At 41.5% G+C, this 72,089-nt stretch overlaps 1 protein-coding gene across 2 annotated transcripts; it reads left to right on the top strand.

The window, feature by feature from the left end:
• The first annotated feature begins 18,978 nt into the window (after window positions 1-18,978).
• On the top strand, window positions 18,979-65,728 carry LOC128492717 (dual specificity protein kinase CLK4-like). Of its 2 annotated transcripts, XM_053465383.1 has the most exons (13): window positions 18,979-19,301; window positions 23,279-23,439; window positions 33,956-34,181; window positions 34,984-35,074; window positions 35,362-35,428; window positions 41,613-41,729; window positions 45,463-45,629; window positions 45,719-45,813; window positions 46,520-46,649; window positions 52,353-52,435; window positions 57,203-57,282; window positions 62,365-62,455; window positions 65,404-65,728. In XM_053465383.1, exons 2-13 carry the CDS (start codon window positions 23,279-23,281, stop codon window positions 65,542-65,544), a joined length of 1,449 nt encoding a protein of 482 aa, XP_053321358.1. In that variant the 5' UTR covers window positions 18,979-19,301; the 3' UTR covers window positions 65,545-65,728. The 2 variants fall into 2 exon arrangements, with proteins under 2 accessions (XP_053321358.1, XP_053321359.1); XM_053465384.1 differs by lacking the exons at window positions 18,979-19,301; window positions 23,279-23,439; window positions 34,984-35,074 and having other exon boundaries at window positions 34,049-34,181.
• The last annotated feature ends 6,361 nt before the right edge of the window (window positions 65,729-72,089 follow it).

Below are 72,089 nucleotides of genomic sequence, written 5' to 3'. Positions count from 1 at the left end.
GGGTACAAGTAAGGTTAAACCTGTGGGGGGGAAAGGAGAAGAAAAGAAAAAGAGAAAAAAAAAAAAAAAAAAGGTTTTGAAGAAAACTCAGTGAACCTTGAATTTAGGTGAAATTCAATCAAGTTTCCACGTGAAAACAAATTAAGGCTAATCCTTTACCTTTTAACCATGTGTAATTTGTTTAAAATTTGAAAAACAATGGCCAAGGGCCTAGTCTATATTAAGTACATTTGATAAATTAGATTTAAGAAGAAGATTAGGGATTGAAGTTAGTTAGGTTCCACCCAGATAGATAATCTTTAGCTTGTATATAGTCGTTACAAACATAGTTTTTCCCTTTGTATGAAATTCGTAATTTTGTTGGAAAACCCCAAGAGTAGGTAATATTATTCTCTCGAAGACAAGCCGTAATATTTATAAATGTCTTTCTATGAAGTCTAGTTGCACGTGAAAGATCTGGAAATGTTAGAAGAGAAGCGTATTTATCTGATTTGGTAGGATTTTTCCTCATTTCTTTAGTCAGAATATCCTTTATACGATAGTCCTTAAAGCAAACCATAACGTCTCTTGGAGAATTACTTTGGGTCCAGGAAGGCGGAAAAGCAAGTCTATAGAATCCTCCAATTGGTGCCAAGCCTAATTTATCTTGGTCCACATAAGTAAATAATAAATCTTTTAAGTAGGCATCTAGGTCTTTAACATCCTCTGGAATCCCACGAATTTTCAAATTTTGTCTACGCGATCTGTCCTCAAATTCAGCTAATTTAAAATCATGTTTTGTGGATTCTGCCTTAAGATATTCATTTTGGAGAGATAGCTATTTGCATTTAAGTTGGAGAGACATAATTTCCTTAGATTGTAATGCTAATGATGTTTTCAAGTTAATGATTTCTTCTTTGTAATCTTTCAGATGTTGGTCCAAGTCAGCTTTAATTCTATTATAAAGAGAATCTAGAGCAGTGGTTAAATTGGCATTTGTAATATATTCCAATGAGTTACTAATACTAGTTTCGTATAACGGTTCTGGCGATGATTTAGATGAGATAATGGATGTATCAGTATAACTTTTTGGAGAGTAATAAGCACTGATTGGCGGAGGTTTCTTTGTTTTAGCAGAAGGTTTAAGTTTCTCATCCTTATCTCTTTTACCAGCCTTATCTCCTTTAGGAGGCATTTTAAGTTCTGTTCCTTTAAATTGATTATAAATTTCAACAAAGTCCCGTTATTGTCAAAAGGATGTTAAATACACTTAAATATGCTTAAATAAATAGATAAATAAATATATGGCTTCTTCCTATTAATTTCCAGGCATGATCTTAAATAACAATCCCAGCTGAGGAAAAATCAATATCCGAATCTTCTTCTTTCAATTAATATATCGGGTTCATTGAAGTTCATTAATTCCATAAATACTAAAGTGCAAGAGTACTAAAAATCACTATAGAATAATATAAATAAATAAATATATGGCTTTTTCCAATTACTTTTCCAACATGATCCTAAGTAGCAGTCCAAGCTAAGAAGAAGTCAAATCTCCAAATCTTCTTCTTTCAATTAGTATATAGAGTTCATAAGAGTTAATTAAATCCGTAAGAGAAAGTGCCGAAGTGCTAGGAGTGGTTGTAGATACTAAAGTGCTGAAGTGTTAAAGTGCTAATGGTGCCAGGTTGAATTACTGAAAGTATTCAATATTAAACAAAGTTAATCACTGAGACAGCCGCTCACTTGTTCACTCTGTGTGTCGTTCACCATGTGGCGTAGCTGTTTCTTTGCTCTTGACCTTTACACGGCATGCTTTACACGGCATTCTTGGTGTAGAAGAGAGGATCGGTCGCGGCAAGCCGCCCTCATAATAAACACAATCTTCAGCTGCGAGGAAGTTGCAGCACGTGAAATGAGGACGGCCAAGTAGCCAGAATCAGCAACCACACAGAGCTTCAAGAACACCGAGACCCCCGCACCACAAGCACCAGCAGCTGCACTCAGGTCAGCATTCAGGTCAGGTCAGCATTAAAATCGGCCCCTTCTCTTCACGGCAAGCTCTCTGCTCCACACATCGGCCCCCAGACCCGCCCCAAACACACGTACTACGTGACTACGTCATCTCCCCCCATCATCTGCTCCGTAATCTGCCCATTGCCTAAGTTTCTGACCTAGTGCCCTAAAATAATTTTTAAGGACCCCCACCTACCCTTAACTTTGTCGTTTGTACCAACATGTACTACGACCGCTGGATCATCTCCAGCCCCTCCCAACAATCTGTCTAACCGGTCCGCAATATGTGGAACCCGAGCACCCAGGAGTCAGCATACTGTTCGGCATTCGGGGTCCTGGCAACAGATTACCCTATCAACCTTCCTTATAATTGAATCCTTTCCTAGCCTTCTAGGGGAGCCTTCTGTCTAGCCTTCCTAGCCTTCTGGCTCCCCACTATGCTGGAGAGGTTACTCTCCTGGCTGCTAAGAGAGTCAGCCTGTCCCAGAAATGCTTCCTCTGAGCAGGTCTCCCCACCATCTTCACACAAACTGGCAAACACGTTGGGGTGATCTAGCCCAGAACAAGCCTCCCTTGCTCTCCAGGCCCCTGCTGCCCCTTACACAACTAACCCAGCTCTCTGCCCTCGAGACCTCTTCTTCCCCATCTCCACCCCCCTCTGCACTGGCCCCAGCCAATGCCTGCTCTGTAAGCGGTAAGTGCCTCTCCATGTTGTCTATGTCTCTCAGTGTTGCCAGTTGCCTCTTTAGATCTAGTACAGCACATTCCAAAGAAGCAACCTGCTCACACTTGCAACAGCGGTGTGGCCCCTGGGGAGCTCGCTCCAAGAGCACATACATTTTGCAAGACATGCACTGAGTGGCATTATCCAACATGCCTACTAATGCAAGACACAAATATATATATGTAATTACAAGGATTTATACTTTACCTTCCTTCTTGCTTTTTAACTCCTTATTTGCTTGTAACTCCTCACTTAGAGATATCGTTTATCCTGCCTCTTCCTGTCCCTGACCTCGGCTTTCTCAGTTATCCTGTCTGCTCCTGCCCTTGACCTTGGCCTTATCTTTGACTACACCACCTATTTCGGTGTCTGCCTATCCTGGTTCCTGTCTAGGCTCATTGTGGATCCCCAGCTGCCGGTTCTGCTTATCCCTCGCAAGATATACTGTACCCTCTAAATTAGGGATTCACTGCCTTGGGACTGGCATTTAAAAGAGAACTGTTTCATATTAAGACATCTTTCAACTGTGCCTTCTTCACAGTTCATATAGAAGAGATTATTGGGTGTTGGTGGGGTTTGAGAGTTTTTTAGATTACCAGATTAAATTCAGTGCCCATTTCATGGCACACTGGAAGGCTAATACAAACAGATGCAAAATTCCAGATGAGTACCTTTAATTAATACATGAATCAACAGATTACATCACAGCAACGGCTCAGGACTGTGTTCTGTGCGACAGAATAGTCTTTTCAACAAGGATTAAAAAGATTAGCTAAACTTCTGATTGGACATACCTGAGGGTGGTTGACAGACATCTGATGGTCAGAAAAAATCTGGTTCGCTGGAACTTTTAAAACCACCTCAAAGTTTTAAAAACCAGTCATCTCCTGGATACAAACGAATGGCAGGCAGGGTATCATTCAAAAGTTCTTTATTTACAATTTACAATAGCCCATTAAAAACGCTTAATGCTTTAAGAAACTGAGGTGGTTTTAAAAGTTCCAGCAAACCTCCAGGATTCCTAAAATACTTCAGTGTTAATCTTAAGTGTACCTACTACAATCTTGAGTGTGGCACAACTAGAGGGGGCTGTTTTAAACCTTTTAAACGTTATTGCTCCATTTGTGGTTTTATTCTTTTTACAGAGTACTTTTAAAGCTGTATCCCCAGAATTTGTTCTGTTTAATATAAATGTTTGTAAAATACAGGGCTTGTCTCACTGTAAAAGGCAGAGATATATTTTTGTGCAATGTTGGTTTTATTTTGTATTTTTTTTCTATGTAGGGCACAAACCGTATGTACCGTGTTTCACTATTTAATCTCTACTACTCACTACTAGGCGGGGTGGGCTTGGCCGGGGGTCAATTGCCCCCTGAATCTAAATGAAACTGCCGTGCACTGAAGTGGCCGAATAGGCCGCGCCAGGGCCGTCTTTAACGCGAGGCAAAAGACCATGGGCAGACACACCGAGATGCCATTGCAGCTGCGAGTTTTAAACCGGAGGTAAATCATTAAGCGGTCTGCAGGGAAAGAAGCCAGCAAAAAAGCAAGTATTAAAAAAAAAATTGGCTGGGGTGATAGTTGGGGGCTGCCTTGGGACAACAATAAAATACAAAAAGTGGGTGGCTGGGGGTATAAGTACACAACAGGGTGGTTAGGGCATCACATAAATCAATATACAAATTGGGGTGGGTGGCTGGGTGATTACACATGGATACATTAACCAGTACAAAAGGGGGCATCAATACACAAGGGAGGGGGGCTGGCTGGAGACATCACATAAATCAGTACACAAGGGTGTTGGGGCATAAATGCACAAAGGTGGCTTGCTGGAAGTACAAATGCACATGGGGCAATACACAAGGGTGTGGGGGGATACATTAAAACCAAAGGGGGGGGCTGGCTGGGGCATCAATATACAAGGGGGGGAAACACACAAAAAACAAACCAGTGTGGAAAGCATTTTTTATGCTTTGTGTCGGTGTGCCAGAGTCTGTCCTAGTGTGTTTGGGTGTTGGTGTGGCAGAGCATGTCCTGTGTGTATTTGGTCATCTGTTTCCTGGTACTTTACTTACTGTAGGAGTAAATTGAAATATTTATTTTTTACTTATCCAGAGATAAAACGCACTCCTGAATTTGTAGTCACTTCAGGGGACAAAACTTTCTAGGCCCAGAAATCAGTGAGAGGAAAAGTAAAGGTTTTGTATTATTTACTCTATTTCAATCTGCATATTGAAAGAGATTATTGGCACTAAATTGTGGCTTTAGGTCAGGGGCGTACCTAGAGTATTTGGCACCCGGGGCGGATCCTGTAAGTGGCACCCCCCCCCAAATGTAATCTACAAAATTATGTTGGCAAGAATATTTATTGCACCAATTTGTAAACTGTATGTCAACTGTAAACAACAAGAAATCTGAAAAAATAAATGAATAACTTATAAGTAAAATAAATATGTTTAAATAACATTTACTGAACATATAATAGTGCTTTCTTTAATAACCCCCCCAAAAAAACAACAAACACAACAAGTTTCTAAGAAGACCTAGCAAATGAGTGACAAACATTACAAATTAAGTACTGGCTAAGCAGCTAAAGACACTATAAACTAAAAAAAATTCTGATATTATAATCAGGAGTCACCATAACATTGTTCTCTTTTCATTTAAGCATTTGCATATATAGTCGTGTTGCCATGTCGACTCATGATTACCTCCCCCGGGTTAGCCCCCCCATATTAAATTTTTTTACAAAATATCATGGCATTTGTTAGATCTTTGTTAGATCAGGTTTGATCAACTGTTTTTTTTGTTAGATCTACTCTAAAATAGGCAATATTAACAATCTTTTTCAGGGGGGGCTAACCCGTAGCCAGCCCCCCCTCAACAAAAATTTCAACAAAATGTTACTGATTATGATAGCTCTACGTTAGATCAGGTTTGATCAGACAAAATTTTTGTTAGAACTAGTCTAATTACTGAGATATTGCATATTTAATGAGGGGGGCTGCCCCCCCAACTGAAATTTGGAATTTTTTTAATGGATCTTGGTAGATATTCGTTAGATCAGGTTAGATCAACTGTTTTTTTCGTTAGATCTACCACGCAGGAGGCGGTATTCACAATCCTTTTTTGTGTGCGGGGGATGGGTACACATACGGTCTGGCCCCCCCTCAACTGAAATTTGGATTTTTTTTAATGGATCTTGGTAGATATTCGTTAGATCAGGTTAGATCAACTGTTTTTTTCGTTAGATCTACCACGCAGGAGGCGGTATTCACAATCCTATTTTGTGTGCGGGTAATGGGTATACATAGGGGCTGGCCCCCCCTCAACTGAAATTTGGATTTTTTTTAATGGATCTTGGTAGATATTCGTTAGATCAGGTTAGATCAACAGTTTTTTTCGTTAGATCTACCACGCAGGAGGCGGTATTCACAATCCTTTTTTGTGTGCGGGGGATGGGTACACATACGGTCTGGCCCCCCCTCAACTGAAATTTTGATTTTTTTTATGGATCTTGGTAGATATTCGTTAGATCAGGTTAGATCAACTGTTTTTTTCGTTAGATCTACCACGCAGGAGGCGGTATTCACAATCCTATTTTGTGTGCGGGGGATGGGTACACATAGGGTCTGGCCCCCCCGCAACTGAAATTTGGATTTTTTTTAATGGATCTTGGTAGATATTCGTTAGATCAGGTTAGATCAACTGTTTTTTTCGTTAGATCTACCACGCAGGAGGCGGTATTCACAATCCTATTTTGTGTGCGGGGGATGGGTACACATAGGGTCTGGCCCCCCCTCAACTGAAATTTGGATTTTTTTTTGTTAATGGATCTTGGTAGATATTCGTTAGATCAGGTTAGATCAACTGTTTTTTTCGTTAGATCTACCACGCAGGAGGCGGTATTCACAATCCTTTTTTGTGTGCGGGGGATGGGTACACATACGGTCTGGCCCCCCCTCAACTGAAATTTGGATTTTTTTTAATGGATTTTGGTAGATATTTGTTAGATCCGGATAGATCAACAGTTTTTTTCGTTAGATCTATCTACTCACAATCTTCTTTTGATTTTACAGATCCATGCCTGTTCATTTGCACATCAAGCCACAGGTGCATACCTCTCAACTGTCTCGATTAATGCAGTACAGTCACGATTTGGAGGCTCTGTCCCGCTGAGCTTTACCTCTGTTCCATGGAATTCGGGATTCAGAATCCTGCGGGTCCTGATCGTGTTCTCTGGTGCCTGGGTCACCAGAAAACGACTACTGGACATGCTCAGCATTGTACGCATGCGCAGTAACACTGCCAGCTTCAGTGACAGCACTAGCGCGCATGCGCGGTAACGCTGACACTCTGATCTTCACAGTTTAGGAAGAGTGATGGCAGCAATGCACATGCGCGCCAGCGTCCCAATTTGCCGAGATGATGTCATAAATAACAGACTCCACAGACACATTTAAAACACATTTTTCTCCGAATTTAGGCATTTTCTTGCAGTTTGCCTAACACAATGTATAGATAACTTTCAATATTGTTTTATTCTCTGCATTCACAGTATAAGCAATGTTTAGGTGATGCAGTTGCTTTAATATTGGTGCACTAACCGGGCTGAGGTCAGCATATGTCCAGCCTGAAGATATTAGTTACATTTGAATAATGCTGTGTATGACATCTTCTTTGATTGGATAATAATTTCCCTCCAGTCATAACAGTTGTTAAAGAAACACATCCTGTGTGACCACTAACTAAATGCTAAGGTGGGTATTAGTTTCCTGTATATGGGATATATATATATATATAATACTTTCAGTGTATAATTTCCATGTGTGTATTTGTGTATGAGTGTGGATGTGCTTATTAATGTGTGCATAATGTATGCATGACAATATCAAAATATGTGCACTGTATATTGTGTTCAGAAAGTGAGACTTATTTTCTTGAGTGCAAAACAGTAAAGTGTGTTTAAAAATTGCAAAAACAGCCCTAATACTTTCAAGTTTACTTTAAGTAGGCCTTATTTTTTTATTTCTTGTGAATAAATTATCATATGGCAGCTCATTTATTCAGACGTGGTATAGTAATCTTTTGAGTGCCAGCCGTGTGTCCAATGTTAAAGGATAACTCCTGGTAGAAAAATAAGTTGTGTTTAAAGCTGGACCACATCTCATGATCGAGCCACGTGTTGGTTCACCAACAACAAAGCAATGGCTCTCTGAATTTCCTAACGATGTGACCATATCAGGCATGGTTTACACACTAGGGGCAGTTATAATGCATGTTCAAGGAGGCCATTACATTTCATGTTGTAGAAGAAAAGACAATTTTTGGGAGGTATACGATGATATGGTGCGCACTGTAAAAACTGTTGAGCCAAACAAAGTATGTGGACTTTCAGAGGTAGTTGTATATGTTAAGGTGTAGCTTTTTCTGTTAACATAACAGATGTAACAAATTATGTAAGACATAGTTTTAAACACTCTTTATAAAGTTAATCTAAGGTCATTCATAGACCATTTTCATATAAATGCAATCAACATGCTACAATGGGATGTAAATGTGGCCCACACCTCTTAATTGAGCTACATGTTGGTTTACATACACCAAAACAATGTTTTTCTGATTTTCCAAATTAGATAGGATTTGTACACTATGGGCATTTATTATGCATGTTCAAGATGTTTCATGTTTCCATTTTTAGACATTGTTGTAAAAGCACTGCACATTTTTTTCTACAGTATTTACTTAGTTGTGTTTTAGACCATGCAAATAACTTTAATATTTAGTTTTATTATACTAATTAAACTGTTTATTAAAAAAAAAAAACAGAAAACTGATCCTTTTTGTTTAGGTCTGTGTACATGCATTTTTTCAGCCCCTATGTATACCCATCCCCCGCACACAAAATAGGATTGTGAATACCGCCTCCTGCGTGGTAGATCTAACGAAAAAAACAGTTGATCTAACCTGATCTAACGAATATCTACCAAGATCCATTAAAAAAAATCCAAATTTCAGTTGAGGGGGGGCCAGACCGTGTGTGTACCCATCCCCCGCACACAAAATAGGATTGTGAATACCGCCTCCTGTGTGGTAGATCTAACGAAAAAAGCTGTTGATCTAACCTGATCTAACGAATATCTACCAAGATCCATTAAAAAAAATCCAAATTTCAGTTGAGGGGGGGCCAGACCGTATGTGTACCCATCCCCCGCACACAAAATAGGATTGTGAATACCGCCTCCTGCGTGGTAGATCTAACGAAAAAAAACAGTTGATCTAACCTGATCTAACGAATATCTACCAAGATCCATAAAAAAAAATCAAAATTTCAGTTGAGGGGGGGCCAGACCGTATGTGTACCCATCCCCCGCACACAAAATAGGATTGTGAATACCGCCTCCTGCGTGGTAGATCTAACGAAAAAAACAGTTGATCTAACCTGATCTAACGAATATCTACCAAGATCCATTAAAAAAAATCCAAATTTCAGTTGAGGGGGGGCCAGACCGTATGTGTACCCATCCCCCGCACACAAAATAGGATTGTGAATACCGCCTCCTGTGTGGTAGATCTAACGAAAAAAGCTGTTGATCTAACCTGATCTAACGAATATCTACCAAGATCCATTAAAAAAAATCCAAATTTCAGTTGAGGGGGGGCCAGACCGTATGTGTACCCATCCCCCGCACACAAAATAGGATTGTGAATACCGCCTCCTGTGTGGTAGATCTAATGAAAAAAACAGTTGATCTAACCTGATCTAACGAATATCTACCAAGATCCATTAAAAAAAATCCAAATTTCAGTTGAGGGGGGGCCAGACCGTATGTGTACCCATCCCCCGCACACAAAATAGGATTGTGAATACCGCCTCCTGCGTGGTAGATCTAACGAAAAAAACAGTTGATCTAACCTGATCTAACGAATATCTACCAAGATCCATTAAAAAAAATCCAAATTTCAGTTGAGGGGGGCCAGCCCCCCCTCATTAAATATGCAACATCTCAGTAATTAGACTAGATCTAACAAAAATTTTGTCTGATCAAACCTGATCTAACGTAGAGCTATCATAATCAGTAACATTTTGTTGAAATTTTTGTTGAGGGGGGGCTGGCTACGGGTTAGCCCCCCCTGAAAAAGATTGTTAATATTGCCTATTTTAGAGTAGATCTAACGAAAAAAACAGTTGATCAAACCTGATCTAACAAAGATCTAACAAATGGCATGATCTTTTGTAAAAAAATTTAATATGGGGGGGCTAACCCGGAGGAGGTCTCATGATTATATATACCATATGAACCAGACACTGACTGTGGTATAGCATGACACCTATCACTATATGCTGAGCCAGGCAGTGACGGTGGTACAGCATAATGCCTATCACTCTATACTGAGACAGACATTCACGGTGGTGCAGCTTAAGTAATTTCATAATATATTGAGGCAAACATTACAGTGAAACAGCATAACTCCTATCACTATACACTGAGCCAGATACTACAGTGGAACAGCATAACACCTATCACTATAACTGAGCCAGATATTGATGGTGGTACAGCATAACCGCTATCTTTATATACTGAGCTAGACACTTATAGTAGTACAACATAACTATCATTATACACTGAGGCAGACATTGACAGTTGTGCAGCACAACTGCTATCATTATATACTGAGACACGCGCTGACAGTAGTACAACATAACTGTTTCCATTATATACTGAGGCACGCGCTGACGGTGGTACAACATAACTGTTATTATATACTGAGGCCCACATTGCCGGTGATACAGGATAACACCTATCACTTTATACTGAGAACACATTGACGGTGGGGCAGCGTAATCCATATCACTATACATTGAGCCTGACATTTACAATAATGCAGCATAACCCATATCACTATATACAAAGCCATTGATGTGGTGTAGGGCTACCACTTCAGTGTCTGGCTTAGTATATAGTGGTAGGGGTTATGCTGCATTATTGTAAATGTCTAGATCGATGTATAGTGATAGGGATTATGCTGTACTGCCCTCAACTGCAGATCAGGGGAAGACTTTGAGAGTCAGTACAGCCTTCCCTTCTTCTGACTGCACCGTGACATTGGGAGGTCCTCTCCCCGTAATCATCCCCAAAGTCCATTTGTCCCCTACGTCACTAAACCACAACTCTCTTTTAATTACTCCCTGTAGTTCAGGTATAGATCAAATAAACAACACATGGAAACAGCAAGTGCAACTGAATAAGACATAAATATCCTGTATTTACAGGTATACATAAATAATGTATGGAAACATAGCATTGCAGGTATAAATCAACAGAACACACAAACCAAGCATTGCAGGTATAGATCAACTGGAAATCACTTAGCACTGAAGGTATAGATCAAATAAACAACACATGGAAACAGCACCCCAGGTATTGATCAACTGAATAAGACACACAAATCCTGTATTTGCTGGTAAACATAAATAATGTATAGAAACATAGCATAGCAGATATAGACCAACACATTAACACACAAACCCAGCTTTGCAGGTATTGATCAATTGGAATTCACATAAAAACTCAGCATTAAAGTTATAGATAAAACACCCTAAATTACAGGCATAGATCACAGATTGCACACCCCAAAGCCAGCGTCCACATTGCCCACATAGAACCTGACCAGCACCCTGCGGTGGGGGTGCAAGGCCTCTGTCTCCCAGCTCTGCCACTGTATGGAACAGTATAGAGTGATGGGAGTTATGATGTACTTTAGAGCATAATTATAATGAAAAAGACATTGGAAATGGTACAGCATAACACCCATCACTCTCACACATTTACCAATCAACACTTACCAATCCACAGATTCCACACATACCAATCCACAGATTCCACATACCAATCCACAGATTCCACACATACCACACATACCAATCCACAGATTCCACACATACCAATCCACACATACCAATCCACAGATTCCACACATACCAATCCACAGATTCCACACATACTAATCCACACATATACCAATCCACACATATACCAATCCACACATATACCAATCCAGATTCCACATATACCAATCCAGATTCCACACATACCAATCCACTCTCACTCAGTCTTAATGAATGATTTCCTACCTTCTTTTCTACTTCTTTTCTTCTTACAGCAGTCTTTTCTTTTTACAGCAGTCTTCCTCTTCGCTCCTCTTCTTCTGTCTTCTTCCGGGTCATAGGGCACTGTGGGCGCGGCTTCAGTGCCGCCGGGGTTTGTTGTCAGATCCCAGCGGCACTGAAGCCGCGCCCACAGTGCCCTCTGCACAGCAGCAGTTGCCGCGTGGATCGCAAGGGAGCAGTATCGGAGGTCTTTAACAGACCTCCGGCTCCCTTGAGTGATTTTAAGCCGGTTCAAGGGAACCGGCTTAAAATCACTCAAGGGAGCCGGAGGTCTGTTAAAGACCTCCGATACCGCTCTCTTGCGAGCCTGCTCCTCCAGCGGCGGACATTACTGTCCGTCTCTGGAGGGGTGCCGGGTGCCGGCAAGTTGGCACCCCCCTGATGAGCGGCACCCGGTGCGGACCGCCCCCCCCCCGCCCCCCGCTAGGTACGCTACTGCTTTAGGTGTCGCGTGTATGATGACTTTTTTAGTGTACTGATTACTCCCAATCCCATCACATTACATCAATATGCTTTAGATAATCAGGAAGAGATGGGCATGGATGGTGGACTGATTCGGTGGCGCAACGGGCCACTTGAGTAGACTTGCCCCCCCAGGCCTTAGGCTGCCAGCTCTCCCCTGCTACTAGGCTTCTATACCCTATAAGAAAATGTTTCATAATGCATGAAATGCTTTTAAGCCCTTTTTATTTGTTGAGTGTCTGGGCGATTCCATTTACATCAAGAACAGCCCCGGAGGGAAAGAATTGGACGGAGGGGCCCCATGAATGAAGGGCTGGACGAGGTACCCATTGTCAAGCCTGGTTAAGGGGTTAAGGGCTGACTAAGCAAAATTTGGGCACTGAAAGTGTTAAATTAGTGGCACGTGCTGGGCCAGATGGGAGGGGGTAATTACCCTCCCTGAGGGGTATATATTGAAGGGCCTTGCACTATAGGGTTAATTATTTTAAAGTGCATTTTCCCGCCCATCCCTCCCCTAATTTTTGGCATTCGCCGGGTACTCAGGTTTTTTACGCTGGTACAGTGCAGGAGTTAACCATCTAGACAAGCAATACACCATGGCTCGCATAAACATAAGGGAAAAAATAAAAAACAACAATAGTGTAATATGTTAACACAAATGAACAATATAAAGTGGTGTCTGATCCACTCACAAGCGGGCTGAACAAACGAGCTCGTCACGGGTATCGGTGGAAAATTCTTTAATATCTTCTAAAATCTCTAAAAAACAAACGGACTGGCAATAGTGCAATAAATCCGAAAACTAGATCTTAAGTAAGGGAAAGAATGCACTCACAGTTGAACGTGGCACTGCTAAACAAATAGAGTGCACAAGCGTTTCAGAATGGAATCGTCAGGATCAGCAAATATTCCGGTATGATTGTCCCCTGTATCTCTGCTTTCTCTCAACGCGTTTCGCCGATTGTACGTTGGCTTCCTCAGGAGAAAAAATCTAATAAAATAGCAGAAAGAATTAAGTGAATCCCGTGTGTGGTCGAAGGTCCGTTTATATCCGTGAGAATACTTCCGGGTACGTAGTCGCGTCGTAGTACGTAGAGGGCTGCGTATCAACGTCATCCGTTACGTGCCGCATTTCGTTCTCTTCAAGTGCGGCGATAATAATGGAATTAGAAAAAGTGCAAAGGAGGGCTACGAAATTAATAAGGGGATTGGGAGATTCTAGTTATGAAGACAGACTAAAAAAGTTAAAATTATATACGCTGGAAAAACAGCGTCTCAGAGGGGATATGATAACATTATATAAATTTATGCAGGGCCAATATAAAGAGCTCTTCAGTGACCTGTTCATTAACAGAAATATACAAAGAACAAGAGGTCACCCTCTGAGACTGGAAGAGCGCAGGTTTCATAGACGACAAAGGAAGGGATTCTTTACAGTGAGGACAATTAAGGTATGGAATTCACTTCCAAGGGAGGTGGTGTTATCCAGTACATTAGATACCTTCAAAAGGGGCCTCGATATTTTCTTAGAAAGGCATGACATACAGGGATATAAATAGAATAACATTAATATTTTAGAGCTTCTTGATCCAAGGAAAAATCCAATTGCCTCTTGGAGTCAAGTAGGATTTTTTCCCCTGATGGCAGAATTCGAAGTAGCTTAATTAGGGTTTTTTTGCTTTCTTTTGGATCAAGAATAGGTAAGGTAACCCCGCAGAGGCAATAAGTTAATTCCACCAAAACCATGACTTAGGTCTTTGTTTAACCTTATGAACTATGTAACTATATATATATATATATATATATATATATATATATATATATATATATATATATATATATATATATATATATATATATATATATGCAGCCCTGTGGAGCAGGACTGAATTTCCACAATATCACAATATTATAGATATTTAAAAAACAAATGTTCCCCAAGAGTAAGGTGCAGCAGCAGTAGTGGAGGTGCAGTAATGCACTGTGCCTGCGCAGTCAGGCACTGGCAGATGATAGGCACATGCAGCCTTGTGGAGCAGGACTGAATTTCTCCAATATTATATATTATACACATTATATTGTCACCAATGTTTACTGTCAATAAAGAATCAAAGATGATATAATTGAAAGATTATTAAAAACAATGAACTTACAGGTTTGGCTAGTAGCATAAACGGCCAACTGTGTTAATCAACAAAATTCTACTGCAGTCTGCTGCAGTCCCTGTGATACACTACAGTAGTCTGGTGTGTGTCTGGGTGTCGGTGTGGCAGAGCCTGTCTTGGTGTGTGTGTTTGAGTGCTGGTGTGGCAGAGCCTGTCCTGGTGTGTGTGTGTGTCTGGGTGTCGGTGTGGCAGATCCTGTCCTGCTGTGTGTGGGTGTTTGGGTGTCGGTGTGGCAGGGCCTGTCCTGGTGTGTATGTGTTTGGGTGTCGGTGTGGCAGAACCTGTCCTGCTGTGTATTTGGTCATCTGTTTCCTGGCACTTTACTTACTGTATGAATAAATTGAACTACCGTATTTGCTCGATTATAAGACGACCCTGATTATAAGACGACCCCCCAAAATCTGAATATTAACTTAGCAAAAAAAGAAAAAGCCTGAATATAAGACGACCCCAAAGGAAAAAAGTTTTACCAGTAAATGTTAATTCATGTAAACTATTTTTTTTAATAAAAGCTATGGTTGAGAAAAAGATTTTTTTTGTTTTTATTTCTTGTATTTTCCAACCTGTCCCCCAGTTACGCACATCTGCCCCCAGGCTTGCCACACCAAAATGGCACTGTGTCCCATGATATGCCTTTTAACCCTCTATATGCCACTGTGCCCCATGGTATGCCTTTTGACCCCCTATGCGCCACTCTGCCTCCAGAAATGCCTTATACCTCTATATCCCATTCTGGCATTTAGGGGGTTAAAATGCATATTATGGGGCAGAGTGGCATATAGGGAGGTATAAGGCATTTCAGGAGGCAGAGTGGCATTAAGGGAGTTAAAAGGCATTGTATAGAGCACTCTGCCTCCAGAAATGCCTTATACCCCTATATGCCACTCTGCCATTTAGGGGGTTAAAAGGCATATTATGGGGCAGAGTGGCATATAGGGAGGTATAAGGCATTTCAGGAGGCAGAGTGCTCTATTAAATGCCCCCTTAACGCCACTCCAGAAATGCCCTATGCCCCCATTTAACACACACACACACACCCTATACCCCCATTTAACTAACTAACACACACACACACACACACACACTCTCTCTCTCTCTCTCTCTGCAGAAAAAACTTGTACACCCTTGATCTAATGCTTGTTCCTTCTTGTTGTAAATGCTGATTGGCCAGATTGAAAAAAGTAAGGAAAAACTCCTGGATAATCAGCGTCTATTGGGAGGTACGTAATCTTTATTTCTGTAATGAGATGGTCATTTTTGTGAATTATGTTTTGATCTGTTTGTGGGTTTGTGCAATAGATCTCATCCACCTCTTTTCATCTTCCTGTGGGTTGAGGGGGGGCTGGGCTTTTCCTATTCTCTAATAGAATCTCTAATAGCCTATCGGTATCATATCAATTATTGGAGAGAAGCTCATGGTATCTGTGTATAGCACTTTTCCGTTTACCGTGTTTTCACAATTCAAATCTCAACTCATTGTTATACCTAGGAACTTCTGGGCTCTGGCTACCCGGAGCCTTCCCTTGCGGGAGGAGGCCAGGACTGCACACTGAAGTCGGTGGGTGTTCCCGCTGACGTTAATGGGAGTTCCCGCTGACGTTGGGGGCGTTCACGCTGATGTCAGCGGGAAACACTCTCATTTAAAGAAAATGGGCGGGGAGCAGGGTGTGTCAAGACCCTGCTCCCGAGACCCAGAGGAGCGGCGCTCACCTGGCACTCCGAGTCCCAGGTATGCTCATTGTTATGTACTGTTTTTCCTATGTTATGAAAATAATAAAATGTGTTTAAAAAAAACTTAAGTTTTAACCCCTTAAGGACCGGGCTCATTTTTCATTTTGTACCCTGTGGGACCGAGGCTGTTTTGACACTTTTGTGGTGCTTGTGTTCAGCTCTAATTTTCTCCTCACCCATAAGTTATATATTGTTTTTTTCAGGATAAGATGGGCTTTCTTCAGATACCATTATTTTGATCGTGTCATCTTATTTACTATAAAAAAATTAAAAAATATGGTGAAAAATTGAAAAAAACACATTTTATGACTTTTATTTGAAAAATCTTTTACTCACCTAAAAAAAGCAAGTAAAAAAACTAGCTAAATAGATTCTACTACTTGTCCTGAGTTTAGAGATACCCAATGTTTTGATGTTTTTTGTAAGTTATAGGGCAATAAGTACAAGCAGCGTTTTATGATTTCCAAATCTTTTTTAACAAATCTGGTCAGTCTGCCTCCATCTCCTCTTTGGAACATCTTTGAAGCCGGTTAACTCAATTTAACCCATTCAAACCATATATTTTTGAAAACTAGACACCCCAGGGTATTCCAAATGCTGTTATTTTAACCCTTTCCATGCATCAATTCTAGAACTACACTTTGTCAAACTTTGTAATAGTAATTTTTTTTTTTCCACACAAATTGTACTTTAGTTATAAATATACAGGTCCTGGTATATGTCACTGTCAAACACCACCCCAATGTGTGTTCAGGAACATCTCCTGAGTACAGCGATACCCCACATGCATGGGTTTGTCAGATTGTTTGGCTGGTAAAAGGCTACTTTTGGGGCATGCGTAATTCAGGTGGTCATTTGGTCATTCTGCCTCCATCTCCTCTTTGGAACATCTTTGAAGCCGGTTAACTCAATTTAACCCATTCAAACCATATATTTTTGAAAACTAGACACCCCAGGGTATTCCAAATGCTGTTATTTTAACCCTTTCCATGCACCAATTATAGAACTACACTTTGTCAAACTTTGTAATAGTAATTTTTTTTAATTTTTTTTCCACACAAATTGTACTTTAGTTATAGATATACAGGTTCTGGTATATGTCACTGTCTAACAACACCCCAATGTGTGTTCAGGAACATCTCCTGAGTGCAGTGATAACCGACATGCATGGGTTTGTCGGGTTGTTTCAGATTTAAAATGCCACATTTGGGAAGTGCGCTTTTTTTCTCCAGTTTGGTCAGTCTGTACCTATGCCCTATCTTTGAGCTAGGCCACTCCAATTTACCCCATCAGCCATTTTTTTTTTTTATATTAGACACCCCTTGGGTATTTGAAGTGCTTTTATTTTAACTCTTTGTTGAGATTTTTTAGAAATTTTAGTACTTGCTCCAAATAATAAACTTTATTTTTTAATGTTATTTATTTTTTTTAATACTTTTTTTATATTTTTTTTACACATTTTGCTGGTACTGGATGGTTCATCTAGTGACATCACTGCATAATTATTTTTAAATGTTAGCACATTTTTTTTATTTTTTATATTTTACTAATCACATAGTGATTAGAAAGCTGGGCTCCATTGACTTGCATGGTTGAATGCAGTACCTGTATTCAACCAGCAAGTGGAGCCAGTTCTCTAGAGGGTCTGGAGACCATCTAGCGAACTTTTCACCTTTATTGTTTTATTTCCCCGGCCGCCGCCATCTTGCGGATGGCGAAGATCACCGGCAGCTGCGGCTGTGACCGCTCTCCGGAGCGGTCACAGACTACCCAGAGGTAAGTGTTTGGTGTCGCTGGATGCCTCCTGATCGAGGCATTCCAGCGACACCATTTAAGTTTAGAAGGCGATCGTTGATCGCCTCCTAAACGCTTTTAAAACGGGCGTCCGCCGCCATACAATGTATGGCGGCTGTTGACGCCCCGGGGAGGGGCCAGACATGGCCCCCGATGCCGATCTCGGCCTTGCTGAAGGCCTCGACATCGAGGCATTGCAGCAAAGCCGTTTAAGCGAAGAAAGTGATCCTTGATCACTTTCTAAGCTTATTTAATTTTTTGACGGTTCAGGACCGTCAAAGGTCGTTTAGTGACCTTCTTGTCATGACGGTCCTGAACCGGCAAAGGTCACGAAGGGGTTAATGCCATACTAATTCACGTTAACCCCTCCCTCTGCCCAGAAAAAGCTATTATTGTTATTTACAGTGGATATAAAAAGTCTACTCACCCTTGTTAAAATACCAGTTTCTTGTGATGTTAAAGAATGAGACAAAGATAAATCACGTCAGAACTTTTTCCACCTTTTATGTGACGTATAACATGAACAATTCAATTGTAAAACAAACTGACATTTTTGAGGGGAAAAAAACAACAAAAACTCAAAATATGGTACAAAACAAGGTAGCAACGTGGCCCATCAGTAGTCCGTCGAAGGAATTCTAAGCAAACATTTGTTTTTAATATTAGTACTAGTAATGAAAGCTTTGTATGTATATATATATATATATATATTTAAAAGAGGGTCTTGCAAAGAAAAAAATATATATAAGTTGCGCTGGCACACTACACATGGAAAAGGGGAATCGTGGTAGAATGTGGGGGAAAGTATGAAAAATACGTGGCCGTGAAATAGTTAAACAACGTTGACTTAGATTTACTTCTATTCTGAAACTAAAATGGGTTTTAGCCGACCTCGTACAATATTGTTTTTCAAACTACATTTCAATAGAGGCCATGTTGGGGCGTGGCTTCGCCCCTAGCAGGGAGACGTGAAAGAAAAAGCTCTCGGATGTTGAGTGCTACAAGCGGCCATAGTCGGTTAGCTGAGGTGGTTTTTATAGAAAATGCTCACCACCTACTGAGCCTCGGTAGATGAAGAGAGAACCTGAATTCGGAGTTAAACTACTGCATTATATCGAGATCTAGAGACACGGTGCTGTAGGCGCCATTTTGGCACAGACACGACACAGAAGTAAGGCGAAGAATCCATCTACACCCGCAGCAGGCGTCGCGAGGTTTTAACGAAATTGCCGGACACATAACTGATATTGCGCACACTGTGAGTACATGGGACCCCTGACGCTCGTTTGATAATCGGGGGTTAAATTGCTAGGGTACCTGATCAAGGTCTTGCAGGGAGATCTTTTTAAAATTGTATTATTTACTAAGGTTTATTACTAACCTGGATAACATTTGGGATTGAAGAGATTGTTTAGTGTATTTGAATCTGAGCGGGAGAACTGGCTTTTTATTTAATTTATATTTTGCTGCGAGTTCACGCGTATGGCTCTTGTTAGTGATGGGAAGTTCGGATCATTAAAGTGAATCGGATCATTTCGACTCGTTCATTGAAATGATCCGATTCATGATCCGAATCTTCGGATCGTTCAGTGTGACTCAGAGGAGTTACTGTTTTCCTGTCCCTCCCTGCAGTCACACTAACGATGGGCCCCGCCCCTTTAGAGTAAATGAACCCTGTCTGCCTACTCTAGTAACCCCATTAACCATAACTGCCCCTAAATTAACCCTAAACACCCCATTAACCATAACTGCCCTAAACACCCCATTAACCATAACTGCCCCTAAATTAACACTAAAGACCCCATCAACCATACCAACTTACCAATAAGGTAATTTATCTGGAGTACATGCAATTCATTTAGGGACTGTTATGGTTAATGGGGTATCTCATGGTGCTCCAGAGTTTTGTCTTAAGCCTGTCCTGTACAGCGGGCAATTACGTTCAAGGGATCCATGTATAAAGTGGATATAGAGGCAAAAGGTGATAATTATTAACCTTATTTGAATGCGCCTACCCAGAATCCTTGTGGTTGTGGCAGCACCATGAGAGGGAACAACAAGCCTTCTGGCTTGTCTGGTGACAAATTAATCGTTCAGATCAAGGGAAGGTTTCTATAGGATGGGGGAGATAATGACATGTTTGAATGAGGATGGGAATACACCAGAGGACAAGGAGAGATTAAAGAAGTGGGTTAGGGTTGGGTAAGGACACTAGAGAGGGGTGGTAGGAGATGTGAAGGTGCAGGGTCGAGGGCACAGATGGTGAGGTGGGAAGATAACAGGACCTTGGAAACTTTGAATAGTGTAACTGGGCTGAAGCAGGTGAGGATGGAGGGAGGTTGAGTTACCATATGATTGACGCTATGGGGGAGGATGTTATCCCTGATACGGCACTCCTTATACCTCCCCCTGATACGGCACTCCTTATACCTCCCCCTGATACGCCACTCCTTATACCGATGTGCCACTGGTTCCCCTGATATGCCACTCTGCTCCCCCTGTGCTGCAGACTCCCTGGTGTCTAGTGGGGGCAGCCGGTGGACATCTGCGCTATGCGCATAGACAACACTCTGCTGCTGGCCGGCACTTTCACTGGCGCTTCAGTGACTGAGCACCGGAAGGTCATGTGACATCGGTGCTCCATCATAGAAGCCCGGGCGGAAGTGTAGGGTAGCAGCTGAGGTTTCCACTGGCTACCATAGAGAAGGGTCCAGGTCCCCTGCAGCGCTGCGGGGGATCCTCCTCTCTGGTAGCCAGTGAACATCAGTGATGCTGGCAGACAACCTCCACTGCTGTCCGGGACTTCGATCACGCCAGTGTTCCATCATAGAAGCCCCGGAGGAAGTGGATGGCAGTAGCGAAGTGTCAGGGACTGGATCCATACAGACGACTATAATGACCCAGAGCGCCCAATGGATGGTATTCAGGAGATATTGCGCAGTAGCAGAGTTTGACAGGGCCTGGTGCTGGGTAACCACACTCCCCCGAGTGATGAGTGCCTAGGGTTGTGCGGCCAAATACCAGCGCCCTGACATAGTGTCAGGAACAATAAGCGGGAAGGATAAGTCTATAGGGAAACGGAGCTCAATATGCAGGCAGCGAGGTACAGAAGGGTCAGGCAGAATCACAATCAGGACACGAGCCGAGGTATGGTACACGAGCAGGCAACGAGGTACAGAAGGGTCAGGCAGAATCGTCAAAGGAGAGCCAGGTAGGTAACCAGAAAAATCACGAGCCGTTTAGTAGATAAGGGTCAGGCAGGAGCGTGGTCAGAGGAAAGCCAGGTAGGTACACGTTAAATCGCTAGGAAGACACACTCAGGATGTAGCAGGTAAGCACAACAACGGTTTTAAACTTGCCGCTCGGGGGAAGCTCCGCCCCCGAGTGGGAAGCTACAGCGGCGAGTTCCCGCGAACAGTGTTCGGGGAACAATAAAGTTTAGACAGGGTGCGCGCCTAGCAGAAGCCTGCCGGACGGGGAAGCCAGCAGAAGACGTGCTGGATCCGATGCCCGCGGGTAGCGGGCGTCCAGGTAAGGTACCGTGTCGGGTCACCGGACCCCGGCGGGTACCGTGTCGGGTCGCCAGACCCTGACACATAGCAGGAGATGTTGTCCAGAATAAAAAAAAGTGATATCCTGCAGGCACCCTGGAGCAGGCATGAGACATGCACAGAGAAATGTGCAGGATGCTGCAGGCTGGGAGTAGGGAAGCTAAGTAGAGTAACAGCAGAAACATAGCAAGCAAGGGGGACAAAGCAAGACAAGACATACATGGTACAGGACACAACAGAGGACAGGGAACAAGGCAAGGAACACAGGGGATGGATCCATGAATGGATTACAGCAAAAGGGGGACTGTAGTGAGACGGGGAGACTGTATTGAGACAGGGGAACCTAGAGATAAGCAGCTCTGCAACCTGAATGGGGCCTGACACAGAGGTTGTGTGCGCGCGCATCGCACAGACATCCAACGGCTGCCAGAGAGGAGGATATAGGTAGGGAATCTGGATCTAAGTGTTATAGTCCGACCTCTATTTGAGGTCTGACTATAAAACGAGGGGTACTTTTCAGAGAATTTGATCGATTAGCTCAGGGCTTGACAAATTTGTTGTGAATCTAGGCGCCAGGTAAAAAAGTTAGGAGCCAGGATTTTTTTCAACTAACACTTGGTCAGGAGTGATCTGATCATCATCAGCCCACTTACTAAACTCACAGCGCTTGACCTGGAAGCACCCTGGACTTTCAGGTCAGTCCTGTTTTTTTTCTTCTTTCGATGCTGATGTTCCATTGGAGCACAGCATTGATTGATATTTAGTCCCCACAAGCTTGTGGGGACAAATGTTAACCCCTGCAATGCCACAAATGTGTCATACACAATTGTGGCATTGAAGGGGTTAACGCTGCACTGTCGCTCTCATGGAGCGATCAGGCAGCAGGGGGGTGTTGGGGCTGCTCTCCACACTCATGTGGAGACCAAAGAACCCTCTCCCCTGTCCCTGAAGCTGCCTCTGGCAGCTGGGACTCAATTGCTGGTCTATAGACCAGCCATTGCAGGGGGAGTCTCTTTGATGACTGCTGTAGGCTTCCATGCCTACAGGAATCATCAAAGGGCTTGTGGGGGCTCGTTTTTGCTGTTGCTGGTCTGCCTGGGCTTCCAGGCAGACCACCAGCAGCAGAGCCCCGTACAAAACGGGAATTAACCCCTAAATGCCGCGATCGCGGCACTGAAGGGGTTAACGCTGCACTGTCGCTCTCATGGAGCGATCAGGCAGCTGGGGGGTGTTGGGTCCGGTCCCCACACTTGTGTGGGGACCCAATCAACACACAACCACCTTCCCTGAAGCTGCCTGTGGCAGCTGAAAACACGATTGCTGGTTTTGCAGCAACCGCGTTTTCAGCCTACAGGCTCACTCTGTGGGAGTGATCTCGGGCTCGGGGGCGGGCTCTGAGTGGATGTGCTGTCTGCCCAGACTCCTGGGCAGACAGCAGCAACAGCGCCCCTGTGTGGTGACTCAGTCTCTTACATCCACAATTTTTTCTGGATGTAAGAGGCTGACAAAACCTAGGCGCCAGGACAAAATTCTCTGTCGCCATGGCGACCTGGCGCCTGGGATTTGTCGAGCCCTGGATTAGCTGTTGCAGCCCTAGCAATCTGCTGTTTTTTGGATTTTAATTGTGATTCTTGAAGCCTTCATATCTTCAAGATAAAACATCTTATTTTTTTTATTTTGCCAGATGAAACACAGTAGCCGTAGCCGATATTCAACCTGGGATGAACAGAGGGAGTACTTGGATCATAAAAAATACAGCAGAACCTGCAAACGAAGAAGAATCCATAGTAGTGAGCATGGAAACGACTACAAATGCAGCTTCAATAAGTTTAAATCAACAGATGAGTATGTACCAGTGTTTTTTGTTTTTTTGTATGTTTTGTTTTTTTTATTACATCCTACAGTGCCTTACCGCTTATTACGCAAAAGTACGTTCTGCATTTACATCCCTTCCAGATCTGATCTCTCCCCAACAATTGTTAGCCCAATCGGGGGTACTTCCGTGAATGTAATCTTCTGCTTTTTTTTTTTTTTTTTTTTACCAATTACATGCACGGAAATCTGTAGTAGACAAAAACAATGCTAAACAGCATTGACTTTACCTATATTTTTTTCCCTGTACCTCCCTGGAGAGGGACTGGAGATCACTATAGTATTACTGGAAAACACATACAACACAATTTTTTATCTCATTACCATTTATGCTACTGTTTTTATCCTTAAGGATTTTTTTAAAGTGTATTTTAACTCAGATTGAAGGTTGGTAGGGAATTTAGGTAATTTATTACATTTGTAAACTGGATTTACTTAGCATGAGTGAGTTGGGAGTTGTAAGTAAGTAATGACATGGAGGTTTTTATTATTATTAAGATTTGGTAGGTAGTTTATTACATAAGTGGTTGCCCAAGCAAGACTACTTGAAGAAGACTACTAATTTCAAATCAAATTTACTTATTATACAAACCCATCCTTGCCTAACAAAACACATTACATGAATAAGTCTCTGATAAAAATTCCAAGCTTGAAATATGTATATTCCAGTTAGGGCTGCAACAACTAATCGATAATAATCGACAATGAAAATTAGTTCATTAGTCGAATCGATTTTTATCGATTGTAAGATGAGAGTTCTTTCAGAGCAAACGCTCTAAAAATACCCCTCGCAGTCCCTCCCTGCAGTCACTCTGACGAGTGGCCATGCCTCTTTTTTCTCCCAGTCCCTCCCTGCAGTCACACCGACGATTGGCCCCGCCAATTTCCTTATAGCATCCACATGGATCAGACACTCATCTGAGTATAAAACTACTGCTGAAAGTTAGGGGAGGTGGGGGTTAATTTAGGGGCAGTTATGGTTAATGGGGTGTTTAGGATTAATTTAGAGGCAGGTATGGTTGATGGGGTCTTTAGGGTTAATTTAGGGGCAGCTGTGGTTGATGCAGTCTTTAGGGTTAATTTGGGGCAGCTGTGGTTGATGGGGTCTTTAGGGTTAATTTAGGGGCAGCTGTGGCTGATGAGGTGTTTAGGGTTAATTTAGGGTCAGTTGTGGTTCATGGGGTCTTTAGGGTTAATTTAATGCTGAGGACGGAAATTAATAAGGTTAACTTAGGGTGCAGTTAGAGGTAAAGGGGGGGGGCAAACTAAGGGAATCTAAATCCTGGGGGCAGTGAAGATTAATCCTGTATTTTTTTTTATAAAAGTATTGTCAGTGTACTGTGAACAAGTCTGTGAATCTATGAGGGCACTATGGGATATCTGAGGGGTATAAGGCATATGTAGGGAGGGCAGTGTGGCATGCCTGGGAGGCAGTGTGGCATATCAGGGGAGGATGGAGTGGCATGTCTGGGAGGCAGTGTGGCATATCAGGGGAGGATGGAGTGGCATGTCTGGGAGGCAGTGTGGCATATCAGGGGAGGATGGAGTGGCATGTCTGGGAGGCAGTGTGGCATATCTGGGGAGGATGGAGTGGCATGTCTGGGAGGCAGTGTGGCATATCTGGGGAAGATGGAGTGGCGTGTCTGGGAGGCAGTGTGGCATATCTGGGGAAGAAGGAGTGGGAAATGCCTTATGTCAGTAAAGTAGTTCAGATCCTGGAATAAGTTGGTACCAAAACATACTCTTAACTAGACTTGTGCATTCGTCTTCGGGCGAACGTGAAAACGAGCACGAAGAGTGCGTTTTCGTGTTCGTTTCTGAAGACACGAAGAAGAGGAGAGCGGCGGAAAAACTTAAACGTCTTCGTCTACTAATCTCCCTGGTCCCTTCCCCATCTAGCCTACCTTATCTTCGCGGCATCGGCATGGTTGATGCCAGAGGAAGACCCTGCAGGTGACCAATAGGCTCACTCGCACGGCCTTTTTAACTCCTGACAGCGAACCTACGGATTTCCCCTGTGATGCTGCGTTAAATAACGGGAGCAGAAATCCGTAGGTTAAAGGGCCGTGCACGCGACCAATAGGCTCACTCGCACGGCCCCTTACCACTGGTTGCAGAAATAGATTGATAAAGCAACCTGGGACCCTGCTGCAACAGTTAAATGTCCGCACTCGCGGTCATTAATTCTGTCGAACTTGCAAACTTTTTTTTTCTATTTATTTAGGGGGTTGTTTTTATTAAACTGTTAGACGGAAGGATCATGGGAATATATTTTATTTGAATAATTAATAAATGCAAATGAGCACACTGACGGCTGTGGCTAATATATCTTTGGGCAGAATGCTGCCATGTATTGGTAAGATACATTGAGTAGCATAATACCTTTGGATTTCAAGCAAATGGAACAATCCACAGTTATTATGCTACTCAATGTATCTTACCAATAGATGGCAGCATTCTGCCCGAAGATATATTAGCCATATGGTAGTGTCCTCATTTGCATTTATTAATTATTCAAATAAAATATATTCCCATGAGTTCCTCCCCACAAATTATATATTTTTTTTTTTCCAGGACAAGTAGGACTTTTTTTTTGAAAAATGCTGGGAATTGAGCACCTGAGCACATGCCAGTATTTCAGAAGGTTTCTTTCTCAGAGTATGTGCAAGAACAAAAACAACTTGATTTGTAATCAGTAACACATTGAGTAGAGCAATACTCTATATGTATGTATATGTCATGATTTCTGGAAATTGAGGCTCAAATTAGGTTTCAACCCTATAAATCAAAATAACCGTCATAAACTGTGTTCTCTGAAAGCACATTGCCTGAGGATGTCACACTCCACATACGCAGAACGTTGATCTACTTTTTTTTCTTGCACACATATAATGGTTTTCACTGTGGTTCCTTCCTTCGGTTTAGGGGCAGTTTTTCATGTTTTTGAATTCTCTTCTTCCCTAAGGTTGGGGACATTTTTTGTTATTGTGTCTCAATTTAGTGATTACATCTAGAGTTGGGTTAGGTGTTAGTGCTGGGGTCCTGTTAGTGAAAAGTGAATTGGACGTGGTTAAATGTTAGGGTAGGTTAAAGTTACTGTGTAGTGTTGGCGACAGGGGTGATTAAATTAGATGATTGGCTACTGATCGTCACCTAAAGGCTTGTTAATTAGTAATCACATTGCATTTTAGTAAGTGCCAAACATGCCCATTGAGAGGTGTTCCTGTTGTGAGATACAGGAAGGACTATAGAGCTGCAACAACTAATCGATAAAAATCTATAATGAAAATCATTGTCAACGTTGCTGCCTGGCACTTCCGCCGGGGGTTCTATGATGGAGCGCTGGCGTGACATGACCTTCCAGTGCTCTGTCATAGATGCCCCAGCGGAAGGCCGGGCAGAAGTAGAGGTTGAGGCATCGCTCAGATGTCCAGATAATCGCCTAAATATGAGGAACCTTTTGAATAATGAAAAGAGGTTTTCCTTTTAACAACTTTATGGAGAATTTACCATCTGAATCTCCCACAAGGACTTGTATATCAGTAATTGTAAGGGTTTCTTTTGTGTTCACATTTTATTTTATGGACTATTATTTTGCTGATTTGTAACCATTATTTTCTGTATCCCATGCATTCCTGTATTTTTGTGCCTAGCACTATGGAACCCTTTTATTATTATTATTTTTTTAGATTACATATTTAATATTAGGGATGCACCAAAATGAAAATTCAGGATTCACTTGGCTAAAAATGACCCTCCCCCCCTTTATTACTAGTAAGTAATAAACCAAAATTGGGCAAAAAATTCAATAATAATAATATATATAAAATTAGCAGCAATCACATTCATATCATGCCCCGGCATACCCAGATTCCAGCATGTACTGGCTGACTTGGCATGATAGGAGTGTGATTACTGTTAACAATCATATATTTATTAATATTGTGGGTTTTTTAATTTATTTACCGTATTTGCTCGATTATAAGACGAGGTTTTTTCCAGAGCAAATGCTCTGAAAAATACCCCTCGTCTTATAATCGGGGTCGTCTTCTCAGACCCCCCAAAAAATGTCTGCTGGGGCCATGCTGCTTACCGGTCGCGAGCAGCGTCTCTTCTGTTAGAAGCAGGAGGACAGGAAGCTTGCAGCGTCCTCACAGAGCTCTATCTCCCCCTCCCTCCTCTGGGGGCGGGGCCAGAGAAGTTGCTCTACAGCCGGTCCCCTGCAGAAGTCTTCGAGTGAGGGATCTGCAGTTCAGGTAAGGGGGTGGGGGAGGGTTTTTGGGTAAGTATGTGTGATTAATGTGTGTTTAATGTGTGAAGTATGTGTGATTAATGGAATGAATGAGTATTTAAATGTGTTTGTGTGTGATAGCATGGATGTGTAAGGGGGGTGGGGGTTGTAGCATGGCATAGGGAGGCTGTAATCCCACTACTATCATCCCCAGGTTCCAGCATGTACTGGCTGCCTTGGCTTGATAGGAGTGTGATTGCTGTTAGCAGTTTGATATATATATATATATATATATATATATATATATATATATATCAAACTGCTAACAGCAATCACACTCCTATCAAGCCAAGGCAGCCAGTACATGCTGGGTTAAAAGGCATATCATGGGGCTGAGTGGCATATAGGGGGTTAAAATGCATTTCTGGACCTCCAGAAATGCATTTTAACCCCCTATATGCCACTCAGCCCCATGATATGCCTATATACCTCCAGAAATGCATTTTAACCCCCTATATGCCACTCAGCCCCATGATATGCCTTTTAACCCCCTATATGCCAGAGTGGCATATAGGGGTATAAGGCATATCATGGGGCAGAGTGGCAAATAGGGGGGTATAAAGCATTTCTGGGGGCAGAGTGGCATAACTGGGGGGGGCAGGTTGGCAAATAAAAGGAAATTTAAAAAATATATTTTTCTCAATCATAGCTTTTATTAAACATGAAAAAATAATTTACATGAATTAATATTTACTGGTAAAACTTTTTTCCTATAGGGTCGTCTTATATTCAGGCTTTTTGTTTTTTTCCTAAATTAATATTTTGATTTTGGGGGGTCGTCTTATAATCGGGGTCGTCTTATAATCGAGCAAATACGGTATTTTGGTCCAATTTCGGTGTGTTAACCACACTTTTAATAAAAGTAAGTAAACATGGCCCCTGATGCTGGTATTGAGGCATTACCACACTACCGTTTGGGTGCAGATAGTGAACTTAGAGCAGTTATCAAGGGGTTAAATCTTGACGCTGGTTCTGATAGACAGGAAGATAAAAGAAGATTTTCATCCGAACTGACCCCTTTCTATCTTCTTTTCTTGTGTTTGCTGCTCCTTTCTTCATCTGCTACTCCTTGAACATTGCCTCCTGGTGGAGGCACACACTGGAGCCTCTTGGCACACACTGTTTCTGTCTCTTCGCAAAAAGTAAACAGAGACCAGACTAATGCAGATTCGTGGAGAAAGAACAATTTGAGGAACTGGAGAGGGTGTGTTGGAAGGCTCTTGCAGTTATCCTGACAGGCCATTGTTCAATATCTGAAATACTCCATCTTGGGGACTCAACCTTAAGTGAAAGCAGCTTGCTATACCCCATCAGGACCTTTGCAATAAATGTTATTTCTGTTTAATGCAAAAGAATATCTATCTGGCCTCCATTACCTTTCAATCTTAAAATATATGTACAAATCTATCCAAATAAATCAGCCCATTTGATTATATTCAAAAGGGTTAATTTGGCAACAGGTAAAGATCTTCCTTCAACTTAAGAAATATACTTGCTAATTTACTATGTTTGAGAACAGGCAGCAGATGGCACTCAAGTTTAGATCGTTCTCAGATTCAGGTTACAATAGCTTAGCTCCCTACCCATGGCTTTGTCACTAGAGAATTTAATTTCCTGTCATGCTTCTGCAGCACCCTTATTCACAATAAAATTGCATAATATTTATTTGCAATGGGCTCCTTACTACAGACTATGGGCCCTGGTAAAGAGTGCCATGTTATCCTTTTTGTTTGTTATTAATAAAAATGTATTTTATTATTTCCTAACTGTTTACACGCAGCACACTAAGGTCTGGGAGATAATCTAATCAAGACAATGTGTATTCCTTATGTTAGTGGCGTCTGTAACCTTCTGTATTGTTAATCCCTTTACTGCCCCTGTTGTCTCGGGAATGCAGATTAAGGGGGCGGTTTGTATCCCAATATCTTCTTTTATGTTAATGTGTGTTTTGCTGGATATATCCAGCTGTCTGTGTCTAAAAGAAATCGGTTCTCCTCTTGTTGTACCTAAAGACTAGTCTTGCCTGGTTATTTGGGTACTGGATAGCGATATCCCTTTACTTTGCTAGGGGATATTGCCTACGGATTGTGGGGAATTATTGTCCAGGTCGCTCTTGGCGGAGAGGGACAACCTGAGGTCCCTGGTTGGTCCGTCACAGTGACCTTCCCTGGTTGAAGTGTTGTTCATTTATACAGCTTGCTCTGTTTTATTTATTTTTTGTTACAAGGTAGCTATGGTCTATGGTAGGGCTGCAACTAACGATTATTTTAATAATCGATTAGTTGGCCGATTATTTTGTCGATTAATCGGATAAAAAAATACATTATTTTAAATTGAAGAAAAATTGCAATAAAAAACGTACAATTTACACTTTCATCTCTTTATTGCAATGGCCTCTCTCTATTCACTCTATTCACCTTCCAAACTGCCCCCAGTTATGCACATCTGACCCCCAGCTTGCCACTCTGCCCCCATATATGCCTTATACCTCTTATATGCCAGATTCCACTGTGCCCCCTGATATGCCACTGTGCCCCCTGATATGCCTTATACTCCTTATATGCCAGTGATATGCAACTGAGCCCCCTGATATACCTTTTACCCCCAGATATGTTTATGCCCCCTGATATGCCTAATATCCATATGCCTTATACCCCCTATATGCCCTAAAAATTCATAATACCCCCCATACACCACTATAACTCACCCATACACCACTCTGGCTCCTCCTCCTCCCATACACCACTCTGGCTCCTCCCCCCTCCCATACACCACTCTGGCTCCTCCCCCCTCCCATACACCACTCTGCCTCCTCCCCCCTCCCATGCACCACTCTGCCTCCTCCCCCGCCCATACATCACTTTGGCTCCTCCCCTCCCATACATCACTTTGCCTCCTCCCCCACCCATACACCACTCTGCCTCCTCCCCTACCCATACACCACTCTGCCTCCTCCCCTCCCATACATCACTTTGGCTCCTCCCCCTCCCATACTCCACTCTGCCTCCTCCCATACTCCACTCTGGCTCCTCCCCCTCCCATACTCCACTCTGGCTCCTCCCCCCTCCCTTACATCACTTTGCCTCCTCCCCCTCCCATACTCCACTCTGCCTCCTCCCCCCTCCCATACTCCACTCTGCCTCCTGTGAACCTCCGTTTCTGACAAGACACCAGGGAGCCGGGTAGAGAGGCAGAGTGGCGTATGAGAGGGGGAGGAGGCAGAGTGATGTATTGGAGGGTGGCTCCCATACACCCCTCTGACTCCTCCCCCCTCATACACCGCTCCGCCTCTCTACCCGGCTCCGTTACTGAAGGCACTTTCACTGCAGCTTCATAGAAGCCACAGTGTAAGTGAAGGACAGTAACGGAGTCTGTCTGTGCGATGCAAACCCTCACCGGCTGTCAGAGAGGATGATTCTCTGTCAGCCGGTGGGGGTCTGCATCGCACAGACAGACTCCGTTACTGCCCTTCACTTACACTGAGGCTTCTATGAAGCTGCAGTGAAAGTGCCTGTCAGCAACGGTGCCGGGTAGAGAGGCAGAGTGATGTATGGGAGGGGGGAGGAGGCAGATGGGAGGGGGAGAGAGACGGAAGTGAGAGACCGGCAGACAGTGATAGGAATCCAGGTCCCCTGCAGCGTAGCGGGGGATCTGGATTCCGGTATTATAATCCGATCTTTGTTTGAGGTCGGATTATATAAGGAGAGAAGTTTTTCAGAGCATTTGCTCTGAAAAAAACCTCTTTTTATAATCGCTAAAAATTGATCCGATTAATCGATTTTATCGATTAGTTGTTTCAGCCCTAGTCTATGGGTTTGATTAACCTATTTTTTATGGATGCACTGATATATCGGTGGCCGATATTTTTCGTCCAAAAAGGGCATTATGGGCAAAATGCCTAAATAATAATAATAAAAAAGCCGAAAATAATCGTGTGCGTTGTTCTGTGCGAGCACCGGCCAGGAAAAGCAGGAACCCAGCGGAGTCACGTGACTGCACATCACATGACTCTGTTCTGTTCCTTCTTCCCCTGGCTAGTGATGGGAAGTTCGGATCATTAAAATGAATCGGATCATTTCGATTCGTTCACTGAAATGATCCGATTCATGATCCGAATCTTCGGATCACTCAGTGTGACTCACAGGAGTTACTGTTTTCCAGTAACTCCGTGCAGGCACACTAACGATTGGCCCCGCCCCTTTCATTATGAATCCTCCCCCCTGCCTCCAGTGATGTCAATGAAGGCAGAGAGTTGTTCAAAGATTCGGATCTTACAGGGATCCGAATCTTACAGTGATCCGGATCATTGTAAGATCCGGATCTTTGAACGACTCTCTGCCTTCATTGGGATTCTAATCATTCAGAGAATATCACCATACTGTTATAAATAATACATTAATAATCACTGCCCCCAGGATTTACATTCCCCTTTTACTTGCAACTGCACCTTAAGCTAACTTTATTAAATTAATTAAATTAACCCTCACCATTAAATTAACCCTAAACACCCCATCAACCATGTGTGCCCCTAAAATTAACCCTTAACACCCCATCAACCATGACTGCCCCTAAAATTAACCCTTAACAGTCCATTAAGCATAACTGCCCCCAAATTAACCCTAAAGACCCCATTAAGCATAACTGCCCCTAAATTAACCCTAAACACCCTGTTAAGCATAACTGCCCCCAAATTAACCCTAAACACCTCATTAAGCATAACTGCCCCTAAATTAACACTAAAGACCCCCATTAAGCATAACTGCCCCTAAATTATCCCTAAACACCCCATTAAGCATAACTTCCCCTAAATTAACACTAAAGACCCCATTAAGCATAACTGCCCCCAAATTAACCCTAAACACCTCATTAAGCATAACTGCCCCTAAATTAACACTAAAGACCCCATTAAGCATAACTGCCCCTAAATTATCCCTAAACACCCCATTAAGCATAACTGCCCCTAAATTAACACTAAAGACCCCATCAACCATACCAATTTATTAGGTAATTTATCTGGAGTACATACAATTAATTTAGGGGCAGTTATGGTTAATGGAGTATTTAGGGTTAATTTCAGGGGCCGTTATGGTTAATGGGGACTTTAGGGTTAATTTCAGGGGCCGTTATGGTTAATGGGGTATAAGGGTTAATTTTATGCTGATGACTGAGGGTTAATTTAATAAAGTTAACTGTAGGTGCAGTTATAGGTAAAGGGGGGCAAACTCAGGGGATTCTAAATCCTGGGGGGCAGTGTGAACATTATTGTGTTTATTTATAAAAGTATGGTATCAGTAATATTCTCTGAATGATTCGAATCTCTGTAAGATTCGGATCCTTGTAAGATCCGGATCCCTGTAAGATTCGAATCATTTGAATCATTTCAATCTTCGGATCATTCGACTCTTCGGATCATTCGACTCTTCGAACGACTCTCTGACTCTATGAGTCATCGTTCCTCTGTGAATTAATTAGCTGTAACCTGACCCCAGAGTCTGTGTCTGAGTGCTCTGCAGATGACTCACAGCTCTAGGATCAGGTTACAGCTGCATGATTCACAGACTGAACCGCTACAAATTAATCGTTCAGTCTACTGAACGATTCATCCGGATCACTAAAAAGAACCGGATCAAATGAACGATTCGTTCATGATCCGGACATCACTACCCCTGGCAAGTTGTTCACACAGACGGAAGCAGCAGGCTCCCTGCAGAAGTCTGTAAATGAGAGATCTGCAGTTAAGGTAAGTGGGTGGGGGAGGGTGTATGAGCATGTATGTGTGATTAAGGGAATTAATTATTAGTATCTGAATTAGTGAATTAATGTTTATGAATGCGTAAATGAGTGTGTGTGATAGCATAGATGTGGAAGTGGGGGGGTAGCATGGCACAGGGAGCCTGTAATCACACTCCTATCATGCTCATGTTCTAGCATGTACTGGCTGCCTGGGCATGATAGGAGTGTGATTGCTGTTAGCAATTATAAATATTGTTTGAATTTTTTTTGTCCAATTTTGGTGTGTTACTTTTAATAAAAGTATGGTTATATATATATATATATATATATATATATATATATATATATATTTGTTTTATTTTTGTTTTGTTTTTTTTAAGGGGGGGGCAGTTTCGGCCAAGTGAATCCTGAATACTTGGTTTGGTCCAGACTTACCAAAAATACAACTTACTGTGTCTGTTTCAGTCACTACCTTGAAGACAGACCTAAAAGCAGTCGAGACCACCATCACGACAGACGTTATGTGGAAATTAGACTTAACTACAAAGACTACAATCGTGATAGCAGACGTTTGCACAGAGACCATGAAAGTCACCGCACTCATTGCAGCAAGTCATCAGCGCAAAGCAGAAGAAGCAGTCAAATAAATAAATACAGGAAACATCACAACCCAAGTCATGATGCGTGTACGGTATGTATTTGGGTTTTCCCCCTCTTCCTTTGCCCCTGCCTTCCTTTTATATTTACCCCTTAAATTTACAACTGGGACATTTAGCAAGCAAAAATGTTTGAGAAAGATGCATATAAAAGAAAATTAGTTCAGCTGAGACATAAAACGTTTTGGGAATGTTGTGTAAATGCAGTTTATTAATATAATTACCAAGGTGGTGGCTCTGTTTAATATAATGTTGTCTTTTCTCTAATATGAGTAGATTAATGTAGTGTTCTAATATGAAGATATTCCTTTTCAAAGTTAGGTGATCAATAATACACAAATGGTATTTTTTTGTATGTGTAGATATATATTATGTGGTCTGGGTTTCGTAAGACATTTATTCTTTAGGGACCTGTTTTTGAGTATGAGTGGGAGTGTGATACACATTATTTACCTTCCCATAGCCTAGGACTCAAATGATTACATTAGACCTCTTTTAACCGTAAAGCCTTATCATGGCTGTGCATTTATTTTACTGCACTACAGATATGTAAGTAAGAAATGTTTCATGTAACTTGCTTTAATATAAACCAAGTATCTATCTTATCTGAAAATTTGTTCCTTGCCATGTTTTTCTTCTGTAACATAAACTGTGTGCCCCTGGAATTATTGGGGACTGAATTTGAATGAAATTGCTCCTGCCAACTGTTCGTGGCCTGGTTGCGTAACTGAATATCCGAATGTCTCCCTGCTGAATGAATTGTTCTACTCTGAATTCACTTGGTCGGGTTTAATGATTGGCTGGACGATCTTTGGGCCACCCACTTCCTGTTTCCAGAAGACCCACCGAAGGAAAAGATCCAGGAGTGTAGAGGATGATGAGGAGGGTCACCTGATCTGTGAAAGTGGAGACGTACTAAGAGGAAGATGTATAGATTATTTTTCAAAACCTTTATTGCTCTAGATAGCAGATTAAAATTTAAATGTGTTGATTTTGACAGTCTTTATTTTTAAATTGTGTTTTTAGTTTTGTTAAATTTTAAATCTCTGGAAGTTAAAATTTTTAGAAGTTTATAGCATGTTAAAACGTTTAGTTTTATGTAATAGATTATAATTCAAAACGTTAAGATCTTTAAATGTGTATAACATAAGCCATTGATTGGTCAATTAAGGAATTACATTTTTTTTATTTAATATTATTTTTTGCCAATTCCAGATGAAATTGTTCAGACATTAGGAGAAGGGGCTTTTGGAAAAGTAGTAGAATGTATTGATCACATGGGGTAAGTGAAGGCTTAATTTAATTTTTAACTAATTTAATCTTTAATTCCTGCATATACACACTGATTTTTATCACATAAAGCTTTGCTAAAGCACACAAAAAAGACACCAAATTAAGTCAATGTGATATCAATAGGTTCTTAACAAGATGAAGAGCCTTGAGTGTGGAATACATTGCTGTATACATATAGGTTAGAATTGAAAAAAATAAAGTTTTAACTCATATTGTTGTATAATCTTTATCTGCAGACCTGGAGGTTGCCATTGTTCTCAGTAAGGTTACCTCCTTGGGCAGTCAGCCCCCCTTTGTGTGGCACTGCGCATTGGAAATGAATGAATTAAAAATATTTTTATGAGCAAGTCCTAAAATTTGGTGCTATATTTTCCCAAAATCCTGGCATGGAATAAGTTTAAATACCAGCATTTAAAATTCCATAGGATGTCCAGTTTTCAAAAGTATATCGTTTGATGGGGGTAATTTAATTGGATGTCTTCAAATAGGGCATGGCACGGGATTACCAAATGTAAAATTTCCAAAAAATGCACATCTCCCAAATGTGGTTCTTTAGCATCCAAACAATCTGACAAACCTATGCATAGGTGGTATCACTGTACTCAGGAGTTGTTGCTGAACAGAACACATATTGGGGTTTTGTTTGGCAGTGACACATACCAGGAGCTGTAAATGTACAATGTGTGTGTGACAAAAACACCAAAAAATTGCCACCACAAAGATTGGGAAAGGCTGGTACTAGAATTAGTTAATGGAAAGATTAAAGAAACTAGCATTTGAAATACCCTGAGGTGTCTAGTTTTTAAACATACGGTATATGGTTTGATGGTGTAAATTGAACTGACCACTTTCAAAGATAGAGCATGGGGGCAGAATGACCAGATTTGGAAAAAAAAATGGTTATGAGATAGAGCCATAAGTACAAGTAGCATATTGCTATCACTAGAAAAACAACACAAAAACATTGGGTATTTCTAAACTCAAGACAGATATTTTAACCTGTTTAGCAGGTATTTTCATTAGCTCTTGTTGATGAGTAAAATATTTTCGAATAAAAAAAGTCCTTTTTTTTTTTTTTGTTTTACCATATTTTGTATTTTTTTATAGTAAATTAGATGATAGGATCACAAAAGTGGTATGTAAAGAAAGATCTTGTCTTGGGAAAAAATATATATAATTTGCGTTGTTACACTAAATAACAGGTACAAAAAATAAACAGCTGTGTCCTTAAGAGGTTAAGGACTTGTGTACGCCTTTTAAGACACAGTGCTCTTTGATATAATGGGATGGTTGGGCTGCCACACACACACAGATGTATAACACTTTTTCATAAACCTGTGTTTCAATTGTTTGATATCCATCAGAGCAGATCATTTATGTGTGTATGTATATGTGTATATATAGTATGTTAGGGATATTAATGAGACAAAATAGGCAAAACCAATTTTTTATCACACGCAAAATAATGACGCTTTGAATTATTGTAGGGCCACATCCACAATATTAATATAAAGAGATACCCTATATTTTATCTCCGGCGATAGTCTATCAAAATATTATTTATTGTATAAACACAATTTATAAAATATATCTATATTAGTCATGCAGTGCAGAGGATAAAACAGAAACATTCTTAAAGCATGTCACAATGAATTCAAAATACAGTATATTATCGATTAGTTATTAAATATGAATTATTACTTTATGAGTCTAACACACACAATTTCCATTCCACTCAGCAACCAAAAATAATAATCAGGGCGGTAATAAAAAGATCACTATCTCTCTATATTTTAGAGTATTAGTGAAGTTCCTAATAGATGCAAATAATGTCAAACTTCATCTACAGGTAAAAATACCGTTTCATTATTGTCATTATCACGGGTTATAAGATGCAGTCTCACAAGCCGTCATATACAATAACGCCATATACTATTTCCCAGAAAAAAAGAATTCTATATTGAAGTAGACAAAATGCACCTCTATTCAGAATAATAAAACAATTATAATTACCACCACTTGTTGCTGTGGTCCAACTGGTCCTTGTAGAAATTAATCCAGGTTCAGTGTCAAGAAATTAAGTGGGAAGAAATAATTTTCTATAAGTTATATATGTTAGAACTCAAAATAACCCAAAGAGTAAAATATGGTGCCAGGATGTTCCAAAATTCCAATTCTCTGGGCTAAATTTGGTGAGTGAGTCCATCAGGGTGTCCAATTTGTATAGGTGACTGAGTCAGTCTTTAAATTATTAAAAACATAGTCTTTTAAAGACAGGGCTTATTATCATAGTCTCCACCTATTGATTGGAATTCTCCAATCATAACGGTGGGTTTTACCCATTATAATTATGACTTCTAATCATGTTTACACAGTTTGTAGTTTCATAATTTACCTCCAAGAGACGCTGTGGTCTAAGAAATTACTTAAGTGACTGAAATAAATCCTTAGCTATTAGATGGAAGCTGGGGAGGCATTGCAGCAAATTTATATTCTGCAAGGTTGTTGAAGCCCCCCGTGTGTTTTGTTTTAGTTGAAACTCTGATAGTAATGTACGTCTTGTTAGTAAGAGCTCAGATGAGCTAGGTTTTATTTTGTAGGGTTTTATTTGTGTTTGTTTGCTGCCTGTTAAAGTGGACTTTACATTGAAGTGGCCGGACATGATTCCGGGTTCACTATAAATATAATATATACACACACTGGCCACTTTATTAGCTACACCCTGCTAGTACGGGGTGTGAGCCCCTGCTGCCTTTGTTCTTCGTGGCCTACGTTCTATAAGGTGCAGATTTTGGTACATATGGCCGTGATGGCATCACGCAGTTGCTGCAGATTTGTCGGCTGCTCATCCATGTTGAAAATCTCCCATTCCACCACATCCCAAATCTCTATTGGATTGAGATATGGTGAATGTGGAGGCCATTGGAGTACAGTGAACTCATTGTTCTGTTCAAGAAACAATAGTCGTAGCTGGGGCGGCAGTGATGTGAGACGTGCACGGTGGGAGGCACGTTAGAGGACGGCATGTAACGGCGTGGTGACGCGATGACGCAGCGGTCGCGGCTATCGGATCACGAGGAGGTGAAGGAGAGGAGGGGAAGGGCTGCCCTAAAGAGCCGAGATTCCGGGGCATCGGTTTAGGCGCCAGCACGGGTGTCCTGCTGGCGTTGTATACCGTTCTGCTCCCGGCTCCCTGGTGGTCCCGGATGCACTGAGGCCGGTGGAGGTCGGCGGAGTGGCCCAGATTGGCGGGGACAGCACTGCCGGTGGTATTGCCGCGAAAATGCGGGAAACCGCGCTTCATCCGTTTTAGCAGCCTCAATGATTCCTGCTACATCTATTTATGTTCATCTAAGAACCCGGCGATACTCGGTGAAGACCCCATGCCATAGTGCTTTAAAAGGGGGAACAAGGAGAAGTAATAAATACACGGTTCCATGAAACAGATGCACCATTAACAAGTTGATAACAACGGTATCTGGACACTTGGAAACGCAAGTACCAGCCTTTTTCTGGGCATTTCTTCTTCTTTTTTTTTTTTTTTTTTTTTCACCCTTCTTTTGGAAATTGAGATTTGTCATCTGTATATATAAAGCACTCAATGATTGCACTATGAATTATATCAAGTTACCAGTGCTTTAATATATATATTTTCAACATAAAGTTGAAGAAATCTGATTCAACATAACATGGATGATAACATGGATGATATAAAGCACTTGAGAAATTGAGCTCTGTCATATGTATATTTAATATCATGATGCAAAGCAATCAATGATTGCACTATGAATTATACCAAGTTACTAGTGCTCTAATATATTTTTCTATAAATATTTTCAATATAAAGCTGAAGAAAATTGATTCAACATAACATGGATGATATAAAGCACTCAATCATTTCATGAACTATATCATGCTAACATGACTTAATATAATATAACTTGGATGAGTGAATACCAAAGGAATGAAAAATATTAAGGCTATCCCTGCTCTCATGAGAATTTTTCAGAACAATAAATAAATGCTGGGAATATAAAGTTATATACTACGCAGACTTCACTTGCAATACTTGGATTGTAAGAAATACATTAAGATAGGACACAATTTTATGGACTTATCATTATAATCTTTTTACTTTAACAATCATTATGGCTTCTAGAAGGGAAGAAACTAAATATAAGAAAAGGGAAAAGCGTGAACCGGATCAAAAGAAAGAAAAAAAGATCTCCACACTATTTTCTCCTCAGGGCCCAAAAATAATGGAAGAATCTTTACATCTTCCAGATGTAACTATGGATGAATCAGGAAGACAATCCATAAATCCTAGTCCTCAGATGACACAACAGATTACTAAAGACTACCTTCAACAATGTATGGAAAAGCAGCTTAATCAGTTTAAAGAGGAATTAATGAAAATACACAATGAATGGAAAACTGAATTTAGAAAAATGGAGGAAAGCCTTAAGCTAAACCAGCAAAAATACGAATATCTAGAATTTGAGATAAAATCTATAAAAGAGGACTGTATCCTGAAAGAAAGTAAAATACGGATACTAGAGCAAAAAATAATAGATTTTGAAGATAGATCACGGAGGAAAAATCTAAGAGTCAGAGGCATATCTGAAGAAATAAAACTAGAAGACATGAGATCTATCCTGAAGGATCTTTTTAGGGATATGGGTATCCCTGATGTAGAAAAAGAAGACATAATTGAAAATGTTTATAGAACAGTTAAGCCTAAATCTATCATGGACGCAAAACCAAGAGATATTATTATCCGTTTTTCTACCTTTCATATGCGACAGAGAATCCTGAGGGCTTCAAGTGTGTATACACCTAAAATAGATAAGTTTCAACATCTCCTTTTCTTTCAAGATCTTTCATCCGATACCAGGCAGAAGAGAAAAAGATTTAAAGATATAACTAAGATCTTGCGGGACAGGAACATAAATTATATATGGGGATTCCCAGTAAAATTGATAATAAGAACTGGCAAACAAGTGACTATCTTGCCCTCAGTTGAAGATGCCAGAAAATGGCTGAATGAAAATCCTCCTTAATGAGAAAGAAGATGGAAATAGAAATATGTGATAGCCGAACCTAAGCTACAAGAAATTTTTTTTTTTTTTTTTAATATTTTCTCCCCTTTTTTGAATGTTATACTACACTGGCTCTATTAGCCAATTTCTGAGAATTATTTTGATAATGCACGATATATTACAAGATGCTCTTAAAGGGTTATATTATAATCGTAGTTTTTTGAGGATTATATGGAATTTCTCATCACTAGATGCTAGACACATTCTAATATTCACAGTACACACTGGGTTAAATGTTAGATTTGACCAATTTTGAATAATAATGTTTTTGAAGAAACAATAGTCGTATTTAAACAATGCGCAATTGGTACTAAGGGGCCCAAAGTGTGCCAAGAAATTGTCCCCCACACCATTACACCACCACCACCAGCCTGAACAGTTGATACAAAGCAGGATGGATCAATGCTTTCATGTTTACGCCAATTTCTGGCAACATTCATCCAGTATTCCATTGTCCGATTTTGGTGAGCCTGTGCGAATTGTAGCCTCAGTTTCCTGTTCTTAGCTGACAGGAGTGGCACCCGGTGCGGTCTTCTGCTGCTGTAGCCCATCTGTTTCAAGATTAGACATGTTGTGCGTGCATAGATGGTATTCTGTATACCTTGGTTGGTTATTTGAGTTACTGTTGTCTTTCTGTCGTCTTCTCCTCTGACATCAACAAGGCATTTTCGTCCACACAACTGCCACTCACTGGATATTTTCCCCTTTTCAGACCATTCTCTGTAAACCTTTTGTGTGTTTGAAAATCCCAGTAGATCAGCAGTTTCTGAAATACTCAGACCAGCCTGTCTGGCACCAACAACCATGCCATGTTCAAAGTTACTTAAATGTACGTCTACATGCCTAAATGCATTGAGCTTCTGCCATGTGAGTGGCTGATTAGCTATTTGTGTTAACAAGCAAATGAACAGGTGTACCTAATAAAGTGGCCAGTGAGGGAGCCAGAGGTGGGGGGAGAAAATCCAGGTAATATATATTGTTCCTATGATTATTGGGTATGTGTAGTGCTTGGTTAACAGTTAAACATATTGACAGGCTAATATGGCAAATCGTTAACTCTGTCTTAATTCACAGGGGTAATGTGCGAGTAGCAGTCAAAATAATAAAAAATGTTGATCGATATCGCGAAGCTGCACAATCTGAGGTTTTAGTTCTGGAGCATTTGAACAGACAGGATCCAAAAAATGCATTGTAAGTATACGGTGTGTGTGTTTCGTGTTATTACAAAATTCAGGTGTTGCATTTGGCTTTAGTGTTAATGTGACCTGTGTATTTTTAACTTTTCCCAAAGAACTCTCTTACACAGGTGAACGTTTTCTTTGTAGATTTGGTATTCCCGGTTTGTATGAATAGGTGACACAGCTTAACATATTAAAATTTGAAAATTAAGGAAATTAAAAACCTTGATCTACTTTAGCCCACAAAAACATATATAATTGCCCCTTTTTTGTCTCTTTATGTAACAGCCATGTCACCAAAATACATCGTAAAGGTTTCAATATCAATGATTACATCTGAAGTTGTGCTCAAGTTAGTTGTAGTTTATGTGGAAGCCCCAAACTTATTCTTTAACAAAAACTGTAACGGCAGCACCTTTATCCAGATCCATTTGTAATAGTTTATAATTAGTACATTATCAGAAATTGAATATTCTTATTTTGTAAATCTGTATTCTAGGGCTGCAACTAACGATTATTTTCATAATCGATTAGTTGGCCGATTTATTTTTAATTTATTTAAAATTTAATAAAGTAGCTTGGGATGTTAAAAACAAATTGCAGAATGAAAAAACTTTGATTAAAATGCATTTCTTGTTTTTATTTCCCAACCTCCCCCCCAGTTATGCACATTTTAACCCAGGCATGCCACACTGCCCTCCCAGGCATGCCACACTGCCCTCCCAGACATGCCACTCCGCCCTCCCCACATATGCCTTATATCAGGGCTTGACAAATTTGTTGTGAATCTAGGCGCCAGGTAAAAAAGTTAGGAGCCAGGATTTTTTTAAACTAACAGTTGGTCAGGAGGGATCCGATCGTCATCAGCCCACTTACTAAACTCACAGCGTTTGACTTGGAAGCACCCTGGACTTTCAGGTCAGTGCTGTTTGTTTTTTTTTTTAAATTAATTTTTTTTCATCTTTCGATGCTGATGTTCCATTGGAGCACAGCATTGACAGATATTTAGTCCCCACAAGCTTGTGGGGACAAATGTTAACCCCTGCAATGCCACGAATGTGCCATACACAATTGTGGCATTGAAGGGGTTAACGCTGCACTGTCGCTCTCATGGAGTGATCAGGCAGCAGGGGGTGTTGGGGCTGGTCTCCACACTCATGGCGAGACCAAAGAACCCTCTCATCCTGTCCCTGAAGCTGCCTCTGGCAGCTGGGAAGCAATTGCTGGTCTATAGACCAGCCACTGCAGGGGGGAGTCTATGATGACTGCTGTAGGCTTCTATGCCTACAGGAATCATCAAAGGGCTTGTGGGGGCTCGTTTTTTTGCTGTTGCTGGTCTGCCTGGGCTTACAAAACGGGAGTTAACCCCTAAAACGCTGTGATCGCGGCATTGAAGGGGTTAACGCTGCACTGTCGCTCTCAGGGAGCTATCAGGCAGCGGGGGGGGGGTGTTGAGGCTGGTCTCCACACTCATGTGGAGACCAAAGAACCCTCTCCCCTGTCCCTGAAGCTGGGACTCAATTGCTGGTCTATGGACCAGCCATTGCAGAGGGAGTCTCTTTGATGACTGCTGTAGGCTTCCATACCTACAGAAGTCATCAAAGGGCTTGTGGGGGCTCGTTTTTGCTGTTGCTGGTCTGCCTGGGCTTCCAGGCAGACCACCAGCAGCAAAGCCCCCAAAACGGGAATTAACCCCTAAATGCCGCGATCGCGGCATTGAAGTGGTTAACGCTGCGCTGTCGCTCCCATGGAGCGATCAGGCAGCTGTGGGGTGTTGGGTGAGGTCCCCAGACTTGTGTGGGGACCCAATCAACACACAAACCCCTTCCCTGAGGCTGCCTGTGGCAGCTGAAAACACGAGTGCTGCTTTTCCAGCAACCGCGTTTTCAGCCTACAGGATCACTCCGTGGGAGTGATCTCAGGCTCGGGGGCGGGCTCGGAGTGGCTGTGCTGTCTGCCCAGACTTCTGGGCAGACAGCAGCAGCGCCCCCGTGTGGTGACTCAGCCTCTTACATCCACAATTTTTTCTGGATGTAAGAGGCTGACAAAACCTAGGCGCCAGGACAAAATTCTCTGTCGCCATGGCGACCTGGCGCCTGGGATTTGTCGAGCCCTGCCTTATATACCCCAGTATGCCTTATACCCCCTGATATGTCACTCCGTCCTCCCCAGGTATACCTGGTGCCATTTATTGGGCACCAAAAAAGTAAGGTAGACTACAGACTTTGATGTACTATAGGTATGAATTCGTTAGGAAAGGAGCTGGGTTTGGGCTGGAAAATTACCAGTATAAGAAATGTTATTTCCCTTCATTTTAGTAGCGTTTTATTAACCGGTCCCTTGAAAAAAAATCAAATTTCTCAATCGCTTGATGCTATCTTTGCAGAGTGCTTTGATATCAGAGCAGGGGGTAACCTTTAGAAACATTTTAATAATTGATACTTTTTGAATGGTGTCAAGTCACATTACTGGCATCTTTGTGTGGTGGTGGTCTGTAGAATCTAGATATTCATGTATAGATAGAGGTTATATTTATATGCATGTTTGTTTGGAATTTTAATTGGAAGGGTTTTCCATCACCTTTACCCACTATAACTTTTGTTATTGGTGTGTGTGTGTGTGTGTGTGTATGTATGTGTATAAGATATATAAATATACACACAATCTTAGGGATGCACCAAAATGAAAATTCTGGACCGAAAATGAAAATTCAGGATTCACTTGGCCAAAACCACCCCCCCCACACCTTTTAAAGAACTTTAAAAACAAAAAACACACACCTATCATGCCCAGGTTCTAACATGTACTGTTGCCTGGGCAGGATAGGAGTGTGATTGCTGTTAACAATCATATATTTATTAATATTGTTATTGAATTTTTCTGTCCAATTTTGGTGTGCAACTTTTAATAAAAAGTAGTTAATAAAAACACACCAAAATTGGACCCAAAAAAATCAACCACAATATATTGTGTGTGTGTGTGTGTGTGTGTGTGTGTGTGTGTGTGTGTGTGTGTATATATATAATATAATGTGTGTGTGTGTGTGATTGCTATTTATATATTGATATATATATAAATATATATAGCAATCACACACCTATCATGCCCAGGCAGCCAGTACATGCTAGAACCTGGTCATGATAGGAGTGTGATTACAGGCTCCCTATGCCATGCTTCCCCCCCCCACACACACACACACACGCTTACACATCCATGCTATCACACACACACACACACACACACACACACAAACTTGCAAACATTCATTCACTCATTCATATACTCATCCATTCCCTTAATCACGCATACTTGCTCATACATCCCCCCTCCGAACTGCAGATCTCTCACTTAAACACTTCTGCAGGGACCATGCTGCTTCCCTCTGTGTTGCTCTCACTCTGTGTGAGCAACTTCTCTTGCCCCAACCCCAGGAGAAGAGAAGGAACGGAACGGAGCTGAGTCATGTGACGTGCATTCACATGACTCCGCTGGGTTCCTGTTTTTCCTGACCGGTACAAGAGACGCTGCTAGCACACTTTGCTACCAACGCACCGGTAAGCAGTCTGGCCTCTGTGGACAAATATTTTCAGACGTTTTTGCCGATAATTCCCTTTTCGGCCGATACATTTCGGCCACCGATATGTCAGTGCATCCCTGATGTATATAATATATATACTTTTGTGAAGTAGGACATGAGAAAGACATCACATTTACTTAATGTAACATTTTGGGTTTTTCCTTTTTAGTCGTTGTGTCCAGATGCTTGAATCGTTTGATTACCATGGTCATGTTTGTATAGTATTTGAACTTCTTGGGTTAAGTACATATGACTTTATCAAAGAAAATGGCTTTTTACCTTTTCCTATGGATCATATAAGGAATATGGCATATCAGATCTGCAGATCCGTAAATTGTAAGTACGATCAACTTTTTTTTTTTTTTGGATACTCCTGTTATAATGCTCTTTTATTATACAATTTATCTGTTTTTTTTTCTTTTCAGTTTTACATCAGAACAAACTTACACATACAGATCTGAAACCAGAAAACATCTTGTTTGTACAGTCAGATTACATAGTTTCCTATAACTTAAAAAATGTAAGTGGTCTTAAGTAAATAAACCTTAATTTAAATATTCTTTGTTAACAGTCTTATCAATGACAACATTTAGTAGAGAATTTCAGTCTAAATTACAAGTCAATGAATTGCTTGAGGGGACAGGGAGATGATTAAACCATTAATATTAAGGAAAACCGATGAGGGAATGTTAGTATTGGAGGGAGGTTTGATTTTGGAGAGATTGCGTTTTAGAAAACATGCAGACATCCAGTAAGCGACAGATGCAAGGCAGTTACACGATCTAAGACTGAGGGGAAAAGGCTGGGAGAGGATAGGTATATCTGGGTGTCATCAGGATACAGGTGATATTGAAAGCCAAAGGATGAGATTAGTTTCCCGAGTGAGGTAGTGTCAATGGAGAACAGAAGGGGTCCCATAACAGAGTCTGAAACGGGAAGGGGGAAAGTGTTACTGGAGAATGAGACGCTGAAGGTACGATCAGAAAGGCAAGATATGAGCCAGGAGAGAGAGCAGTGGCATGTAGACCAAGATCATGAAGAGGGTGGTCCACAGTGTCAAAAGCGTCAGGTCCAATATGATTATCATAGAGTAGTGGTCTTTGGATTTAGCAGTAAGTAGATCATTAGTAACTTTAGTAAGGCAGTCTCAGTAGTCAACAGCCGAAACCAGTTTGAAGAGGGTCAAGTAAAGAGTGTATATAATGTGTTTCATGCATTTCTTCCAGAAAAGAGATGAACGTTGTTTAAAAAACTGTGACATAAAGATTGTTGATTTTGGGAGCGCTACTTACGATGATGAACATCATAGTGCTTTGGTTTCCACAAGACATTACAGAGCTCCTGAAGTAATATTAGGTTAGTAGAAGATTTTATAAAGATTAAATATTGAACAGTAGTAAAAGGTAATGTGAAATGCTGTCATTTGCTAGTTTATGCAACATGTTTATTTTTCTTAACGCTATTTAATTTTTCCTTTTCATAATTTAGTGCACTGCACACCTTTTTCCTTACCATTTCAGGTGGCACTAAGAGAGATGGCTCCACTTATTAAGTAGGGCAAGAATAAGATAAAAAGGTGAACCTCCCTAATGTTGGAGGTGATTTCTTGCTACACCTTTTTTTTTTTTTTTTTCCTAATTCCCTCACCCAGGGAGGTAAAACATGGGTGCTTTGCGGAGTGTTTTGAGTCCTTGAGGGCCATTCTACCGTTTCCCCAGGGTTTTTCAAACCCTGGATTAAGCTTTTTCCCCTAGGCAGGTGATGAAGTTTTCCAGCTCTGGTCGATAGCTGTCAGTCCAGATACGTGCAGCAGAACTTCCAGCGTTTTAAACTTCTGGGACGCCATGCAGCAGTTATGGCAGCCATCTTGGATTTTTCATCTACCATCTATAAGGGTTTTCTGTTGGAACCTCTGCCGGCGCAGTTTTATGTTGGCAAAGGTGGTGAGCAGCATTTCCCCACTAGACTGTACTTCTGATTTGCTGTGCAGCGATCTTCCTGTAATTGTATCTCTGGAGTCCAGCCAACGACTTCTAGTACCTGTGGTTTGTTTCCCCCGAAAGTATATTTATTTATCCCCTCCACTGCTTGGACGCTGGTAAGAGTTTTTTTTACCATTGTATATGTGGCTGACTTTTCCTGATTTCTTATTGTCCTGCTTGTGCCTGGATTCTGTTGTGTCTCTTCAGGAATAAATCTGTGTCTACCTGGGCTATTTTTTTCTTATAGGTGGTCTCCATTTTTCTACTGTATACTTCTTTTTTTTTTTTTTTTTTAATGTCAGACTATAGGAGCCCTGAGGCTCCTGCTGTGGACCTTCTTCCTAGAAACTCAGAGCTTGTTCCAAATGTAAGAAGACCTTACATGACTTATCTACAAAGCTGTGTTGGCTTGTGCCAGGACAAAGCGGCAGAGTTTACCAACTGGTTTAAGGATGAATTGCAGTCTACCTTCAACTACTTTTAAGCAATGTCTAGTTTAGGGGAGTCCATCCTGCGGCCCTCCAGCTGCTGCAGGACTACATCTCCCATCCTCCTCCCAGCCAGCCCCTTAGCATTATGGAGGGCCGCGGGTTGGACGCCCCTGGTCTAGTTCCTCTACATCTGCTGTATCTATGGTTGTTGCTACTTAGCCGGTACCTCTGGTCCAGCTGGATGAAGAACCAGGATCCCTCTCAGATGCTAATTTCTCCTACCGTGCTCCGTCTTCTTGGGAATCAGAGTTAAAATGTCTCCTTTTTGTTCAGTGGAAGAAACTAATAAATTGTCCTCCTCTATTAGCTCAGTATTGAGGTAGAAGATATGTCCAGCAAGGTTGACCATTACGAGGGACATACTAGGAAGAACAAGGTTTTCCTAGTTCTTCCCTCCCTTTCTTCCATCATCTCAGAGCAGTGGTGGCACCCAAAGAAGAGACTATCTCTAAGAGGGTTAAAAGGCTGTTTCCTTTAGACTCCCAAGAGCTCAGATTTTTGGGAAGCTCCTAAATTAAATGCCTCTGTGGCCAAGGCTACAAAGAAGACAACTATTCCATTGGAAGATGCCTCTCACGTCATGAAATTGATAAAAAGGCTGCAGGTGCTGCAAAAGAATCCTTTGAGGCAGCAGCAGTGGGTTTTTGACCCCTCCCTTATCATTACTTCAGCTTCCCCTGTGCTGTGAAGATTTTGCTTCAACATGTTGTTGAAGATCTGGTATCTATTCCAGGGGTAGAACAGGTGGCCAGAAATATTTGACACCTCAAGACCTCCACAACAATTCCACATGTCTTGTCCTGGTAAAATCCCCTGTAATGTGAAGGCCTATCTGCTATTATAGAATAATTTTATCCGCAAAGAGGCCCTTGCACTTTTGGCATTTTTTTTCTGCTCCTCGCTTATTTACCAGGGTGATGTCAGCAGTGTACAGCATTCCTCAGATGAGAGGCTATCAAAGTAGTCCTCTACCTAGGCGGCTGGCTGGTCTCAAGCCTGTTACTACTTCCTTCAGATGGTGGCTGAAAGAAGAGAATCTCTGTGGGCTCTCCTGGAAGCCTCTATGCTGGACTATAGTAATGACAGAAGCCAGTCTTTAAAGGACAATATCATACATGGAACCTGGTCTGCGGAGGAGTCTCTCCTCTGATCACTTGTAGCTACTGGGTGTTTAGCAAGCTCCCCAGCTAATTTTAACAGGCAACTCTACACCTGTGGTATTTATCCACAAACAAGGGGGGGCAAGAAGCAAGAGACTACAGTCCCCTGACTGCCAGATTTCAAACTGCTTCAGCTATCTGCAGCTATCTACCACCAACATTGAGGCAGATTTTCTTACCAAACAGTCGATTCTGATTGGACAATGGAGCTCACACAAGGATGTACCGTATTGGCTCGAATATAGGCCACACCCGAATATAGGCGCACCCTTAAAGTTTGGTGCTATTTTAAAGAAAAAAAAATACACAGTGAAATGGTAAAACAGTATTTTATCTAATGAACAGGTATACATGTATTTTAAATTTTTTGGTATCTATTATACAGTTTGTCAGCATATGTTATATACAAACAGAAAACCAATAGCCATTTTAAGGTCCCCCGTCTTAAATTCATAATTCAACTTACTTATAGGTATGCCACTCTGCCCCTAATCTGCTTTATAACCGCCGATCTGCTTTATGCCCCCTAGAAATGGCCACCTGCCCCCGATGTGAACGTCTGCGCCATACGCGTAGACAACCTCCGCTGCCGGCACTTCCGCCGGGGCTCCTATGGTGGAGCACAGGAAGATTATGTCACGCCAGTGCCTCACCATAGAAGCCCCAGCAGGAGTGCTGGCAGCAGAAGCGCTGCGGGGGATCTGGGTCCTAACCCTGCTGCTTTCCCAGAGCAGGGCTAAATGAAAAAGAAAGAAAGAGGAAAAAAAAAAAGACGGGCCTGGGTGTCGGGCAAAATGAACTGCGCATCCCTGCGCTAAACCCCGAATATAGGCCGCACCCCCACTTTAAAGACCTAAAGTGGGGAGGAAAAGTGTGGCCAATACGGTATTTCATTACAGGATAGACAGGTGAGGACTCCCTCAAATAGGATTCATGGCCGTGGATTTCAACAAGACAATGTCAATGTCCAGGCCCGGACTGGGACAAAAAATAGGCCCGGGCATTTAAGCCTGAGCAGCCCATATTTATTTATTTATTTATTGTTAAAGCCCACCCTTCATGTACCATCTTTGCATTTAATCATTCACACAAATCATTAACACATTCATTAATGCAGTCTCACAAATCATTCACACATCCTCGCATGAATTCATTAATTGTCATACGCATTCACATAATTCATCCACACATTTATTCATTCATTCTCATACGCATTCGCACTACCTCCTCTCTTCATCTTATCTGCCCCTTCTCACTATGTTCCCCCTTTTCACTATGTAACCCCCTTCCCCACTTCTCAATATGTACCGCCTCTATCTATCCCCTCTCCCCCTTTCTCACTATCTAACCCCCCTCTGCCTCTTCTCACTGCACCCGCCTCCCTCACCCTACTTACCTTGTCGCCGGAACAAGCAGCAACTGCAACCGCACCTGTGGCAGGGAAGGATTGACTTAGGGGCTGATGGAGCTGCAGCTCCAGGCCCCCACCTTAAAATAAGCCCAGTCAGGACCGGACTGACTGGTCCTCTATGGCCGCATTAACGCAGAGCCCCTTTAGCCCGCCGCAACTACCCCCTCCTAACTATCTACCCTCTCCCTCTTTGAAGTTCACTTACCTTTCAGGAGTCCTGCGGTGGGGGTGCAAGGCCTCTGCCTCCCATCTCTGCCACTGTATGGAACAGTATAGAGTGATGGGAGTTATGATGTACTTTTAGAGCATAATTAGATTATGAAAAAGACATTTGAAATGGTACAGCATAACACCCATCACTCTCACACACTTACCAATCCACACACATATACCAATCCACACGTATACACCAGTCCACACGTATACACCAGTCCACACGTATACACCAATCCACACATATATACTAAGCCACACATATATACTAAGCCACACATATACCAATCCACTCTCACAGGGCTTCAGTGTTGCTGTTGCTGTCGCTGTTGCTGCGCGGATCACAAGGGAGCGGTATCGGAGGTCTTTAACAGACCTCCGGCTCCCTTGAGTGATTTTAAGCCGGGTTCAACCCGGCTTAAAATCACTCAAGGGAACCGGAGATCTGTTAAAGACCTCCAATACCGCTCCCTTGCGAGCCTGCTCCTCCAGCGGCGGAAATTACTGTCCGTCTCTGGAGGGGTGCCGGGTGCCGCAAGTTGGCACCCCCTGATGAGCGGCACCCGGTGCGGACCACCCCCTGGAGTGTGGCGCCCTGTGCGGTCGCACACCCCAAAGGCCGGCCCTGCTCTAAGGGGCCGGGAAGCCCCCACCATGGCCGGCCTTAGGGGTCTGCGGCCGCACAGGGTTTAAATTAAAACATCGGGTTTTTGCGGTGGTTAATGCGGCCGTAGGTAGGGTAGGGGCCTGGAGCTGCAGCTCCATCAGCCCCTAAGTCAATGCGGCCCTGCCGTGGCCCGGCCCACCGGGCAAATGCCCGATGGCCAGTCCGGGCCTGTCAATGTCCAGTGAATCTCCATTTAGGAACCTTTTTTCAGATTCCTCAATGACAGGGTAGTTCTGCATCTGCCTTCAGAATTCCTTCCTAAAGCGGTTTCTGACTTTCATACAAACCAAGAGTTTGTTTTGCGGGTGTTCTGCATCACTCCTAGAAATGCAAAGGAAGAGCAGTTACATACTCTGGGTCTTTAGCAATGTACTCGGATCTATTTTTCCAGTTCTGAACTCATCTGTAGGGAAATAATTTTCCTCTAGTATTCAAGAGTAATTTCCACCTCCTAGGCTAGACTAGCTTGTGTAAATCCAGCTCTCATCTACAAAGCTGCCATTTGGAAGAGCTTGCATACTTTCGCCAAGCACCATGCGTGACCCCATTTCTTCAGATGACTCTTAAGTTTGGCCAACCGGTCCTTCTTGCTGCTTTTTCCCCCTCCCTTTCTCGCTAACGCTCTCCTAGTGTCTCCTGAAATGGCAAGGAAATCAGAATTCTTACCTAGGTGTTCCTTGTCCTTGGCACATTTTTCCTCTGCTTAACACATTTTTGTTTTGCATTTATATTCTGGAGTACGTCTTTGATTTCACCTTTTTTGAGTCCACCTTTTTATCTTGTTCCTGCCCCTGTGCCACCATAGAAATGGAAAATGAATTCCCAAGTAAGATTTTACAATTTCCCCTTATTGAATCATTTTTTTAAATATTTCTTTAGAATACACTGGTTCAGCCACCCACTAAGACAAAAATTAAAATCTAGTCATGGGCCATAAAGCCAATTTATACATGCTTGTTGGGTTTTCCCCCTAATATGATTTTTAAAATGAAGCAGCTTTTTGTGTTTTTTTTTCTTATCTGCATAGTGGGTGTGTTGATACAGTCCAATATGTATCAATAATTTCTAGTCTGATCATCTGTTAGAGCATTTGTTGGGATATTTTTAATGAAATAACCTTTGTTTCTCTTTCTAGAATTAGGCTGGTCACAGCCTTGTGATGTTTGGAGCATAGGTTGTATATTGATTGAGTATTACCTTGGACTTACTGTATTTCAGGTATGTAAAATGAATAATAAGGATGATCTAATTAATTTTAACTTTGTTGAAATAAGGACTTTGTTTAGTCATTCCAGTCTATTTTTTTTTCTTAGTACAATATTGTGGTTTTCTTGTTTTTAATATGTAAAAATAGTCATCCTTTTATAAGAATTGTATCTGTCTCTTTTCTTCATTTACTAAAAAAGTGAACTTGATGAAGGGTTTGTAAGACGTGGGAAAAGCTTTTGATGGATATCTTTTGGTATCCTACTTAAGACCCATAAGTGATCGTTAAGCAATATTAACGGGGGGCATCAGATGCACCAGCCATTTTTTCCACTGCATGCTGTCTTTTGGAGCAGTTTATTGTTGGTATATTTTTTTTTTTACATACTAAAACTGTATGTCAGCTTGAAACAGCAGTTTAATAGATGAAGGTACAGTATCCCAAGTAGTTAACAGTAAAGCGGTCAAGTTAGGAAAGATCTTAGCTAGCACTTACAGAAGATAGAGAGACTCCACACCCAAAGGCAAGGCAGGGGTAGATCTACTTTATTTTCCTTTGCTCATTTCCTCATTACCTGTGGGTCCCCAGTGGGGCTATCGGCAGCTAGTGGGGCCTACTTGGCTCCTGGTGCAGTGGGGACAGGTGGGCTGTGGGAGTTCCTTGTGAGGCAGTCGTTTCCTCTGCACTTGCAAGGGATTTCTTTCTTGCTCATGTCTGATATTATATATATATAATTTTAGATTGTGTCTGAAGGTTTAGCTGCCACTAAAAATAAATCTCATCTGTGCTGAGTATAGGAAGAACTTTTACAATGCCAAGAAGAACATCTGTTCTTTTATCTGGAACTAAAGAATTGTCATACTAGAGTGTTCAGACTTCATCCAGAAAACAAAATGAACTCCAGGCTACGCTGGCACTTTTTCAAAGTGTGCCTCTTGCCATCAGTTTGTTTTTGTGTCTCCTAGGCCTGAGGCCATGATTGACTCTGCAGGGTCTAGATTTACTCTGGAAGAACCATCGACTACCTCAGACCAGTTGGGCTTTCCTTGAGAACCTGCCTCAATTGAAAAAGGAGATTATACAGTTGTCTTGTATTTCTTTTTCTGGTTGAGGAAGTAGGCAAGCTGGTTTCTGCCATTGATTTTGTTCCGTATTTATGTATACTTCTGCTAAGATAATGCACAAGGGTTTCTTATCAATTTTAAAGGAATGGGAACATCCAGGACGGAGGCTGAGTTTTTGAATATTGATGAGAAAGATACAGCTCTCTAGTCAACCCAGCGGCGGCCAATGTATCTACAAGAAGACGCATTTACATTTTTCAGACCCCGTGAATCGAAGAGCAGAAAAAGGCTTGAGAAGAGACCTTTGGTGTGGCAACTAATAGTTCATATAAGAGAACAGAGACTAGTGCAGATTAATTTGTACATTTAATCCGAAAAAGGGTTTCACAGTGCTGTGTAGACAAATACAGGAATAAAAGACATTCACCCAAAGTCATTTCAAAATGGTGTAGGGGAAATTAATGTTGGAAGTTCTATCCCCAGGATGCTTATTTCCATGTGCCTATTTGGCCAGAATATTACAGATTTTGGTGGGTGGCTATAGTTCTAGGCAACAAGCGTCTGCATAAGCAGTTTCAGCACCTAGTATTTTTTAGATGACTGGCTGGTGGTGGTGAACTCATTAGTTATTTCCCAGTAGAATGTTCTTCAAATCCTGACGCTTTTCTAGAAATTGGCCTGGATCATAAACTAGGAGGAGTTACTAGTCTCTAATTACAGCACAGATAATACATTTTGTGGGGCTTGCTAATAGATATTTTCCCAAGTATTTCTTCCAGAAGGGAAGAAAAAGTCAGGACTGTGGTTCATCTATTTTGCATGAAAAGAAGGTGTCCAGATATGTTGTTCCCTTGGTCCTGGCTTGCCTGAGTCCTACATAGTTTCTTCTAGTCCTTTTTGAAACGTTTGCTTTAGGGCTGCAACTAATGATTATTTTCATAATCGACTAGTTGGCCGGTTATTTTTTCAATTAATCAGATAAAAAAATAAATGTAATTTTTTCATTTATTTAAAATAATTTAATAAACAATAATAAAATAATAATAATAATAATAATAATAATAATAAAAAAAACTTTGATAAAAATGCATTTCCCAACCTGCCCCCCCCCATTTATGCATATTTGACCCCAGGCTTCCCACACTGCCTCCCAGTTATGCCACACTGCCTCCCAGTAATGCCACTCCGCCACATTTGCCTTATACCCCCTGATATGCCTTATACCCTAGTATGCCTTATACCCCCAGATATGTAACACCGTCCTCCCCAGATATGCCTTATACACCCTAAGATATCCCATAGTGCCCTCATAGATTCACAGACTCGTTCACAGCACACATACACAATACCATATTTGCTCGATTATAAGACGACCCCCCCAAATCTGAATATTAATTTAAGAAAAAAAAAAGAAAAAGCCTGAATATAAGACGACCCTATAGGAAAAAGTTTTACCAGTAAATGTTAATTCATGTAAACAATTTTTTTTAATAAAAGCTATGATTGAGAAAAATATTTTGGTTTTATTTCCTTCTATTTTCCAACCTGCCCCCCCCAGAAATGCCTTATACCCCCAATATGCCAATGTGCCCCATGATATGCCTTTTAACCCTGTAAATGCCACTGTGCCCCTTGATATGCCTTTTAACCCTCTAAATGCCACTGTGCCTCCAGAAATGCCTTATACCCCTATATGCCACTCTGGCATTTAGAGGGTTAAAAAGCATATTATGGGGCAGAGTGGCATATAGGGAGGTTTAAGGCATTTCTGGAGGCAGGGTGGCGTATAGAGGGTTTAAAAGGTATTTCTGGATGCAGAGTGGCATTAAGGGAGTTAAAAGGCATTTCATAGAGCACTCTGCCTACAGAAATGCCTTATGCACCCCATTTAACACTCCCTCGCCCCCCCCAACTTACCGATGCTTCTGACTCCCCGGTCATGTAGCGGGGGGCAGCGTGTAGAGCTCTACGCGATTCGCGTAGACAATTTACGCTGCAGCCAGAAGGAGGTGCGGCTAGCAGCGGGGGTTGTCTGCGTCCATCGTGCAGACCTTCCCCGGCTGTCCTTCCGGCTGCAGCGTAAGTTGTCTACGCGAATCACGTAGAGCTCTACACGCTGCCCCGGCTACACACCGGGGACTCAGAAGCACAGGTAAGTGGGTGGGGGGGGGGACAGGAAGATCCAGGTCCCCTGCACCATTGCGGGGGATCTGGATCTTAGTCTCATAGTCCGACCTATTTGAGGTCTGATTATAAGACGACCCCGATTATAAGACGAGGGGTATTTTTCAGAGCAAATACGGTACTTTTATAAATAAATGCAGGATTAATCTTCACTGCCCCCAGGATTTAGATTCCCCTTAGTTTGCCCCCCCCCCTTTACCTCTAACTGCACCTTAAGTTAACCTTATTAAATTAATTAAATGAACCCTGAGTCCTCAGCATTAAATTAACCCTAAAGACGCCATCAACCATAACTGCCCCTAAGTAAACCCTAACGACCCCATCAACCATAACTGCTCTTAAATTAACCCTAAAGACCCCATTAACCATAGCTTCCCCTAAATTAACCCTGAAGACCCCATTAACCATAACGGCCCCCAAATTAATCCTAAACACCCCATTAACCATAAATGCCCCTAAATTAACCCCCACCTCCCCTAACTTTCAGCAGCCCAAATATTAATTTTATAGTCCGATGAGTTCCTGGGCAGTGTGGACGCTATAAGCAAATGGGCGGAGCCACTAGTCAGTGTGACTGCATGGAGGGACTGAGAAGCGGAAAGGGGCGGGGCTCATCGTCAGAGCAACTGCAGGGAGGGAGTGTAAGTAGTAACTCCTGTGGGTCACTGAATGAAACGGATTATAAAACGAGGGGTGTTTTTCAGAGCATTTGCTCTGAAAAAACCCTCATTTTATAATCGATAAAAATCGGTTCAACTAATCGATAATGAAATTCATTGGCAACGATTTTCATTATCGATTTTATCGATTAGTTGTTGCAGCCCTGGATTGCTTCTTCTCTGGTGAATTCATCTGAGGTACCTTCTTAAATGTATAATCATAGATTCAGGTTTGCAAGGGACTATTTATGGGGGTCACTTCTACCCTTTGGAGCAGTTTGTGCCACTGTAGACATCTTTTGCAGGGAAAGGTTTTTTTCATCCTTTCTGACAACTTCACTATAGTAGCCTTTCTAAACAAATCTCACAGTTGAGTACTCAAATTCTATACCTGGTGGTGAGTGCAAAACTCCCAAAGTTTATTTCTTTCCTCAGTTGCGCGCTCAGAGACCTTGGATGCTGGCCCCCAGCCTTTAGTTTTTGTTCTTTAGGTTGTTCTTTAGGTTAGGCAAAAAAGCATGTATCATAATATTGGCTAGAATGAGCACCAATTAAAAATGACATTGTGAATTTTTAAATGTGCCTGTGTAGTAAGCATCTTCTTAATAAATCTCTATGGCTCTTTTTTCTTCTTCTTTTCCTGTGTTATGTTTGCTGGGGCTGGGACTCTATTTGATATATAACTAGGGATATACAACTGTTATGATTTATATTAGTGACCCACTATATTTGTACTTAAGATGAATATCGCCTTCTCTAGATGTATTGCTGTATTTTTTTATGTGTGTTTGTGATTTGTTCTTTGTCCTTTTATACTAGGAAAATAGACTTATTAAAAAAATGAAAACTAATTTTTTTATCCCTTCCCTAGACCCATGACAGCAAGGAGCATCTGGCAATGATGGAAAGAATTTTGGGTCCTTTACCACTTCACATGATCAAAGAAACTCGGTGAGATTTAAACATTCATTTTATTCTGAAAACCTACTTTATCTATTGGCTTTGCTGGGTTTTGGGGTTTCCTGTTTTTGAATGTCACCAGAAGCAATAGCTACTAAAACTTTTTTTTTTTGTTTTTTTTGTTTTTTTTGTTCAGAAGCTATATTCTCTCTGATTTCAAAATACTGAGATTTACATTATGTAAATGTTTTTTTTCTTGCATGGGGTTGATGAATATAAAATGTTATTACTTTCAGCTATCATATAGTTTCCCATAATGCTGAATTTTCACAAACCAAATGTTAAACTTCTATATACTATCTGTTATTCACTATGACAGCTTAAGTGCTTAGTGATTGTATGTGATAAGATAATGTGATGAGCAACCAGTTACTCAACACTAACACACATGCACACAGACATACACTCTAGCATGTCCAGGTGCTCACACTAACAGACAACACACATGGAGACTCATTCTAACACAAGCAGGCTTGGCCCCAGTTGGCTATGGTCAGTCTCCAGGAGTGTCTGGTTCAGCTAAGGCTCGAAAATGGACAAAGCAGAATGCACATTTTACTATGATCCTTCCGAGGGCTGCAAAGAAGTGCCGGACATACCAACATTGCTGAGAGCATCCTTTGTGTGCAACCGTGTGCTTAGGACACTGAAACACAATGTACATATCCCACTTTTACCTAATCCCACTCTGGAGGAGTCTGAAATGGGACAACTCTGTCTCATGCAAATGGAATAGACCCTAGTTTTACCTGGTGGTGGCTAGGTTTATGAAGGAAAACAAACTAGAGGGAGTGATAAGGGTCTTGTGGCCTCTAAGCTCATCAGAACCAAGGACATCATAAAGCAAATTCCAAGTAACAAGCAGATTGACCAATAGACACAAGGAGGTTGCATGGATGGTCTACGGACATTAATGCATGCTAGGAGGCTGGGCAGATACAGACACTGTCCATAGTGTGTCACAGAGGAGGAGACTTCACTACATATGTTCTGGATGTGTCCTTTTGCACAGGTTTTGCTGGGATCCCTAGAAAATGAACTCTAATATTCTGTGGAGGGGGCGTTCCTCTTCCACCACTATTCTGTATGGAGCTTTTCGAGAAACCCACGCAGAGGGTGCCATTGAGGAAGTGTGGTGCCTAATGTGTTAAGGACACTGTGGTTTGCTAGGAACTGATTGATGCTGGATAGAGAAGAGATCATTGTCCTAGACTGTTGGGGGTTGGTCCTCAGCTTGCTTAAAGGCCACGCTATTGTTGAAATTCTCAAGGAAGAAGAGTAAACACCACCTCTGATCAGATTCCCTGAACCCCAGGTGTCACTTCCGCCAGTATACCACATTATTTTTGAAGCCCTGGAACTGTTTCTACTTTCTGACTGGTTTGCTTCTTTTTAATATGCTACAGACTAATGTGTAAACGGCAGCTTCCCCCTTTCTATTATTCTTTTGATTTACTTAAATCATTTTTTCATTTGGCATGTTCCACCAGGGTTGTCTACCCCTCTAAAGACCTCTGCATCTTCTGCAAAAAGACATGCCTTACTATTAATATCTTTTAAAATATTTCTATTAAAAATATAATAAGCACGGGTCCCAATTACAGATCCTTGAGGAACCCCACTAGTAGTAAAATGTTCCTGTGAATATGCACCATTAACCACAACAATTCCCTTATCCATTCAACGATCTTGGCATCCAAACACTCTAACTTATGTGTAAGTCTGCTATATGGGACAGTGTCAAATGCCTTACTGAAATCAAGGCTGGCTATGTTTACCACTCATCCCTGGCCTATTATTTAGAAATACGTTTAAATTAGTTTGTCAAAATCTCTCTGCAGTAGAACTATGCTGTTTCTGATATTGTAACCCATTCACATGCAGATATTTAAAAATCCTGTTCTTTAGCATGGTTTCCCTTAATTTTACAACTAGACATAAGACTTACTGATCTGTAATTGGCCAAGTCTCCCCTACTACTTTTAAAATAAGTTTGCAAATTATTTTGCCAGGACACTCAGAAGCTCTAATAATTGAGTGAATCCTATTGTGTCTAATGGACTTGTCTTTTTTTACTTTGGAGATTTCAAGAACTTCCTCTGTAAATACACATGCTTTATCTGTCTCATTGTTCCTCCTTTCTCCTTAAGGTCCATTCCCTTTGTCTTTCTTAAATGCTACCTTTTTTTGTTTAATTTTGGTGACACATCTGGAGAGTATCACAGTGGCTTCCTTTTTCTTTTATTCTTACTCTGTCTGAAATCTAAAACCTTAGTTTTAGTGTGGTGCAGCATGACCTCTGCCCTTATATTAAGCCACACTGATTGATGATTACTGGAGCTCAGGAATAGACAAGGTGTCCATAGCATGTTTAGAAGTCTACAGAACATAATTTTAGATGTCCACTACAAGACCCTAATAAACATCCACAATGAGCAATGCTGATGCCTACCCATTTTGGAGCCCCTACAGTGACATTTGGAATTCTGGTACAGTTTCCTTTCTTGTTGGCTCTTCTACCAACTTCTAAAAATGCAATCCCTGTAAAGAATTTAGTATGTCTACTACTGGTTGACTGGTTATTTTGGTTTGTTCAGGCTGGATCAGGGAGAATAAAGTCCTCCATATCACTAACCTTAATCTTAAATATTTTTTCAACTAGCTTGTCCAGGAAACTTTATATCACACCTATGCATACAACTAAGTCAGGGGCGTCAAATTTGCGGGCCAAATGCGGCAGGTGGGCCAGCAGACCACATTCAAAGCGGCAGCCCGGCTGCGAAGTTCAAAGCAGCCGTCGTGCATCTGTAAGACCACCTCCGTTTTAACTTCATTAATTGGCTGGCGGAGGCGTTCTTACAACCGCACAACAGCTGCTTTGAACTTCACGGCTGGGCGGCCGCTTTGGAGATGTGACATTTGGGGGGGCGGGTTCACAGAAGGTGTTTCTCGTGGCAAGGAGAGGGTCATCAAATCAGAGAAAAGGAGGAAAAAACTAAAAAAATATTACTAAAGTATTACCAAAAAAATAGAGGAAAATATAGAAAAGCGGACCCATATTCAAAGGGGGGGTGGCTGGTTTATGGCATTACAAAATGGGTGTGTGTGGCTGGGGGGGGTAATACACATGGCAGTGGGGGCATCAATAGTGAAGAGGGTGGTTGGGCATCACATTAACCAATACAAAAGGGGGGCATTAATACACAAGGTAGGGGGTTGGCTGGGGTATCACATAAATCAATACACAAGGGTGCAGGGGCATAAATTCACAAAGGGGGGCAATACACAAGGTTGTGGGGGGACACAATAATCAATAGTAAAGGGAGCATGGCTGGGGCATCAATACACAAGGGTGCAAAAAAGGGGCAGTTAATGACAAGCAGTGTAGAAAATAATGTTTTTATGCTTCAGTGTGGCAGAGCCTGTCCTGGTGTGTGTGTGTTTGGGTGTCGGCGTGGCAGACCCCGTCCTGGTGTGTGTGTCGATGTGGCAGAGCCTGTGTGTTTGGGTGTCGGTGTGGCAGAGCCTGTTCATGTGTGTTTTTTGGTGTGGCAGAGCTTCTCTTGGGGTGTGTGTGTGTGTGTGTTTGGGCATCTGTGTGGCAGAGCCTGTCCTGGTGTGTGTGGGTGTCTGTGTGGCAGAGCTTGTCTTGGTGTGTGTGGGTTTGGATGTCTGTGTGGCAGAGCCTGTCCTGGTGTGTGTGTCTGGGTGTCGGTGTGGCAGAGCCTGTCCTGGTATGTATTTGGTTGTCTGTTTCCTGGCACTTTACTTACTGCAGGAATAAAAAACTATTTAAACTTCCAGAGATAAAACCCGCTCTTGAATTTAATGTCACTTCAGAGGACAAAACTTTCTTGGCCCAGAAATCAGTGAGAGGAAAAGTAAAGGTTTTGTGATATTTACTCTGTTTCAATCTGCATATTTTTATTAAAAAGGATTAGTGGTAGTAAATTGTGGCTTCAGGCGTCCCGTGTATGATGACTTTTTTTTTAGTGTACTGATTACTCCCATCACATAAGATTCTATCCTATATTATCTGCCGAGCACGGATGTCATCTTTATCCGGTATACATTGATGCCGAGGAGTTAAGATTCTGTCTATTTAATTTATTTCTATAAAATGGCCACCATGATGCACTTAATCGAGCCCTGACTCCAGCGTGCGTCAGCCATCTTAAATCCAGCTAGTACCCACAGTGTGCTCCAGTCTTATGCAGTTTTCTTCGGCTAAACTTGTTTCAAATGGTTTGTGGACTGACTTTGTTTTACTGTTTAAGTAAATTAGTATTGATAGTATGTCATATAAAAGTTGATCAAAAAAAACTTACACTGCTTTTTTTCATTATCGCCAAATTAACCCTGTATTAATATGCATTATAAAGCTAACTGGTCATATTTTCTCTTCGTGAAAAATGAGTGTGGCCCACGTACTCATACATTTCCGATGAAGTGGCCCACTGCAGAAAAAAACTTGGACTCCCCTGAACGAAATAGTAATAAGCTATTTTTGCATATGTTTATTTTATTTTTTTTCTATGTTGTCATGGTATAACAACATTTTCCAAATTGTACCAGGCTTCAGTAACTGCTACTAAAGCCACATTCTCATTTTTACCATGCTGTAAATTCAGTGATCTAATTCCCTAATCTGTTGGTACTTGTGCACTATACTTTGGTATCACACTAAATATACTGTTTTTCAACTAAGGTGTCACATAAAAAAACATGCGACAATTGTGGGGCAAGTAGTGTTAGCCTGTAGCATCCCACTGCCCCTCCTCAACTAGTTTACATGTCTGTTAATAAAACCACTCACTTAGAACTTGGGAGAAAGAAGCAAGTCATTAAAAAATGTGGTGCTGTCACATTAGAAATGAAGTCAGATCACTTTTTTATATTCTTAAAATATTCCAATTTTATCTAGCTATGACAATCATTTAATCCTACTGAAGTACAAAGCTTTATTGTTAAGAGCTATTGAGAAGCTAGACAATAATTCAGATGTCTATGTGGGAGAATGCTATATTTGTATATCATAACAGAAACATTTAGTCTCTAATCTTTTCTATACAGAAAACGCAAGTATTTTTGTCGTGACCGATTAGATTGGGATGAACATAGTTCTGCTGGCCGCTACGTTAGGAGGAGATGCAAGCCTTTAAAGGTAAATAGTGTCAGAACAATTTACATATGTCCATAATGTTAAAATGAATGTAGTGATTGGGTAGATCCAAACGTTAAACTCTCTGATTATTATTGTTTTATGTAGCACTGTTATATTTCACAGAGCTGTGCAATGGGTAAATAGGGCATGACAAGTTACACTTTATATAACAATTTGACTTACAGAAACAACAGGTGAGGAGGGACTTGCTCAAATGTACTTTACAACCTTATGCCAGCAGTGGTGCACAAAACTAAACCAAACAAGTATGCATAGTCTTATCCTGTTAAGGACCGGGCTGTTTTTTTGGTTTTGTATCCTTTGTGACCAAGGCTGTTTACATGTTTGCAGTGCTTGTGTTTAGCTGTAATTTTCTCCTCTCATTTAGTGTACACACACAAGGTTCCCCCCCCCCCCACAGCAAGAAGGGCTTTCTTAATTTTCTACTAATTACATTGTGATTAGAAAGTTGGGCTCCTTTGATTTGTATGGTTGAATGTTGTAGCTGTACCATAAACATCCAGTTAGTGACGATCTACGTTCACTTTCTTCACCCAAACGGTGTTGCTGTAAAGCCTCCTAAACTTCAATGGTGTCGCTGAAATGCCTCGATAGCAAGGCGTTCAGCGGCACGGAACACCCACCCCAGGACGTGCTGTGACAAAATGGTGGCGCGTCCTTAAAAAATAAATAATTAAACAAGGAAGTTGAAAAAGTTTCCAAGAGGGTTTCTCCAGACCTTCCTGAGAACTCTGGCTCCGCTTGCAGGTTACAGGTACTGCATTCAACTATGCAAGTCAATGGAGCCCAGCTTTCTAATCACAATGTGATTAGTAAAATAAATGTAAAAAAATAAATAAAAATGGTAATATGTAAAAATAATTTCCCACTGATGTCGCTATCAAGGGGACGTTCCAGTTCCAGAAAAAATATAAATGAGATTTATATATATATATATATATATATATATATATATATATATATATATATATACACATACACACACACCGTATTGGCTCGAATATAGGCCGCACTTTTTCGGGACATGCAGTTCCGGGCGCCGGGCAGGCAGCAGGGTTAGGATACAGATCCTCTGCAGCGGTGCAGGGGACCTGCATCCTACTCTCCGATACGCTGAGACAGCCTCCCCTGCCAGCACTTTCAATGGGGGGGGAGTGCCGGCACGGGAGGTTGTCTAAGCACATCGCGCAGATGTGCAGTGGCGATGTGCGTAAACAGCCCCCGCTGCCGGCACATCTGCACGATGTGCTTTAACAAAGGGAGATTGTTAAAGCACATTGTGCAGACGTGCCAGCAGCGAGAGATTGTTAACGCTTGCATCACCACAGCCGGTGAACGTCTGCGCGATGTACGGCAGAAGTGCCAGCACCGGAAGTTGAATACGCATACTACGTAGCTGTCCCCCGCCGGCCCTGCAAGACCCCGGGGAGTCTGCACCGGTAAGTCTAGGGGGGCGACCTCTTGGGGGCAGAGTGGCAGCATATCTCAGGAGTGGGATAGAGTGGCAGCATATCTGGGGAGGGCAGAGTGGCAGCATATCTGTTCCACTAAGTGTTTTTTATTTTTACTAAGAAATTTTTTTCTTTAAAAAAGCACCTAACTTTTAGGGTGCGGCCTATATCCGAGCCAATACAGTGTGTATATATATAATCAAAATATTTTATATGAGCAAGTCCTAAGATTAGAGCTTTATCTTAAAACAATTCTCGCATAGAAAGAGTTAAAATACTGTTAAAATGTATGATTTGATGGGTTAAATTAAATTGGCCAGGTACAGGGGGAAAGATGACCACATGTTACATTTCCAATTTGAAAAATGCAAACGTCCTAAATGTGGATTTTTAGCCCCCAAACAACCCGCCAAACCCATGCATGTCACTGTACTCAGGAGATGTTGCTGAACACATATTGGGGTGTTGTGTGACAGTGACCTGTTAATTCATACCTAAACAAAATGTGTGTGCCAAAAAAAAAAAAGAGTACCGCAAACTTTGACAAAGACTGGTGGTAGAATAAGGGCATGGAAACCATTAAATACCAGCAGTAAACATATCCTGGGGTGTCGAGTCTAAAAAAAAAAAAAATAAAAAAAAAAAAAAAAAAATATATATATATATATATATATATATATATATATATATATATATATATATATATATATATATATATATATATATATATATATATATATATATATATATATATATATATAGTTTCATGGGGTAAATTACATTGGCTAGCTTCAAAGATACCCGAAAAAGCACATGGGGAAGATTTGGAAAAAAATGCAAAACGCTACTTGTACTTATTGACCCAGAATGTGCAGAAAAAAACCCATAAAAACTCGGGACAAATAGAATCTAGTTACCAGGTTTTTTCATTAGATGAGTAAGATTTTTCAAGTAAAGGTCAGTCTTTTTTTTCTCAAATGTTCACCGTATTATATACTTTGTTTCTGTAATAATGATATGGTACAATCAAAATGATTTGTCCTGAAAAAAAAACTATATAACTTGTGTGGGTTCAGTCAACTGGAAAGAACAAAATTACAGCTAAACATGAGCACCGTAGAAATGTTAAAACAGGCGTTGTCACGAAGGATACAAAAAATAAAATCGGCCTTTGTCGCGAAGGGGTTAAAAGAAGGCCATATTTGCCCTGAACAAAACAATTTATAATAAATGCAGGGTTCAGAGTCATGGTTTAACAAACATGATAAATATGACAACAACAAAAAAACCTCTGCTCCTTAGACATGGTCCTGAAGGAGTTAATGTTTTTTTCCTTTAAAATCTAATTGGAGTAATGTTAAAAGTAAATAGAATTATTTTATTGTATTGGGTTAAAACTGTGATTTTGTAAACCATTGCTACATATAGAAATGTTGTCTTAATGTTTTACCTTTCCATATGTATATACACAAACAGGAATTAATGCTTTCAAACCACCGGGATCACCAGGAACTGTTTGATCTTATCCAAAAAATGCTGGAGTATGATCCAACCAAAAGAATAACCCTAGAAGCAGCATTGAAGCATACCTTTTTTAATAGAGTAAAGCGAGAATAGCCTTGGAATATCTATGTGATTAAATACAAAATTCAAACATGTAAGCCATATTTGTAAAGTTTTCCTCTCTATTTTTGTATGTCTGCTACAAAAGTATTCTTACACTGTGTGTACATTTGTTTAATGTATAGTTCTTACAATTGCAAATTCTTATTACAATAAAGCATTTGTTATTTTCTGCTTACTCTTGGACTGCAAATTTTATTCTATAGCATAAGGTAATTGTATATGCCTGTCATTTAAATAATCTGGTCAAAAACCTTCCTCTTTCCCCGTCTCTCTCCTCAGATCTGTCTTTTTCTTTCTCTTGTTCTCCTTAGCCTCCTTTTCTCTTTTCTTAAATTTGGGTCCAAGTAATGTTTGAATTTTTTTGATAGTATTTGTTGGAACCTTTCTTCCTCTTTGTCATCTCCTACTTATTCACCCCTGCCCTACTATCTCCTTTCCCGACTCCTCATTGGCTATCTTGCCTAACCTCAACTCACATAACCTTTCCTTCTCTTTCCTCAATTTGCATACCCTTACCTTACCGTTTCTTTATTCAACTACCATTTATTCACCTCTGCTTACTTCCCCTTATCTTTCCTTGTATCACATGCCTTATCTTCAGCTCACAAATACCCATTCTCTCTTCACCTTGCTTCTCTTCACCTTGCTTCTCTTCAGTTCTCAAATAAACTCAAAGGGGCTAGGTTTGGAGTGAAGGAGCTGGAGGTGACAGGCGGAGTCGAGTTTAAAAGATAGCAACATAGGAGACCTGGGAATGGAGATAGTATCATTTAAATCACAATAATATGTAATTAACAAATTCATAAAGAGGATATCCATAGTCCCATGGGTTGGTATAACTAGAATAGAGGAGCCAGGAGCATAAACAGAATACAGTTAAAACATCCCCCTAAAACCTGGTAGAAAAGAAGCAACAACTGGTAATATATCAGTTCTAGCAGGTACTCTAACAACTCACATAGGGTACTGACACGATAAAATGTCTTAACACGTATCACAAAACACTATATATACTAACAAAACCCCTCTAGTATAAAAGGCAAAAATAAAGACGTAATGAGAACTTGTTTGTTTAACCCTCTGGTTGCCACCGTATCTAAAGTTCAAATTCAAAAAGAAATGTGTTGCAGCAGTTTATTCAACTGATCTCTACCTCTGGTGAGAGGAGAAGTATGGCCTATCCCACAAAATGCAACTGCGTCAATTGATAATGCTGAATCAAGAAGTTTTTAACCAATGGTTTGTCGGTTTTCATGTCACAAAATGCTGTCCTAATGGTAGATCTATGATCCCTGGTCCAATCTCGTAGACCCCACAGGCAAGTCAGCATATAGATAACTGACTCAGTGGTACATGTAATTCCATGTTTACTATGGTATCTATTGCCAGTATAGGGATGGGAAAAATGTGATCATGTGACACAACCAAGACATTTAAAACAAGCATGAAACTCTTGTGTGGGAATGCCTGAGATCGGACCGTACCCTGTTGGCACGCCGTTTATAACAAAAAAGCGAAGAACAATATTTCAGGTGACGAGTTGCCATTAGCCACGTTGTTTCAATTGTTTTATGATTTTTTTTTTTTTTTTTTTTAACGTGATGCAACGTCGGATTGAAATGAGTGCAGAATACCATCATTGCAGAGTCCTGTTTCTTATGGGCCTTGGTGGATGTTTCATACCGAGTCCTGCTTCTTTACTACTTTTATTGAACCCTCTTTCATGCAATCTATTTGCTAGCTCTTTTACTTGCGCCTCTTTTCTTGTTTCATCAGAACTCAATTGCTCTATTTTTTCTATATTTCTGTCGGTTTTTGAAACGGTGTAAAGCCCAGCTCGAGACCATGTATGAAAATTTTTGACATCAAAGAATTGAATCTGTTGCTGATGGCAATTCCATAGTAAGATGAACTTGTACATAAAGCCAGAAAGATGTAATCAAAGAAACAATATAATGCAATATGTAGTCCATATTCAGATAATAGATATGTTTGTTCATACTGGTACATGTATATATTGACATGTCTAAGCAAAAAACTCAATAAGGAGACAGTTATATTCCCAGGCTTCTAAAATGTTTAGTATGTATCATTTCCAAATACTCAGCATGTGGTATGATTGTTTATAGACTGGTCACGTACATGGTGACCAATATCCATTTAGGATGAGGATTATGTACCTTCTGAATCCATTCCAAAAAATCTGGAGTATTTTATAACCAAGTGGTGAGGGTATTGACAATTCCCCTAAGGTGAAAATCCAACCACTTGGCTCTAAAAAGGCTACCTTGGGCAGATATAATAGGTCTACCAGGACAGCGAGTGTATTCATGGACGTGTACATCACTGGACAAATTGGGTGCCATTCAAACAAAAAAATCTAATGTTTCATCAATTTTCCTCATGTAGTGTAGAGTTCACAAGGCCTTCCAATTCTGATGCCGCAATTTTATGTTGCAGTCAGGGCCAGCCTTAGGGGTGTGCGACCTGTGCGGCCGCACAGGGCGCCATGGCAACAGGGGCGCCTGCCCGGGACTTAAAATTAAAACATCAGGTTATTTTTGTTTTGTTTTTTTTATTTAAATCCTCCATGTTAAAGTTTTTTTTTTTACTGTATTTAACATGGAGGATGTTAAATAAAGTTAAAACAACAAAAAAAACGATGCTTTAATTTAAGTCCCGGGCAGGGGCGCCGAGCGGTTGATAGTGAACTTTTCAGCAACCGATTGGCGCCCCTCGCTCTCCGTGACTCAGTCGCAGTGCCATCGTTTCATGCTATTTAACATCCAGAGCGAGAAGACGGACGCCTCCCACCGCAGGACTCAACAAGGTAAGTAACAATAATGAGAAGAGGGGTGAGAGGAAGGCAGTGAGAAAGGGCAGGGGGGAGGCAGAGAGGGGGCAGTGAGATGGGGCAGGGGGGAGGCAGTGAGATGGGGCAGAGGTGGTATATAGTGAGAAAGGGGAGTTTTGTGACAAGATTTTTTTCCTTTCCTTTTTTTGGGATGGGGGGGCGCCACAGGAGTAGCCCGCACAGGGCACCAGAACACTTAAGGCCGGCTCTGGTTGCAGTGTCGGAGAGTATCGCCCCCTTCATCAGTCAGATGGATCACTATTGAGGGGTCTTTAGCCAATGGTTGGAGTGCCAATAATTTAGCCTTAGGTTAAATTTGCGAGCATCAGGCTCTGCCTAAAGTTTGACGATCTCGGTAGCCGTATTTTGAGCAAATAATTTGAATATGTTAGTGTGAGGGTCAAAAGAGCTCCTACATTTAAAAGAAGAGAAAGACTTCTGAAGACTGTTAGCAAATAATCCATTTGATCTCAAGCTTCTCTTGAATATATATCGAGCCACCTCCAGATAAAAATAATCTGGCCGATTAGAAGGCAAACATGACAACCAGAGGTATCCGTTCCATCATATAGATAGGCGACCTCCTATTGTTTTCTCAATGTTGGGACACCATTTGCGACCACATGGATTGTGTGATACGTATTCCAGTGAATGCCAGGCTCCACAGACAAGTGTTTTTCGATCTCGAAATCCGAGCATCGCTGGTTCTAGTTAATCCACTGTGCCTTGGTTCCCAACTCTCCTGGAAACTTCCATCCAAGATCCCTTGACACTACTAGTTTTCCCTTTACTCCTCTTGGTTCCGGAAGATCAGCCACACCCTCCAACCCTAGAAGGTCTCTTGCACTTGATTGCTTGGTTCCAGCTTCGTTATAGGAAATGGCTGAGACCTTTCTCTGATACTCTTGGGCACTAGGTATGCTTAAATCCTATCTTGTGGCTTGCAGAGTCTGGCATTCTAGGTGCTTGGGACAACAGGTGGATTCCCATTCGGCACCTGTGACCTATATCCAGAATGTCTTGCCGGATTTTTTTCGTTGAAGGCAAATCCTATTGTTCCTATTCATTTCAGTCTGCTATTTTTAGTGGCCCTGTAGGTTCTGCTGGTGAAATTGTCAGGAAAGACCCTTTGGTTTGTTGCCTTCTGTGGGGTATCCCCTTGTCTAGACACCCAACTCCTCGCTATGAGACACTCGGGGATGTAGCGGTTGTCCTTGAATTTTGCACTTGTGGCCTGATAACGATTTGTTGTCTCTACAACAATTGCCGGCTAAGCTTACTTTGCTTCTGTGCATGTTATCATTTTGTAGAGTTTTGGATGTCCGTACGTTTTGAGGCTAATGCCATATCTTTTTTTCAGAAGGGTGACAGAATGACCTGTCATACAAGGCCCAAAGGTAGCCAAAGATGGCTCCAGCCTGGCTGCTATACAAAGATTGCACAGGCAGGAACTCCATTGTGTAAACTAATCCCATTAACAGGATTGCTGCCAGGGGGAGATTCAGTAGCTAAAGGGGATTATAGGTTGGGTTGTCTACATGTACCTGTTTATCAATGTTAATTTATGTTAATGAAGTTCTGTGGATATAGGAGTCTATGTTTTACAACAATAAACTGTTCATTCCTGCTGTACTCAATTCAAGGTAGTTGTGTCTACTTATTGGGTACACATAGCAGGGTTCCAAGGTATGCATGCTGACTGGTGCTGGAAGTGATTTCGGGGACAACAGGAGGATACATCTGGGTGATCTCTGGGAGTTATTACAGCTCTCTTGGTGTGGTTTTTGCTATTCACAGACAAACCAAGACTCACTCGTCATTGGTCTTTTATCCTTTAAGGATGACCCTAAGCTTTGTGTTGCTAGGTGTCTTTGCACATATCTTTCTTTCACAGCTTCTCTTCAGTCGAGCTCTGCGGCACAACTGCTAATTTTTTATGTTAAACATTTTCGTCCAGTCTCCTCACCTACTCACCAAGATGGGTTAAGTGGCTCCTGTCCTTGGCAGGCATCAAGTACTCCTTTGGTGCCCACTCAGTCAGGGGAGCATCAACTGCACTTGCAGCAGGTGGAACCTGTCAGACATCTTGTGGGCGGCAGATTGGTCACAGGCCTCTATTTTTTGTACCTTTTTATTTTCACCTCTACCTTCAGCAGCTCTAGCTCTGTGTTTCTAGTGTTAAAATTGCAGTATTTCCCTCCCTCCCTTTTTTCCATTTCAGCCAGTGGATTGTTATCTCTGTTCCTTTTGGTCTGGGAATTTTCTCCAGCATTGGAATTTGTGTTACTATGTATACAGTATACATACTGGGGGCTTATATGGGCTCACCTGTGTTCTGATTGGTTTACAAGTTTGCTATTCTTGTTTTTTTGCTGCTGTTTGGTGACAGCAAAGAGAGCTATGCAAATACCCTCCTTCTGTCTCTATTAAAATGCCAATTATTCAAGCTCCGAAGCTAGAATAATTCTTAAGTATGATCACTCACAAGAGGATGATTCTCCAGAAGTAACATCAATCGTTGGACTAAGTTCTAATACTCCTGCGATCATGGAGTTTTTTTTTCAAGTCTCATTTATTTATAATAGTACAATGACACATAATCACAATGATACAGCAAGATACCATACAAAGGTACATTGAAAACGCACATAAAGGACTCGGTACATAGTACGTGAGCAACAAAGTTGCAAAATAAGTGCAGTACATTGCTGAAACATGGATACATAGTGACACAGTAACAGCCATTGTAGTGGACCAAAGAGTCACAATGAGAAGTGAACAAATAGTCATAGAACAGTACGATTAATAGAACTATACCCCTAGGCTAGGAAATTTTCGAGGTGAAGCGAGGTCCCTCAAACAGCTGCGTAAGTCACACAGGATCGTACAGTGAGCAATGGAAGGTAACCCCACAATGTGGTCCAAGGTAATTTCCCTGTAGCGGGGGTATGACAACCAGAGGAACAAAAGGAGGGAGGGGAAGAACAAAAATAAGGGAAGTGGGGGAGGGAAGGCGGTACATGAGAATAAATAAGCATTTATGTATCTTGACGAAAAGCCTTCCCCTCCCGGCAGGCGGCTCGGCGGTATGAGGAAAATGACAGCAAGTTAAGTCATGGTAGGGCAAAAAGAAACGGAGTACCATCACAGGTAAGGTTCGATAAACTAGACTGAGAAGACCGTGGAGGACAGGGGGTCCTGGGCGCATGGACGGCATCCTGAACGCAAGTTAGAGAGTAGATGGGGGCTGGAAATGTAGAATGGCGGTGAAACGGGGGGACGAGAGGAATTGGTTCCAGAGGAGCCACTTTAGATCATTTTTGTAACCTCGGCCCCTGGCCGTGGACACCAGGTCCTCCATGTTGCATATATACACAACCTGTCTAACCCAGGCCTTGATCAGCTGAACTGATCGCCAAAATCTGGGAACAACGGTCCTGGCCGCATTAATAAGATGAAAGGAGAGTGAACGTTTGTGTGGTGTGTTGAAGTAGAACCAGCGCAGGGGTGAGTCTAAGGTCAGGATCGCACACCTCCCTAATGACCTCCTCCACCCTGTCCCAAAAAGGACGGATCTATGAGCATTCCCACCATATGTGAAGGTATGTGCCCTGGGCCAGGTCACACCTCCAGCACATGGGTGAGACTTGGGGGAACAAACGGTGCAAATCCACAGGCAGCT

The sequence above is a fragment of the Spea bombifrons genome, chromosome 4, assembly GCF_027358695.1.
Source record: "Spea bombifrons isolate aSpeBom1 chromosome 4, aSpeBom1.2.pri, whole genome shotgun sequence".
NCBI lineage: Eukaryota > Metazoa > Chordata > Amphibia > Anura > Pelobatidae > Spea > Spea bombifrons.
Note: the sequence above shows the minus strand (reverse complement) of the source record. Positions and strands in the feature narration are given on the sequence as shown.

What these genes read in the sequence shown, in the direction of transcription:
- LOC128492717 (XM_053465383.1), top strand. Translation starts at nt 23,279, where the DNA reads ATGAAACACAGTAGCCGTAGCCGATATTCAACCTGGGATGAACAGAGG. An exon ending in CAGGATCCAAAAAATGCATT is followed by an intron (nt 41,730 to 45,462) that starts GTAAGTATACGG and finishes TTTCCTTTTTAG; the next exon opens with TCGTTGTGTCCAGATGCTTG. An exon ending in GATCTGCAGATCCGTAAATT is followed by an intron (nt 45,630 to 45,718) that starts GTAAGTACGATC and finishes TTTTCTTTTCAG; the next exon opens with TTTTACATCAGAACAAACTT.